Genomic DNA, 72,089 nt, shown 5'->3' on the forward strand with positions numbered 1-72,089 from the left:
TTAGTTTCAATTCTAATCTCTTGTTCTTGTTTATCATTGTTATCTTTGAATGTTTGTTTCTCCATTAGATTTGAATTTGATTTTCTCCATGAATTTAATTGTTGAATCTCTTGTTAGTTTTAATATGCTTAGTGAGTAGTTTTATTTCTAGGGCTTGGTGAAACTATGCAAAAGGTCATGATTCTTGTTTGATTTTAGGATTTAAATTTGGTTTGTCTAGGCGATTCAATTGATGGGTTTTATATTGATTGCATGTTTGGCCAATTTGCAAGTTTTATTCGCTCAATTCTATAAGCGAGAGTTGCGAGTTTGAGTGAACGATTTCCTTCTTTGAACAATTAAGCTTTAATCGCGATAGCTTGTTTTATTGTTTGATTGTCGAATTTGTTTGCGAGAGCAACATCTTCCTTCGCCTATATTCATTCCTATCCCAATTATTGTTCATGAATCATGATCGATGCATAGTGAATCCTTTTAGCCCTAGGTTTTTAATTATTGAATTTTATTCATCTCTTGTTTTTGCGTTCTACTTAGATAAACAAAAATCCAACATTAGATCGTTAGCAATAGTGAACTTGGTTCAAATTGTGACTTTATTTGTCCTTCCACAGTGGTTCGACCCTACTTTCCCAACTATACTAGTTAGGTGAATTAGGAATTATTTTTGATAGTAAAACGACCTATCAAAATTTGCAGCCTAGTCGAGCGGACTACAGGAAGTTTCTGGTTGCATTCTGTCTGCTCGCTCGACCCATTTTGAAGCTCGCTCGAGCGAGCTGGTCGAGCGACACTTCAGAGGGCTTCTGACAGTATTGTTCGACTTGCATAGTAGAGCCTCTTAAACCTTTGAACTTCTTCATTAGGTCCCATAACTCCCATGAATAGCTCATACTTCATTACCTCATTAATCCATACTTTAATCATCATCATAAACCACAATTATCAAGACTCATCTTAATACACCCATTCTTGACATATTTATGGGATTCTATCCCAAGAGTCATCACATGAATGCACACACCAAATGTGCACTCAAGTCACACCATTCATAACAATTATCAATATGAGAAACTACTCTTATTATGTTGATGTAGGAAAAATGTATAAGAAGAAAACATTTTTGTTAAAACTTAGAGGGATAAGGAGGAAGTAGAATAAGGAAAAGTTAGAAGATAGAGATGTTTTTTACTCATTAGTGTAGTTTTTACAATGGTGAACTTCTATATTTATAGGCAAGTTCATCCACAATTACATTGAATGCATTCACATTAGGGTAAATTCATTAATTACCTTTCACACTATATTCATTAATTACCTTTCACACTATATCTCAACACTCACCCTTGAATGCATTCTAATTATGTAAAAAGAATAAAATATTTATAATATTTCTATTTAATACTGCCTCGTTAAAAACCTTGTCAGGAAAGACCCAATGGGATAAAAACCTGAACGAAGGGAAAAAGAGTGCAGTGAATATGATTCTCCTCCTGAGTTCAACATATATCTCGTAGATGACACATTACAATTTTATATACAAGTTACTCGAATCTCTTTGATGGAAGGGACTTTGTGAATAGATCTGCAAGATTTTCACTTGATTGAATTTGTTTGACTTTTACTATTTTGTACTTCTAGAGGTCATGTGCAAAGAAGAGTTTTGTGCTACGTGTTTGGTTTTATCCCCTTTTATGAAGCCTTCACTAACTTGTTCAATGCAACCGGTATTATCTTCAAAAGTTACAGTTGGAGAATTTATTATCGAGTTTATCCCACATTCTTCTTGAATGTGACTAATTACTGACCTTAACCAAACGCATTCTCCACTTGTTTGATAAAGGGCGATTAATTCTGCGTGGTTTGATGATGTAGCTATCAGTGTTTGTTTCGTGGATCTCCAAGATATTGCGGTACCTCCATATGTGAATACATATCCATTTTGTGATTTAGCCTTATGGGGATCTGATAAGTATGCAGCATTTGCATATCCAACAAGTGTAGCATCTTGCTTTGATCTATAAAATAGTCCAAGATCTTTAGTTCCTCGAAGGTAGCGGAACAAATGTTTTATTCCGCTCCAATGTCTCTTTGTTGGTGAATTACTATATCTAGCTAATAAATTAACAGTGAAACCAATATCAGGTCTTGTATTATTAGCTAGATACATCAGAGCTCCAATTGCGCTTAAATGTGGCACTTCAGGGCCAAGAATCTCTTCGTCTTCTTCACAAGGTCGAAATGGATCATCTTTTGGTTTTAATGATCGCACTATCATTGGAGAGCTCAGCAGATGAGCTTTGTCCATATGAAATCTTTTTAGAACTTTTTCTGTATAGTTGGATTGGTGTACAAAGATTCCACCCCTTAAGTGCTCCATTTGTAGTCCAACGCAAAACTTTGTTTTCCCAAGATCTTTCATTTCAAATTCTTTCATCAAAAAGTTTGCAGTTTGTTCAAGCTCTTTGGGAGTTCCAATGATATTTAAATTATCAACATAAACTACAATTATAGAAAATCCTGATTGAGTCCGTTTAATAAATACACAAGGACTGATTTGATCATTTTTGAATCCTTCTTTCAAGAGATATTCACTAAGACGATTATACCACATTCTTCTAGATTGTTTTAGTCCTTAAAGTGACCTTTTCAGCTTTATGGAAAAAATTTCTTGTGATTGGTGGTTTTCTGGCAACTTAAGTCGTTCAGGGACTTTCATATAAATATCTGTATCAAGTGAACCATATAAATATGCGGTCACAACTTCCATAAGTCGCATTTGCAAACTGTTTAAGCAGTTAGTCTTATCAAGAATCTTAATGTAGTCGCATCTACTACTAGAGAATACGTTTCTTCATAATCAATCCCTGGTCTTTGGGAAAAACCTTGTGCTACAAGTCGTGCCTTATATCTAACCACTTCATCTTTTTCATTTCTTTTTCTTACAAACACCCATTTAAAGCCGACCGATTTTATACCATTTGGTGTTTGGGTAATTTGTCCAAAAACTTCTCATTTTTCAAGTGACTTTAATTCCGCTTGAATAACATCTTTCCATTTTGGCCAATCATTCCTATGCCGACATTCTTGTAGGTTCTATATCATTTTCATCAAGCGTTATTTCGGTGGCGATTGAATGAGCAAGTGCATCATTAACAATAACATTCTTTCGATTTATTTGCCTTTTAGTTGAAACGTAATTAATTGAAATTTCATTGTTATCTTTGATATCATTATTTTCTTCTTCTCTGAGATTTTCATCCTCATCTCCAAAACTTGTTTCTTTACAATTCATTGAAGAAGTAATATTGATAACATTTGCCATTTCATTCACCCTTTTGGATTTTCTTTGTTTCAAATCCTTTGAACCAAGTGATCTTCCACGCTTCCGGCATGCAATAGATTCATTTTCAGTGGCTTTGTTATCAGTGGGAATTTCAATTCGTGCCGGAACATTTGCGGCAGGAATATGATTTTGTCACTTGCTTTGTTTCTACAAATGCATCAGGTAATCTGTTTGCAATATATTGATTATGGACAACTTTTCTAACTTCTTGTTCAGAAGCATTCGTTTTTGGATCATATATTTTCAAGTGCATTGCATTCCATGTGAGATCTATTTCCTTCTTATTTGGGTCCACTTTCTCTCCCCCTAAGGATGGGAATATTATTTCATTAAAATGACAATCTGCAAATCTAGCATTAAATAAATCACCAGTCATTGGTTCTAAATATTTGATAATTGATGGGCATTCAAATCCAACATAAATTCCCATCCTTCTTTGTGGACCCATTTTTGTACGTTGGGGTGGCGCAATAGGGACATATATAGCAAATCCAAATATTTTCAAGTGTGATATATTTGGTACTCGACCATGCACTAATTGCTGTGGTGAATATTTATGATAAGCACTTGGTCTCAATCTTATCAATGACGATGCATGTATTATTGCATGTCCCCACGCAGATGATGGCAATTTCGACCTCATAATAATGGTCTTGCTATTAATTGGAGTCTTTTAATCAATGATTCAGCCAGACTATTTTGAGTATGAACATGAGCTACTGGATGTTCTACGTCAATTCCAATTGACGTGTAATAATCATTAAAAGTTTGAGATGTAAATTCTCCGGCATTGTCAAGCCTTATTCGCTTAATTGTATAATCTGAAAATTGATTTCTCAATCGAATGATTTGAGCAAGTAATTTCGCAAATGCCACATTTCTAGTTTGTAGGAGACTTACATGTGACCATCGTGTTGAGGCATCAATCAATACCATAAAATATCTAAATGGCCCAGAAGCAGGATTAATTGGCCCACATATATCTCCATGAATTCTTTCTAGAAATTTAGGAGTTTCAGTAGCAATTTTATTTAAAGATGGTCTGATTATCAATTTGCCTTGTGAGCATGCAGAACATGATAATTCATTTGGTTGGGGAATTCTCATTTTCTTCATTGAATGCCCAATTGAATTTTCAATAATTTTTCGCATCATTCCCACACCAGGATGACCCAATCGGTCATGCCATAAATTTATCATTTCTTTATTATCTAACTTCTGGTTAGACACCATGTTTATCTCAATCGGTTTTATATTAATGCGATATAATCCCGATGAGTATGCTGGTAATTTTTCATGAATGCTTTTCTTGCCGCATTTTTCATATGTGATGCATAAATATTCAGTATGATTTTCGGTCATTGTTTCTAAATGATAACCATTTTGGCGTACATCTTTGAAACTTATGAGATTTCGTCGAGATTTACTCGAATATAAAGCATCATTAATTACTAGCTTTGTCCCATTAGGAAGTATTATTTGAGCTTTTCCATATCCCTCTATTAGTGTAGTGGTTCCAGAGATTGTGGTGACATCTGCTTTCACCATCTTCAACTCAGAAAAGTATTCTTTGTGCTTTAGGATAGTGTGAGTTGTTCCACTATCTAGGAGGCATTGATATTTGACTCCATTTTCAAACTGATCCATATCTTCATATTAAATAAATAGATAGTTAAAATAAAATTTCATTAACATAAGGTGATATCAATACATAAAAAGGAGATTGCATATAAAACGAAAATACAATTAAATAAGCACTACAACATTGTTAAGAAAAATTCAAATATCTTCGTCATATTCTTTATCATTTTCATCGCCATCTAAATAGAAGTCTGAAAGGTCAAGATTAGGCATTGACGTGCTTGCTTTATTATAAGGATCGACATTAGGCATTGAGGTGCTTGCTTCATTAAAGTTTGCTTCCACACCTTTACCTTTTTTCTTTTGGGAAGCTAGATACAGCTCCACCAAATGTTTGGCAGTACGACATGTACGTGCCCAATGCCCTGTCATGCCACATTTGTAACAAATACTTTCTTTTTCTTCTTGAGGGCTATTTTTATTGTGATATCCAACTTGTTTTCCCCTTCGAGAAATATTATTGTAATGATCATTTTGATAATTTTGGGAAAAATGGCCTCTACCGAATCCTTGAAACTTTCTACCATGTCCATAAAAATTTCCACAACCTCGTCCTCGTCCTCTTCCTCGGAAATTTTCGCGTCCTCTACCACGGTTATTATAATTTCCACGGCCTTTATTTTCAACAGCATGTGCTTCAGGCACATGTGTTTTAGTAGAGTGTGTCTCACGGATAGTTTGAGATCCAATAGGTCTCATATTATGATTTTTCCAGACAAGATCATTATGTTGCTCAGCCAGTGAGAGTACTACACTCAGATCTGAATATCTTTTGAAATTTCTTTCTCTATATTGTTGTTGCAGAATAATGTTTGATGGATGAAAAGTAGATAATTTGAGTTCAATTATTTCTGCATCAGTCACCGGGTGCTCACAATATTTCAACATTGATGCAATTCGGTATAATGTTGAATTATACTCACTGAGAGTCTTAAAATCAGAAAATCTTAAATTCTTGAACTCATGGCTAGCTTGTGGAAGAAGCACCCTTTTATGGTGATCAAACCTTTCAACAAGAGAGTCTCACAATGTTTTGGGATCTTTTATGAATAAATATTCAGATTTAAGGCTATCATGAATATGATCCCTCAAGAGGACTAAGGCTTTGGCCTTTTCTTGATTTGTAGCTACCTTTATTTTGGTAGCTTGAGTTCCATCTATTGGATCCTTTTCTTTTACTTCCAATACAGTATGTTCAAGTCCTTGAGCTTCTAAGTTCATGATGGCATCTTCTTTCCATTCTAAGAATTTTTGTCCAGTTAAGTCTAATATGTTGAATAGCCTTTTGGTAATTTCTGCCATACTTGCTACATAATATATAATTGTTTTGTAAGTATATGATAATGCAATAATTCTTATATTTTCATAATAATAAAGCATTAGAAAAATTATGATGTTTTAATTTCATAATCTTCTCCCCATTGGTTTATTGTTATGAATTTGTTGTAGATAATAAATTTAGGAATAAATCAAGAACAAGAGGAATGATAATAATAATAACAAGGAGAAGAACGAAAAAAAAAATTAAAGACAATAATTTCTAAAGAGGGCAAAAAAGATAGCATTTACATAATATATTAGTATAATTTATCATACAAAATGCACTAACAAACAAAAGAAAATATGACAAAGAAAATCATGTGCATTTTGTTTCTTCTTCTTCAAAATAAATTATTTCTTCATAATTATTTTAATTCCTAATGCTACAAGAAGAACCACCAAACTCATAATTAAGGAGATATATAATTTGAGTTTGGCAAAATTTTCTTCAAATCTAAAAGTATGAGAAGAGGAAGAAGATGGATTGTTTTTGTGATGGTGGTACATTCTCGGTGGAAGGAAGAAGAAAAAGGAGGGTTTTTGATGTAAAGAGTAAAGTTGAAAGGATAAGGGGTATGTGGTAAAAAAAAATTGGGGTAATCCTATTTTATAGAGGATTATCTCAAATTGTAAAATATACCGTATTATTTATGTATACTTAAAAGAAATACGTAAAGTAAAAGGTAAATAAAAAAGGCACATGGATATAAATGCAAATACTGCAAATAAAAAATGCACATATAAATATGCGAGAATAAAAAAAAATAATACTAACCGTCCATTTAGGCGGTAAAAGAAAAACAATTAACCAGCCATATAAGCGGTTTAAAGGATAACAAAAGAAATAAATAATACTAACCGTCCATTTAGGCGGTAAAAAGTTAACCAGCCATATAGACGGTATAAAATAAAACAATAACAAAAGCAATAAAGTGTCCTTGTCATCCGTAAAGGTGACGTATTATCCAATAAATTATTTTATGGGTCATTTCAATTTATCTTGCAACGTTTAGTACTTGATTCTCCCTCATCTTCTTTTGTTCTTTTATTTCTTGGTGAGGGCTTATTTTCAGTTGTTGTTGTTGTTGGGGCATTATTAGTTGGTTGTGTTGATGAATTATTTGTTAGTCGTACCGGTGGAATATTAATTCGTGGAACTGGTGGATTATTAGTTGGTCGTACATGTGAATTACGAGTTGGTGGTACTGGTGGACCATTAGTATTATTGGGATTATTATGTCGGAGCTGATTTAAATCAGTCCTTGCTGGGTTTGTAGTGAAGGGTATGAAATTATGCTCAATTATAAAATATAAAAATGTGTTAGAAACACCTTGGATGATGATGTTGACACCATTTGATTGTTGGTCCATTTGTGGGTACCGATGAAGAAAAATGCTTAATTAGGTTTTAAAAATATTACCTTCTTGATGATTAAGGGTAGAACTCATGCTGATAATGTGTTAAAACTTAGAGAGATAAGGAGGAAGTAGAATGAGTAAAAGTTAGAAGATAGAGATGTTTTTTACTCATTGGTATAGTTTTTACAATGGTGAACTTCTATATTTATAGGCAAGTTCATCCACAATTACATTAAATGCATTCACATAAGGGTAAATTCATTAATTAACTTTCACACTATATTCATTAATTACCTTTCACATTATATCTCAACAACTTTTATTTTTTAATATTTATCTCAGTGAAAAGCATCAATCTTTTTCTCATCAACTATTTCAGAGAATATATGACCTTTCAAATGAGTCTTTTCACATTTCTATAAGTCTCTGATTAAGATGGAATTAATCCATTTCAATGAGTGTTAGTACTTATGTATATCTATGGGCACATTTAGATCATAGCACAGCATATAATGTGGTAGAGTTGGCAATGTAATTATGATTTTGGGTTTAAGAAGAAACGTCCCTCCCTTTCACCCACTCTCTCCTCGTCCTTCCCTCACTCTCACCCCGATCCTCACTCCCTTTCGGTGATTAGAGTTGCCATGCTCCAATCAGTAAGAAATTTCTGCCAGCAAAGGATATTGAAAAAGTCCAATTATTTTGGGATAACTTTTGTGTTGGTTGTTGATTTGGTTGAATCGACGGAGGATACAGTAATTGTTGAAGGATGACAGTCATCATTCAACAAGAGGGAGTTGTTTAGACAGTACAGAAGAGTTGGAAAGTCCAAGTCTGGTAGCTGCTTATGTCGCTTGTCGCCGCTTACTTTGTTATTTCTTCCTGCTTTATTCCAAATTTCTACGCAATTCTTAAATATTATATCGTTATTCTTTTTATTTTATTACCACCCCTATTTTAATAAATTGACGATAGTGCCCCTGAACTTAAAATTTCTTATATATACTCCAACTCACCAACTAACACCTTTATCACTCTAAAAACACTAAATTAAAATGTAAAATTTATAAAGCTAAAGCTAAGGAATTCAAAATGAAAGCAATAATTCGAGCTAATTTCTAAACGAATTTAATTTTAAAAAAAATTAAAAGGGGGAGTCGCCCTTTTTATTTTTTATTTTTTATTTTTTATTTTATTTTTTTAAATAATAATAATAATAATAATAATAATAATAATAATAATAATAATATTATTATTATTATTATTATTATTATTATTATTATTATTATTGTAATTATCATTATTATAGTTATTATTATTATATTATTATTGTTATTATTTTTTAAAATTTTTTTTTAAAATATTATTATTATTATTATTATTATTATTATTATTATTATTATTATTATTATTATTATTATTATTATTTTTGAAAATAAATTATAACGATAATTATAATAAATCAAAATAATAATTATTAGGTAATATAATATACTAATTAAATGTTTATTAATTTAATAGTTATTATTTTTGAAATGTTTATTAGTTTATATTGTTAAATGTTTATTAAATTAATTGTTTGTCATTCGAGGATTAATATGTTAATTAATTATTGTCTTTTGTTCATGTAGTTAATTTAACGTAATGTTTTATTATTTTAATTTATTATTAATAGTTAATTAAATTATCAAAATTGTAGTAAATGGTTGGTAATCAAGGAAAAGGAAAGGTTTTTTTCGACACTTGTTGAGCGGGAATAGTTCTAGGCCTACCTTACTCAGAAGGGACCCTTAAGAGAGGAGGGTTACGGGTTCTGCTAGGCAAGCTAGGCAGAAACAGGCGGCCAGAGACAATGAGGCCCAACGTTCGAGTACGCTGCACCAAGTACGCACTCGCTTTGATGACCAGACTAGCCTCCAGAGTAGTTTGGGGGGTTCCAGTGATGATGATAATGATGATGATGATGATAATGAGTACGAAGCCTCTATTGGTCACCCAGTCGATTGGACTGTCATCTGCGGGCATGCCAGTAAATTTACACGTGCAGACCCTAGTTCTAAAGGCGCTTCTGATCTTGCTAGAGACAGCCACGTTGACAATGCGCCACCACGGGGAGCAGGCGCTCACAGTCCGCTGGAACGGATTGGTTGATCACATCACCCCATCCTGGGGGACCCACTGATATGCGCTTGATACCCAGCTATGGGGGCCATATAGCTAAAGTAATTTTTGAGGGCTCTAAGCGTACGCCTTCGATTTTGGAGTGTCGTAGTAGAAAGAAGCCGGTGGAGGCGATCATCGGACTGTGGGATATGTCTGATGAGCTGTAAGATGTTTTACCTGCCACTCCCCTCAGTCGGCTACCATACATTATGCACCAGCGCATTGATAGTGCTTTAATATCAACTTTCGTTGAGAGGTGGCAGCCGGATACGAACACCTTCCACATGCCCTGGGGAGATGACGATTATTTTGCACGACATGCAACGTATATTAGGCATTGGTATAGAAGGTTCACTCCCGGCTGAACCTGGTGACGGAGAGTGGAAGCTCGCGCTGACTGGTCTGTTTGGGGAGCCCATGTCGGAGCTACGAAGGAAGGGGTACTTCACCAGCGGTTGCATCAACGTTGGTGAAGTTATGCAGATGTGCCATCGGTCCCAGGCTTTGGAGATGCAGTGTATAACCTATTACATGGCTATTGTTGGCTCTACACTGCTGGCGGATAAGACCAGAACTGGGATGCGGCCTCACCCTATACTAACTGTCAATGCCGATCAGGATGAGATCGCTTGGGGTGCAGTGACGCTGGCATACTTATATCGGCAACTGGGAATGGCGTCTAAGGCTGGTTGTAAGACAATTTTTGGTTGTCTCACATTGCTGCAGACATGGATCTTTGAGTACTTTCCGGCCTTCCGCCCCCATCCTCGTCAAGTTGATGTGCCTAATAAGACCAAGGTGGAGATGTGGTCCACGCCGAAGCCAGGTCGTGAGCTCAGCAGGCTGAGAGACTGTAGGAGTATATTGGACTCCATGAAGGAAACTCAAGTTTTGTACATCACATCACACTTTATTATACATTTTATTCTAATTTTAGATTATTTTGTTTATGCTAATTTCGCTTGTATGCAGGTGGAATGGATTCCATACATTACTTCTCCCAGGGTATTGTTAAATGAGCACCCACGCACCGCCTATATCGAGGGTATCACTTGTTTTGATATCATCGAGGTGTATTTGCCTGAGAGGACAGTGAGGCAGTTGGGTTTTGAACAGGCTATTCCCCCCGCTCCTATGAGGCCTATCCACGCTCTGCGACCGGCACAGGGTACCTATTCCATGACCTTTGCGTCTCCACCTATTTACAAGGAGACATGGAGTAGGTTCCCCAATTGTGCCCGTGTTGGTGATCAGGCACTTCGTCGGGCATCTGTTCCATCAGAGGCTGATCCTAATTACGTTGACTGGTTCAGAGTGTCCTCCCACCCATTTTTCTTCCTCGGCGAAGGACTGAGTGCCGGTTTTGGTCCAGCTAATGGCAGAGTTGAATACATTAGTGTTTCAATTTATTTGTTTTCTTTTATGTGTTTGTATTATTTAAATGTTGTTTGTTATTTTGTTGAAACTTTTTTTTTCCTTACAGTTTGCAAATGAATTTCCGAGTCGAATCGCGCCATTACTGAGGATGCCTGTTGTCGTGGATATGAGCCCCCGGGAAAGACAGGCTGCCGATCTATACATTGATGAAGTTAGAGAGTTATTTGCCGATTGGCAAGCTTCTAAAGGGCAAGACCCTTCATAGACTATTTTTGTTTGTAATTAAAAACTAATTGTTGGAGTAGTGTTGTATTTCTTAACTTCTATACATATTGCTTCTATTAAATATACGGTTAGTAACATTCAACTGTAATAAACTAATGTGAATAACGGAAAGGAAAGTCATGTACCAGATAATTTGAAACTAAAGTTAATTCCAACTGAGGATTGCGTTTCACGAGCACTAGATCTCCCACGAGATGAAGATCTAGACCCACGACCCCGAGAAGATAATCTTTTGTATTCAAAGGCGCTTTTATTTCTCCTTAGGGTTTTGCTTGTCGTTGGTCTTCCCTTTCTCGGTGGACTTGCATAAGGCTCAGGTATATCGGCTCCATTAGGGTGTAATTAATCTTCAAGTACCTGAGACAAGCGTCGTACAACTGCGGTATCGGCTTTTAAGACTTCATCAACCAACAATTGAAAGTACTCTTTGTCGTCGGCGTTTGCCTGTCGTACTCCTTCGTTGGTGTCAGCTCCAACCTCTGTGTACGTCAAAGTTACTCTAGAATGGATAAATGTCATCCAAATACAACGAACCTTGTGAGTTGGTCGACAAATAGAAATAAAAAGCACAAGGCAATCCATGAGTGCTTTGAAGTGCACAACCGCATTTGTCAAATACATAATCACCCAAATCTAACATACGGTTATGCTCAAGCAGTAATTGTTCCAAGGCAAAAATGGATACAAGGCGATATAACGGTCTAAAGAAATTATGTCGCAAAGATCTTGAAATAGAATTCATAGATTCCTGTAGCGCTTGTCGGATCCTCGATTGCTGATTGGTTATCTGTACGTGTGCTCTTTTAAACAAGGTATCAAATGAGCTATTACCGTTACCAAGATAATTTTTGAAAGACGAGTGTTGGCTTTCAACTCTGCTGGTATCTGGTTACCTATGTGTAAACAGTCATTCGTCCATGCACGCACAAATTTCTCTTTATGTGGAATCCATGTTCCAGCCAAATATCGAACGACCTTTCTGTTCCTAAACGACCAGGTAGCCACAATCGATTCCCATCTATTTTCGAATTCGGCGAGCGTAGAACTATTAACCAAGGAGTTCGATCTAGTTTTCCTGAATATCTGCCCTTGTTGATTACTTTTCCCGCCACACAATTTGTGTCCACCATGTTCTCTACGTCATTGGCAATATGTCATACGCATAATAAATGTCGCACATCTACATTAAAGGGAATAGATATACTCAATAAATTGAACGACAATAATTAATCAACACAACCTTTTTTTTTGAGAAGACATCACGAATAGGTGCAGATAAACCCTTGTCTTGATTACTTATAATTACGCTAGGAGTTTGAGCTGTGCCAAAAATATCTCTCAATCCCTCCAACACCCACGAATATGACACAACTGTCTCATCTCGCATTAAACAAAACGCAACCAAGAAGTTGTGATTGGTTGCCGTCATTCCAATTACTTCATACAGCGGCCACTTTTGTTTATTTGTTTTGTGCGTTGTATCTATCAACACAACATAGGGCCACGTACGTATCATCCAGATGGATGTAGGCTTTGCAACTAATAATCTGCTCAATTCCCCTTCACTATCCAAATTTGTTCAAGCCACGTAATTATGCTCTGTGGCCATATAAAAACAGTGTTGAAGGGGAGTCCTACCCTCCATCTCTTCCCTCCTAATTGATTGTCTAACATTATAAATTTGATTCATACTAGCAAAAAAAAGGAAGTTTTGTCTAATTGAGGTCATAATAAGCGCAGGTTGAATACTGGTGGCACTAAGCTCTCGTATGTGCTGCCGAATATCTACATTCAACCTATTTGCCTTTTTCCATCTCTGTACACTAAAAACGGGTGGTTATGTTTTCCTTTTTCCCCAGGACACACCCTCACCGTCCAAGGTCTTTCTTCTGGTTTACGATTACTTCCTACAATCACAAATTTACACCGACATGTTCTACTTTTAGAACCAGGTCGGGCAGCATTATCTAGGTTATGCAAATCACCCCTAATATTACCATAGCGGTGACATATTAAATACAAATTAACTCTAGAACGTCCTTCTTTTTGTTTATATGAAGCATGTGTAAATTGAAAACAAATTCGTATCGCTATCTCATCAGCCCAAGTATGTAATTCATCTACAGAATCAAATAACCTATCCGTAATAAATCTACCAGAGTAATCTACATTGTCCCCTAAGTTTTCAATGTCCTGCAAATTTAAAATATGAAATAAACCATAGATTAGGTTAATAAAACATTATACAAACAAACATTAATAATAAAAATATTCAATATTAAATAAAAAATAATTTACTTTTATAATTAAATTTCAACTAAATTAAAAAGTATATAAAATAAAATAATTCTAATATAATAAAATACAAAATAATATAAATAAATTACTCCTAACATAAATTATAAGTTACTAGAATAATTTAAATAAAAAATAAAAAATTATTTAAATTATTTAAATAATAATAATAATATAAATTACAAAATAAAATAATTTACTACAATGTATATTAAATAATAAGAAAATAAAAAATAATTTAAATTAAAAAAGTAAAAAAAAACTCAGTCGCACCTTTTTTGGGACTCCAAATTTTTTTTTTAAAAAAACAACCATTCGAATCGATTAAAGTACGTACCGAATCGGATTCATAGTCGCTTTGGTTAGCCATGATAAATTGATTCCAGCTATTAGCTTGTTTTAACTCAGATAGCGTTTTTAGAGAGATTTTAGAGAGATGTTATTGTGTTTGAGTTCGTATATTATGCCGGGGCGTTACTGAAAATTCAATATATATAGGGTGACGATAAAAATGTTCGGGATTTCATTTCCTACGCTTTAGCTGCACCAAATTTTAACTTTTGATTTAATGTTTTTAGATTGATAAAAGTGTTATTAAGTGAGATTGAATTTTCGTCATTTTATTAATATAGAGGTGGCGATAAAATGAAAAGTATAACTATGTTTAACAATGTCCAATTTCTAACCATTTCTTATTTATGTTCGCCTTTTTCTATTAGCGGACACTTATTATGGTCGCCATTTCTTCCTACTTTACAAGTTTTCCCTTTTCACTCAAAACTTCATATTTTATCTCTTTTTTCAACACAAACAATGTATCTTCAACATAAAGGATACATAAATGGATTTATGTAAGTATAATACACAAATCTAAAGTAGATTAATTAATGTGGTTGAGTTGGGAAAAATGGGCAAAACTTATAAGATATACATTTTTAATGGGTGAAAACGCACAAAATGTCTTAATTTAATGAAATGCACAAAATTTGTCAAATCATTCCATTATTACATAGTTATCAAAATCTCAATTCTGATCTACGATTCTACGATCTTACGATCCAAAAATATGCGACTGATTCAGATCGTAGTTAGGATCTTAATCCGGTAGAATCGTACGATCCTACTTTAGCTCAATAGTTTAGGTGGTTGGATCATTACGTGATTTTACGATCCTTCGATCCTTCAATCCAATCGTACATGGGTAGTTTGAATCGTAAAATATTTTCATATAATACATATTTCACTTACGTACATATATATATATTAAAAATAATTATATCAATACCTTAAAATTCAAGTTTTTCTTGATTTGAAGTTTAAAAATGATTATTAAAAGTATTCTTTTTACAAAACATAATAGATTAAGTCAAATAAGTTTTTACTTACACCAAACTTAAAAAGAGCACAAATATAACTAAAATCAGTAATTTAAAGCACATTAATGCATATTTGTGGGATCACCCGATTCTACGATCCGGGTCTACCGATTTTGATTCTACCCCTCAACGTTCCTAGGTACAATCCCGATCCCCATCCTAATGTTGTTTAATGTACTCATTCTGTTACGTAACAATTCAATTATTATCATCATTTTTTTTTAATCTGCCACCGTGTACATCAATTAACATTAAAGGAATAAATTTTTTATTCTTACCATGTTACATACATGTGCTAAAAAGTAAAGCTCATCAACTAATTTGATGATTAATATCAAATGTTTCATTATCTAACATTACATATCATAGCTTCATCCTTAATGTAGTGATAAAAGTTATTCATGTTTAATGTACTTTTTCTGTTAAATAACAATTTAATTATTGAAATCATTTCATTTTTTTAAATCTGCTATCGTGTACATCAATTAACATTAAAGGAAGAAATTTTTTATTCTTACCATGTTACATACATGTGCTAAAAAGTAAAGCTTATCAACTAATTTTATGAGTAATTTCAAATGTTACATTATCTTACATTACATATCATAGCTTCATCCTTAATGTAGTGATAAAAGTTATTCATGTACATGTCTATCATTCTTCCTTTTAAATAAATATCACATTGAGTATGTGAAAGAAAGTTCACAAAACAATTTAAGATAGTTGAGAAGAATGTAAGTACATGGTGCAATCAAGGAACTAATTTATGAGTTGGAAAATAGGAAAATGCCATCCAATTTGGGCGAAAGGAAGTAGCTTCGACCAAACCCCCTAGGTTCGACCAAACCCATTAGTTCTTAAACCCTATTTAAGTTCGTTATTGCTTTCAATCTTTTCATTCCAAGTTTATACCTTTAAGCATTTAGTTTCAAGCTTCATATTGGATCTACCTTTCATTTCCATTGAAGTATTTCTTTTGGTTTGTAAGTTCTCATTCCTCTTATTGCTTTTAAGTTTTGTTATATTTTTTTGGCAATTAAGATGGATTCTACCTTTTAAGTTTTGTTAATGCTTTGTTATTGCTTTCATTATTGTTCTTGTTTCTCTTATTGCTATATAGAATAGTTATTGGTTTCATTTCTTTGTTGCACTTATTGTTACTTTCTTGTTTATTACATTTATACTCATCACCTTTAGTTCTATTACTTCATTTATCACTATTACTTTAGTTAGTTTAAATATGTGTGAGTAGTTCCTTTAAAGGTTTGATTAGTGAAATCCTAGAAATGGTTATGTTCTTCATGGAATAGGATTAGGGTGAAGTTAACAATGCTTGGTCATTGATATTCGATACGAATCTTATCTTGCCACTCCCAGGGAGACATAGAGTGATTATAGGTTGTTCGTGTGGTTTTTGGAATCACTAACTTCCTCTCGTTATCTTGAGTGTCTAGAATAGTTATTGTTTGATTTCCCCTAACCTAGTTTACTTTTTGTCAAAACCACCTTCCTATAGTGGATCTAATCTATCCTCGCTTTTCTTCCCTTGATGTTTATATGGTTTGAATTTTTCTTTGTTAGTTTTGTCATTAGTTTTAGAATTTATACACCCTACCTAATAAATTTTCTACATCAAGTGCTTGAGTTTAGCTTTCCTTGTCCTAGTGGTTCGAACCCCTACTCTTGCTATACTTGTGTAGTGTCTAGGGTGTTATAAATATTTTTTAATAAGGTATCATGATTAATACCCTTTATCAGATACCTTCCTTAACCAACAATCAATATGGATCTATGTCTATCTAACTAATCCATACCTAATATCACATCAAAGTTATCTAAATGGAACTCAATCATATCAGTAAGGGTACACCTAAGAAGTTAAGAGATAAATCATGATAGGCTTTAACACAAGTAACGCTATCAAATAAGGGTTGTGCAAACACTATTAAGAGACATAAAACTAGGCAATCCAACCCTACTAGCGCAAGACATTGCAATGAATTAATGAGAAGCTCCCAAATCAAAATGTACAAATATTGGAACTATATTGACCAAGAACGGATCAAACCACCTAAGGAGCCTCCTTAGCCTTATCATGTTGTAACACCATCAACCGACCTGTCGTTTGATCACCATTAACTGGAGCGGATGTAGCTCGCCTCGATGAATCCATATGAGTACCCTTACTCAGTTGTCCTTTAACCCAATATATCTATGAACGACCCTAGCATCGATCTTGGCCGACACTGGCCTGACTAGCTGCAGGTTTCTGCGAACGGTCTTGGGTTTTAACCTCAGCCTCCAACTCCCTAAGATATGTCCAACAATCAAGCTTTTTATGGCCTTTGTTTCCACAGTGAAAACATTCAATATGTCGTCCTTTTGTAAATGTGCTTTACCTTGTCTTAAAGGACGTGACCTCTAGCTACCCGAAGGTTGTCGTGAATCTGAATTATGTCGTTTTCTCAAACCATGAACAACTTCTTTGTGTTCGCTTCTATGCATAAGTTCCTCCTTCTTGAAATAATAGTATCTCAGCTAAACATGCATCATTGTATGCACCTCACACAGTCGTATGACTTCGATCAACCATGTACCTTTGAACCTCTAAGTTTAATCCACAGAAGAAGTGTTGCAACCTAGACTCCTCACTTGTTGTCATATACTCTACTTGTGCTGCAATCTCGATGAATCGTGAGTAAAACTAGTGCACTGTCCTGTTCTCTTGTCTCAAAGAAGAAAATTTACCACGCATCTCTCTCTAAAGATGTATGTAAAAGAACTCCTCTCATAGAGCAGCTATGAACTGACTCCGACCTACTATAGTATATGTAGTGTTGCTACTTGAAGTACTATTAGAAGCTCTAGCTTTAGCAGCCATAACTGCATCCTAGTGTGTTGGTCACCGCGTCTCGGCATCTCTAGTTATGTAATGAGGAACAAGGTTCACTTTTATCCTATTCGGAGTGTTTAGTAATTCAAAAGTCTTATTTATTTTTCGTATCCAATCATAGAGTTTGGAATCTTGTCCCTTGCTGTTGTATCTCTTTCGAGCTAGTCTCTGAATTCCCCAAGTTTAGACTGTCACCACATCAGGACATGGAATAACAATCTAAGGGGTAACAAGTATCGCAGTTGGTTGATGTGCTCATTTTCGAGCATGTTTACGACTCCATTTTAGTGTTAAGTCTTGTGTTTTCCAATCATTAGTATGCACATTATGCGTGATTTTACCTTGTTCTAGCCTTCGGGTTGTTTCAAATTTGTTTCAAGTATTTTCGATTGCAACTCCTACAGCTAATCCTATACCTTCCCCGACACCTATTACCCCTCAGAATGTTATTCCAGGTCTCGATGTGGTAACAATACAGACTCGGGGAATTCAGAGACTAGCTCCGAAAAGATACGATAGAAAGGGACAACCTGCCAAACTCTATGATTGGATACGAAAAATAGATAAGATCGTTGAATTATTAGAAACTCCGGATGGAATGAAAGTGAACCTTGCTACTCATTAGTAGACTGGAGATGCTGACACATGGTGGCTAACAAACCGGGATGTAGTTAAGGTTGTTACAGCTAGAGCTTCTACTACTTTATGCAGCAATACTACACATACTACAGTAGGTTAGAGCCAGTTCATAGCTGCTATACAAGAGGAGTTCTTTCCGATACATATGCAGAGGGAGATGCGTAATGACTTTTCTTTCTTAAGACAAAACAACATGATGGTGCACCAGTTTCATTCACGATCATCGAGCTTGCGGCTCGGGTAGAGGACATAACTACAGGTGAAGTGTTTAGGTCGGAACACTTCTTTCGCAGATCAGACTTGGAAGTTTGAAAGTATATGGTTGGTCAAAGTCACACGACTATGCTAGATGCATACAATGATACATGTTCAGTTAAGAGATTGTTATTTGAAGAAGGAGGAAATTATGCACAGCCTTGGTGCAAAGGTGACCGTAATGATGTTGCTCAGGGTTTGAGAAAACGACATCATCTTGTTCCTGACATCAATTGGGAAGACAAAGGTCATGATCGTCAAGAAAAGGTTAAAGCACATCTACAGGAGGAGGACAGATTGAGTATTTTCACTGTGCAAAGAAAGGCCATAAAAAGGTTGATTGTTGGACATGTCTTAAGGAGTTGGAGGCTGAGGGTAAAACCTAAGACCGAAACCAGCAGCTAGTCAAGCCAGTGTCGACCAAGATCGATGCTAGGGTCGTTCATAGATGTTTTGGGGTAGAGGACAACTAATTAAGAGTACTGATAAGGATTCATTGAGGCCAGCTGCATCCGCTCCAGCTAACATTGCTCAGACGACAGGTCGGTTGGTAGCGCTACAGCGTGAGGAGGCTAAAGAGGCTCCTCAGGTAAGTTTCAGGTACGTTCTTGGTTAATTCAGTTTTAATATTTGTACTTTTTAATTTGAGAGCTTCTAATTCATTCATTGCGATGTCTTACACTAGTAGGGTTAGATTGTCTAGTCTTGTGTCTATTAGTAATGAGTTTGCACAACTCTTAGGTGATAGAGTTACTTGTTTTAAAGCATATCGTAATTTATCTTTAAACTTCTTAGGTGTACTGTGTACCCTTACTTGTTGATTTGATTGAGTTTTCTTTAGATAACATTGATGTGATATTGGGTATGACTGGTTAGATAGACATTGAGCCTGTATTGATTGTTTGTAAAAAAAAAGGTATCCATTGGAGGTTCTAGTGGACAAAGCCTATCATTTTAGGGAATTATATGTGGGAACTGCACTAAGATTAATTATATAAATCATGGAGTTGAAGTCTTATTTAAGAACAACTACCCTATGATCTTATGCCATTTAGGGATATTGAGCAAAGTATACCAAACCTTGGGGACAAACCTATTGTGAGTAAGTTCACTACTATTTTCCAATAGGAGATACCTGGATTTTCACCTAGGAGAGCTGTAGACATTACTATTAATATTGGTCCTAGAGCGAGCCTTATTTCTAAGGCTCCTTATTTCATGGCTCTAAAGGAGTAAAAGGAGTTGAAGATTCAGTTGCAAGAGTAGTTAGATAAGGATTATATAAGACCTAGTGTTTCTCCTTGAGGTGCACCAGTGTTTTTTGTTAGGAAGAAAGATGGATTGCTTAGACTATGTGTGGAATATAGAGAGTGAACCAAGTAATCATTTAGAATAAGTACCCACTTCCTAGGGTTGACGATCTTTTTGACCAGCATTGAGGAGCCACAATATTCTCAAAGATTGATTTGAGATCAGGATACCACCAGTTGAACATTGCTTCGGAGGACATTCCGAAGACTACATTTTATACGTGATATGGCCATTATAAGTTCACAATTATGTTGTTTGGGTTAACGAACACTCCTGCCGCGTTCATGGCTCTCATGAACAACATTTTCGGCGCTTTCCTTAATTAATTTGTAGTAATAATCATCGATGATATCTTAGTTTATTCCAAGAATATGGAGAACCACACTGAACATCTTAGGAACGTATTCCAGCCTTTGTGAGACTATATGTTGTATGCTAAGTTTGAGAACTGTGAGTTTTGGCTATAGCGCGTTGCCTTTCTAGGGCACATTATCTCTCAAGATAGAGAAACTATTGATCCATCAAAGATTGAGGCAATATTATCTTGGACGACACCCATGAACGCATAAGTGATTCGTAATTTTCTAAATTTATCTGGATATTATCGACATATTGTCATGGACTTCTCAAAGATTGTGTGACCTTTAACGCAATTAACAAAAAGGACTATAAGTTTTTTCAGTGATTACGATTAAGGAGGCCTTTTAGATTCCGAAGTCTCGTCTCACATCTGCTCCAATTCTTGCACTACTTGATGGTGATTTTGGTTTTGAGTTGTATACGGATGAGTCAAAACATGGTTAGGATTAAGTAGCCATGTAAAATGGACGAGTTATTGTGTATGCTTCTATCCGACGGACGACATGGAGCTTGCAGGTATTGTATTCGCACTTAAGATTTGGCCACATTATTTGTATGGAATGAGCTTTATGGTTCCATTAGATCACAAGAGTTTAAGTATATCTTTACTCAATGTAAGCTAAACATGAGATAGACATTGGTTAGAGTTGATTAATGACTACGATTTGGAGATTCAGTTCCATCAAGGGAAGGCGAATGTTATCGCAAATGCTTTATGTTAAAGGGCAGTGTATACTATATGAACCGCTTTGCCTAGGGTACGTTTGAGAGACGTCTTCCATAATTTAGACTCGACTTAGTTTAACCTGGTACCGTATCCGCGGTGATGGACTTTCAATCGGACTTATTCGAGGAAATCAAACAACAACAGATAGAAGACACAAAGCTTATATTAAGGGCTTCATTAATTATCGATACACTAGATTAACATTTTAGTATACATGAGGATGATGCCGATGGTGTATTCTAGATGATTTAGACTTACGACATCATATCCTTCGCTCAGAGCTCAACTTATTCTATCCTTCCGAGTGGGGATAAGCTATATAACGATTTCAGACAATCATTTTGGTCCCCAGGTATGAAGCATGATATTACTGAGTTTGTTAGCAGATGTTTAACATGTCAGAAGCTCAAAGCTGATCATCATAGATCACAAGGATTGCTTCATCCATTACTCATTCTTGAGTTGAAAGGAGAGTCGATTTCAATAGACTTTGTATGTGGATTTCCTAGAACACCTAAGGGCAAGAGCATGATTTTTGTTATTGTTGATCGACTGACAAAGTCGACTCACTTTATTTTGATGAAGAACACGTGTAGCAAGCACCAGGTTGCTATGGCTTATAAATGAGATGTTCTCAAACAACATGAAGTTTCTAGAGACATTGTTTTTGATCGTGATGCTAGGTTTTTATTTAACTTCTGGCTGAAGTTACAAGATACCATAGGTACAAACTTAAGGATGAGTACAACTTTTCATCCAGGGACTGATGTTAGACTAAGCGCACTATTCAAACATTAGTGCACATGTTGTGTGTTGCGTGCTTGACTTTGTAGGTTCTTCGGAGGATATACTAGATTTGATTGAGTTTTTGTATAATAATAGTGATCATGCTGGTATTCAGATGGCACTATTTGACACCTTATATGGTCTTAGATGTTGTAGTCCATTATATTGGGACCATGCAACTGAGGTTGTGGTATTAGGACCATCATTGATTCAGGAGATGATCAAGCAAGTGCGTATTATATAATTTTTGCTGGAGATCTAATAGGAGAAATTTTGTTAGTGTTAGAGTCTCAAATCGCGTATTGTATATCAACCTAGTTGCTGACTGATATTATTAACTAATTCAGGAGAGGACTACATAGAGGAACCCTTTTTGTTAATCACACTTGTTGTTGGTGACTGGCATCCGACAACAAAACTTTAGGTAAGTGAATAGTGCCTCTCTTTCAATAGAGACTGACTAGTCTGATTTTCTATTATGTGCATTAATATTAACACTTGAAATTTTGACATGAAAATTATATCCTTGACGTTGATTTATTATATGGAGTTATACTTAAAAGACCATGGGTCTATTTTCCTCGATATTATATTGTGAGCAGGAGATAATTGGGTTTCTGTTATGTTTTGAGGCGAGTTTCCATTGAGGTATTGGCTGGCATCACCTAAGAGAGACATAGGCCCTAGAGTTATGGACCATCCTCTCAACTGGATACTTAGTGCGCACGAATGTCTAGGAACTTATTTCTAAAAATTATGCGTCATTCTCTTCTCCCTGTTTGTGAAAAGATGTTTTAATGGAAATTAAAAAATATTAAGTGAATTGCGGAAGCAGTCTATGGACAGGTGGGTTATTATGAAGTGACGTAATATAGCATAGTACTTATTTTATGGATTTGTAGTAGCTTTACTTTAGTATTAAATTTCATTAATAGTAAAAGAATTGTTGAGTCTTAAGATAAAGAATATTTGAGATTTATTTTCTTATGGGTTTTAGGTATCTATAAGTTTATTTAGATTTGAATTTGTGTAGTTGTTGGATTATTTAACAAATTTTGAGTTTTACCTTTATTTAGAGATATGCTAAATTTTGAGTTTTAGTAGCACATTCACCTAGATAGGTAAATATTATGTGGGGTGTTACAGCTGGTATTAGAGCCATCCTGCGAACGTATGTTGATTACGGAGTAAGAAACTTAATTTTTAGATTTGAAAAAAATTTAAAACGTAGGTAGTTGGTATGATCTTTTAAGTATCAAGGAGGATAAACTCATAGTCTTTCAAGTACCATACCACATAACAAATCAATAATATCAAAGATATAATTTTCATGTCAACATTCAAGTATTAAGTATATAGCACATAATATAAAATCAGGTTAATTAGTCCTTTTAAAATGAGGCATTATCCACTCGCAAGTAGCTCCGTTGTCGAGTGCCAACCACTAACATCTATTAAGATGATCCAATCATGCGTGATGAATGAAGAATTCAACGCATAAAATTGGATTTGAAACAGAAACACAGGGGAATATTCCAAGAACTGGCGCCAAGGAATGTTTTGATTGAACTGGAATGCTAAGCTTCAATGCAACACAATTCAAGGCTTCCTCTGTTGATCTCCAAGGGGTTATCAGTGTCTATGGATAGGTGATGTAGAGTCTTGAAGAACACTCAAGAACACGTACATCAATGAAGGGTAGACTGACCCTAAGTAACCCAATTGCATAGCAATTGAAAAGGAAAAACACTTAGTGAATTTCTTAATTTTATTAATCAAACTTGTCTTTTTACAAAGATGGAACCATCTATATATAGGACTAAGATACATGATCATAGCAATGAAAAATACACGTCAAACAACTACCCTTAACGGTCATATTGTGTAACATCCGTTTTTTTAAATAATAATAATAATAATAATAACGGATATTTCATGATATACCACTGAGTTTCTTCGAAATTCACCATATACCACACAAAATTTTCTAATTCACCATATACCATTGAGTTTACGTCCGTTAGCACAGAATACCATTAATGACACTTGTCGTTAGTGTGCCGTTTGTGGTAAATTAATAATTCACCATATACCATTTACTTTTTTTTATTTTCATCAAATACCATTTTTCTAAAAAATATACCACATGGAATTATGATAAACAAAAGAAGTGTCATACAAACCAAGCCATGATTCAGTTATTCATCACTTGAAATCAATCAAACCCAGACAAATGGAAGGTGGGAATTGCATGAAAAGTAAGGATAAAAGTTCTGATTGTGATAAACAACGGGTTATTCATGAAGCCATGATGAAGATGAAAGGGATTGAATTGTTGATTTTTAGGCTTTAGTTGTGTGGATTAAGTGAAGTTTTGGGGATTTGGGTTTGGGAAATTGTATTAAATTGGAATGTTTTGATTTTGTATTTGATGAAAAGTTAATAGTAAAGGAAATTGAAGTAGGAAAAGAGATTAAAGATGGTTTAGTTGAAGGAAGTGAGAGCAAAAGAAGTGAAACAGTAGCACAAGAATCGAAGAAAATGTGCATGAAAAACCCAAAAGTCGTTGGCCAAACCGAAAAGTTAATGCATCAACCTGTAGGTTTTGGGCATTAATGGAAGTGACGCCATTGATGGAGATCGGAGGGTATGAACAGAGTTCTGGGTTTGTGTTTGTGGGCTGCTATGGAAGGGTTTAGGAAAAAGGAAGGGCTGCTGGTGGCTACTGTGCATGGGCTGCTGTGGATAGGAGGAGGGACGGGCCGGTTAAGGGTGGTGGCTGCTTAGGAAGGGAGGGTGAGGGGGGAGGTAGTTGTCTGGGAAGGCCTGAAGGGAAAGATTGTTGTTTGAACTTTAATTACTTATTAAAAATCTAATTTGTACTAAAAATAACTAATTAAAGACTAAAAGATTTAAATGGTATTTGATGAAAATAAAAAAAAGTAAATGGTATATGGTGAATTATTAATTTACCACAAACGGCACACTAACGGCAAGTGTCATTAATGGTATTTTGTGCTAATGGACGTAAACTCAATGGTATATGGTGAATTAGAAAATTTTGTGTGGTATATGGTGAATTTCGAAGAAACTCAGTGGTATATCATGAAATATCCATAATAATAATAATAATAATAATAATAATAATAATAATAATAATAATATATAAATAAATAAATTTCAGAAATTTAAAAATAATAATAATAATAATAATAATAATAATAATAATAATAATAATAATAATAATAACTCCCCATTAACAAATAACTTCCCACTTCTCCCTCTAAATCTTATAATTAATCTCACTTACCTATTATAAATTAAATCAATTACCCTTGATGCATTCACATTATTACTCACACTTCCTTTTTCTCCTACAAACTACTTCCTCCATCCTCCAATTGTTTAAAATTTAATCAAAGAAAAGGCAAGATTTTGATATTAAAGGTATGTAATTTCATCTCTTTATAATATAGTTCTACCAATTTCAATCCAAATTACACATTTTGTATTTGATAAAAAAAAATTATTTCTGACCTTAGTTTTCTGGCGATACGGCAGTCACCGGGATACCACCGACGTGCGACGGCGGCCACCGGAGCCACCACCGGCCGGCACCTTCTTCCTTCTCCCTTTCTCCTTCTCTCTCTTCCTTCCCTTTCTTCTTTCTTTTCGTGGGTATCCTGGGATCAAAACCCACCTTTCTCCTTTTTTTTTTTAATAATCATGATTTCTTTTTTTTTTTCTTTTCTCTTTTCTTTTAACCTTCACAATTTTAAATCTTATAATAAAATGAGTTAACTATGTTATTTAAATCCTTGCTCTTTTATACAACACTTACAATTTTAAATTACATGTTTAAAATTATTCTTTTTAAATAAAGTATATGAAAGGAAAATGAGTCTTTTAATTTATTTATTTCGATGGGTTGATCGGGGTATTAAATTGAGATATATTATTTTATCGTGTATACAGCGGATTCGTAGACAAAGATTATTAGGAGCATACGTTTTCTAGGATCACGTGACAAGGTAATTCTCAATGTCCATCTAATTAGGACTATCTCGTTAATATTATGTGCTAAGTGATAATTAATGTGTTTAAATAGAATGCATGATTTTATGTGACATTAATTTGTATGATATTATGTTTTATATATTCTGAAATTATATCTACTATTATTTTTGTCAAACTTGAATTTATAATTATTATTTTGATAAAATTTATATTATTATTTTAATATCAAAATTTGATACGATTTATTTGAAAAAGAAATATTTATGATATTAATTCCTATTGCCACCAATTGATGTTAGAATGATGATTTGAAAAATGAGATTTCAGTTGGATATTCCTGAGATATATATTTATTGAAAAAATTATGATTATAAAATAAAATGTATAATGTATGTTTGTGTGCTCGCGACTAATTATTAAATATATTAAATCACGTAAAGTGTAACATGAGGGAAATGAAGCTCTTATATTTGTTGTGATCCAAGTATAAGGGTGATGAACAGGTTGTCCTGTTTGGTTAGTATAGCTGCCGACAGGTAATATTATTTCTGATACTTGATACGATATTTGGCCTTCCTTCTATTTGTTGTGATCCAAGTAGAAGAGGTGTGCACACTAGGGTTCCCTGAGACTACTCTGCTGGCCTTGAATTATTTGGGGTGACGACCTCTTGATGAAGTAGGTATAGGGATAAAGCCTCGGCCTACTGGCGTTCTCGTTCCCTCAAATTAAAAAATTGATTATGTGTTTGTCATTATTAATTATCAAATTAATAAATATGTTTATGTGATGTTATATATATTGTTTTCTCAAATTGTTTGTCTTTTAAACTCAGCTATATATTATTTTCTAAAATTATTTTCAATTTAATTATATTTTATTTTCTTAAACTATTTTCAAACTTAATCGTTTTACAGGATGGAGTTTGAATTACTCAATTTTCTGATTTTGGGAGTTTTTTCCTTGTTTTTCTTGCATTCTTATGTTACAGGTTATTGATTGCGTGGGAATCATGGAGTGAGGATCACTTAGAAATATAGCTTTTATTAAGGTCGTATTTCAGTTTAAATTTTACCTTAAGTTGTTTAAATTTTATATGGATACAGATTATGTTTCAGTCTTTTCTTATGTTGGAAGACCCTTTGTTGGATTTAAAGTTATTAAGTTATTTCTTAGTCGTTAAAGCCTTACATTTATTTTATTAGAAATAGATGTGGCGGTAACACTCCCATGAGTAGGTTTTGGATCATGTTTTTCATAAAGGGTGTTTCAAAAGTTCGACCTATTCTGAGGGTGTTACATATTGCCCGCGTGATGTTCATGTGCTTATTTAAAACAGAAATAACAGAAACTAATATCAGCGCCTGTCAGGACATCTGCTGACTACGTGACCTTTGGCCCTGTTTCTTGTGCCCTTCCCTCGACTAGTAGGAGCACTTTTGGACCATGACAGCAAGGGTCATGTATGGAGATTCCATTCTTGCCCTCCACGTCATCCCATGATCTCCGGATTTGTCTGGACGGCTCTGTCAAAGTGGCCTGGTCAGCGAGTATGATCAGACTCTGCTGCATGTCTGATTCTATTGCTGTTGTTGGTTGTTCTTGCTTGTCTGTTGTCCCAAGCTGTAGTGGATGGTTCCCCTTAATTAAATCATCTCTTCTTTGGTTGTTTTGGCTTACATTAAGGGCATCATTGTTCAGTGTTGATGAACTGAATGCAGGACCAGGTGTAACACCAAATGCAGAGGTAGAAACTTTCAAGGTAGTTTCATCTTCCACGTTGTTGTTGCTGTTTGCTGGTTCCCTTGAATCTTCGTAGTTTCCTTCATTTGAGCCTTGTTGATTTGGCTCATCCCCCCTTCTTGAAAAGGAATTGACCTCAATTCCAAATCCGTGTAGTAGGGTGCTAAGTCCCCAATGTTGAATGTAGGGGATACACCATAGATGGAAGGCAAATCCAATGTGTATGCATTGTCCCCTGCTTGTGCAATGATCTGAAAAGGACCATCTGCTCTTGGCTTGAGCTTGTTGCTCCTATGCATGGCAAATTTGTCTTTCCTTAGGTGCACCCACACATAGTCTCCCACTTTGAAGCTTCTTGCATCCTTGAATCCCCTGTCTGCCTTGTGCTTGTACTTGACATTGGCTTGCATATGTTATTTTGAACTTGGGCATGAATTCTTTGTGCTTCTACAACTTGTTTCTCTGCACTCCATGTTCCTCGTTCCTGCAATGGTAAGCAAACTAAAGTAGTAGGAGTCATAGGATTAAAACCATACGCACATTCAAATGGTGAGTACTTAGTAGTCAGACTGGGACATCTGTTATATGCAAATTCAACATGGGCTAATTTTTCATCCCAATCCTTGATGTTCTTCTTAACTAATGTTCACAATATATTTCCCAAGGTCCTATTTGTTACCTCTGTCTGACCATCCGTTTGAGGATGATATGCAGTGCTAAACAACAACTTAGTACCCAACATAGTCTATAAGCTGGTCCAAAAGGTGCTTAAGAACTTAGAGTCCCTATCACTAACAATGCTTTGAGGTATACCATGAAACCTAATGATTTCATCAAAATATAGTTTTGCTATGTGCCTAGAATCATTAGTCTTATTGCAAGGTATAAAATGGGCCATTTTTGAGAATCTTTCCACTACTACCATTATGGCATCCTTCCCTCTTGCTGTTCTAGGTAGGGCTACTATAAAATACATACTCACATGTTCCCATAGGTGGCTAGCAACAGATAGTGGTCTATATTCACCTTTGTGAAAGGTTAGTTTGGCCCTCATGCAAACTTCACATCTTAGAATGTGCTTACCCACTGTGCCTAGCATTTTAGGCCAGAAAAAGTGTTGTGCTAGCATATCTAATGTTTTCTAAATACTAAAGTGCCCTGCTAGTGTTCCCTCATGTACTCTTTGACTAAGGTATTCCTTAATGGTGATCTAGGTATGCACAGCCTATTACCTTTAAATAGAAATCCATCCTGTATATAGAAAGGTCCCCTTGGCCCCTGTGTGCACTCAGTATATAAGTCCCCTAAGTCAGGATCCTCAAGATATAAAGGCTTAACCATCTCAAAGCCTAGGATTTTGGCTTCTAATATAGCTAACAAATGGCATCTTCTACTTAGAGCTTCAACTACAATATTAGCCTTCCCTGCCTTATAATTAGCTGAAAATGTGAAGGATTGAAGGAATTCTACCCACTTGTCATGCCTAGAGTTCAGCTTACTCTGTCCATTGATGTGTTTAAGTGATTCATGATCTGGGTGTAGGATGAAGGGTTGAACTTTCAAGTAGTGTGACCATGTTTCTAATGCCTTTACTATAGCATAGAACTCTCTGTCATAGGTAGAATAGTTAAGTCTAGTCCTATTTAATTTCTCACTAAAGTAGGCAATAGGTCTTCCCTCCTGAATCAAAACAGCCCCAATCCCCTTCCTACTATAGCATCACACTCAACCTCAAAGGGTTTAGTGAAGTCGGGTAGTCTAAGAATAGGTGCCTTACACATCAACCCCTTAATATGCTCAAAGGCTGCTTGTGCCTCAGTAGTCCACTCAAAATTTCCCTTCTTTGTGCACTCTGTAAAGGGTGACATGATAGAACTAAATTTTTTTTTAATATTAATAATAATGTCTATTTAGTTTTATAAGAGAATCTAACCATAAATTAATGTAAGACTAATTAATATTAGGTAATTATTTTGGAAAATTTGCTCAACATAATCACAACTATCACTTATTGGCCAAACATAATGTCAACTATCACTTATTTTTTGATAATCTCAACTACTACCATAGTTTGTTCATAGCATACCCCTCCCCCTTGTTACCGGCTGCAATGGGTAAAAATGAATTTAATTTCTTTTTTCATTTTTTACTTTACTATTCAATGCAGTCTTCCCCTTCAATTCAATACTCAATTACTTCCCCATTAATTCCCTCCATAATTTCATACCTAAATCCTTCCTAAATCTCTTCCTCCCCAAATCAAAAAATTAACCTTAAAAATCAAATCTTTTGGTTTAGGTTAAATTTCGCTGGTAAAGAAGATCATTTGAAGCACAGAAGATCAATTGCACCGCTGAATTGAGGTTCTTTAATGGTATTTTCGCTTTCCCCTTCTTAATTCATGTATAATTAGGTTAAGTTTTTGTTAAATTTGTTGGTTTTGAATCGTTCTTGTTGTTGTTTTTTTCCCTTTCTTTCGGTTTAGGAATGTGCATTTGAGAAGTTTACAGCTCAATTTTGGTTTGGGGGTAAATTCAAATGGACAAACAATGCTTTAGATTATGTTGGTGGTGAAGGTTGTACAATAGAAATTGATGCAAACCTGATTTCTTGGTTTGATTCAGATGATTTAGTAGTAAATAAGGTTGGAGTTGAATATGAACACTCTTTGTTTATTATGAATCCAGCTTGTATACAATTTGATTGTAATGGCAGTTTCTATGTAATGTAATTTTATTGTGATTATAAGGGCAACTACTATGTTTGTTTCCATGTAATTACTATGGCAGTTTCTACGGCATTTACCATGTTTGTAAGGGCAGTTTCTATGTTGAAGATTTCCAATACTCAAAACCATATGCCATCGTGTACATTAGCTTATGGCAGTAATGAAATGTTGATTGAAATCAAATGGAATGTTGGTCCAAGAATTATGGCAATTACATCAATATTGATAATGCATTGTAGTACATTTCTTGCAATTACATCAAACGAACTTCTACAATGCTAATTAAGAAGAAATACAATCACAAAAAAGATGAACCATGAGAACACAAGCATAATTCTTACGGCCTTCACTGTGCTATTTAGTTTGTATTTTCAACTTTGAGTGATGTAATAAGCACTTCCATAGTCGAAGTTATGCTTTAATTTTTGGATTTTGTCAAGTAAAGCTCTAATTTCAACCTCTAATTGTTCATGCTTGTCAATCTCATTTCCTGATTTATCATTATCATCTTCCCACTTGAAAAACTTACAGTTGGTATCCTAGCACAAGCATAGAAAAAATCAGGTATGATTTATATTTGGTAAAAAAAAAAAAACCAAATTGAAAAATTTTATAAATTGAGCACTTACAGGCCAATTAGCACAACCATAGAATTTGTTATGGCTTGGTAACTCGTTTGGCAATCCGCAATTGTGCAGGAAGACCATGGTATTAAGTCAAGGTTTCTCTATAAAGTGGACTCTTAGATTTGGGGTTTGAAAACTTAGAAAAACAAGCAAAATTCATTAGTTTTAGGGGATGTTATCAGAACTTGTAGGAATTTGGAAGATTTTAAGGAAATAAAGCTTTAACAATTTCTAATTTCATTTTAATTATTTGAGGATTTAGGGTTCATCAATGGAGTTAAGAGTAATGGGGAAGAAGAAGAAGAAGGACTTAAATAGATGGAGGGGATGGGTTTTAACTGCACTATTATAACTGGTTGTAGTAGGTAATGAGGGAGAAGGGTATGTTATGAACAAACTATGGTAATAGTTGGGATTATTAAAAAGAAAAAAGTGATAGTTAGGATTATTTTTGGCCAATAAGTGATAGTGGGGATTATTTTTGGCCAATGAGTGATAGTTCGAATTATTTTGAGTAAATTTTCCAATTATTTTTTAACCTCTCTTTTTATATTCCCTAATGCAGTGCACTATAGAGTGAGAGTTTACTAGAGAAGGTAAAATGTTTGAGAAATAAAGTTAGAATAATACATTTGAAGTAACTCCTATAATTTTATCTTAACTTACAAATTCACAACAAAAGAGTCATCAAAGATAAACTTAGTATGTACTACAATTACACAAACAAAATACACATGTAACAACATCATTTGGTGCAATTGAAGATTTTTCAAATACTATTACTTTCAATGGTTACGAAGAACATATGAGTTCACTAAATTCAGTTTTTCTTTTCGAGATTTAATTCTAGCCTTCAATTTAAGAGGGACCATCAGATCATAATATCTATTCAAGTGTATCATTGTGATAACATCGTTAATACTTTAAGTTTTGTCCTATGTTATGATTACATTTAGTATAAACTAGTGTAGAAGTTCGTACAATGCACAATTTTTTTAGCATCTACATGTATAAAAATATAATATTAAAAATTAAAGTCAGAGATATTATGTAGTACAAATGCTCATTTTGATAATTATTTGTATATATTAACTCTGTAATTTTGAAAATTGTCAATAATATATTACACAGTATATTATATCTACTCAATTTAACTATAAATAAATGTTAGTCAAAGATACTTTAATAGTAGAGATATTAGTCAAGATTAAATGTCATGTCGTTTTTCGTTTGCCAATAAATGAGTTTCATTGACAAATATTCTATAATTGTGATACTTGGAATATTTCAAACTTTTTAGTATAATGTATGATTTGTTAATGCTTAATTGATAATTATCAAGCATATCCAAGAAGTGGTAAAATGTTTTATACAAGAACTTTGCTAAATTTTGTGAAAGGTCCTACATGTTATGAACCAAGACAATCTGTAAAAAACAAAGGTAAACCCCAACCATACGTGATAAGAGTATAATCCTAGTTCTTAATTAATTGGCTTGAAAAGGGTTGACAAACAATTAATTTGTTCTTAATCAAGCTATAGAGAAGCCAGGAGAAGAGAATTTTTTGTAATTAATGCAAGTTATTGCTTTATTTTTATAAAATTGAAGATAGAAAACAATTGAAGAGAAACAATATTGGTTCTTTCCAATTGTTAACTTATGATTATTGATTGTTGATTTAGTGTAATTTTAAAGTTTAATAATTTTTAACTATTCTATTTAATAGTTTTATAATTTTAAGTAGTTCTAAAATTTTCAATTTTTAGAGACTCTATTTTTTTTTTTTTTTTGGCTCAGGGCTTCTAAGGGATTCTTATGTTGAAGACATCCAATTTCTCATTACTTATTCAAATTTTACACAAACGCAAATCTATCTATCACACAATCACACAATGTCACAAAGTACTCTGCATAATTAAACACACTAATTCTGACAACGATTCAAAACCAAATCTTAATACAAAAAAGGAATTACAGCTTTCCTGTTTCTTGGATATTCTTCTTTAAACTTCTCTAAATACCACTTATGATTACCCATAGCTCTAGGCACTAAATTAGAAAAAGTATACAACAAAAATCCAACCCCAGCCCAAGACCAAGTCATAATAGCCCAGCCCAACCACTCAATAATCTCACCCAAATAATTCGGACAACTGATCAACTCAAAAAGCCCACCTCTTGGAATCTTATACCCACCACCTTGGGCCTTCAAGCCCACCAAAACCAAATCGGATTTCACATTTACCACCATACCAAATCCAAAAACCACTAATCCAACCAAAAACCGCTCCCAAAACCACTCATCGGCTTCATAATCCCCGTAATGCGAAACCCATCTAATCTGCACATATGAATTCAACAAGTTAAACGTGAAAGCCATGAGAGAAACCGAGATCGGGAAACTGCCATTAGAATTCCGGTGAAGGCGAAATAAAGGGTAAATTATGGTGCGGTGGATGTAATGAAGGAGGAAAACCGAGAGAAGAGAGAAAGACCTGAGGGAAGACACGTGGCGGCCAAATGGGTAGATCAGGAGAGAGAAAAAAACTGTTGGGCTTTCCATGAGAAACCATGAAACCCATGAAGGGATTGTGGGCCCCCACCCTGATCGGATGTGACGGCCATATGGGGCTTGGATGAAATTGCAGCACAGAAAAGTTGGGAAGGAGATAAAGTTGAGGAATAATAAGCAGAAATTGTGGAAGGAACGATCGGGAGAAGATGAAGAAGACATCATTTTTTAGGGTTAAATGATGATGGTCGGAGTTGTGAGTTGAATCGGTATATAATACAGGTTTTTCGTTGCTATCTAAAAGAAGGCAAGTTGTACTAATATTATATTCTGTTGTTATGGGACAATACATTGAATGCATTGTTTTGTGGAATTCTATCTCTTGTAATTGTAATATATTTGTCTCCTTTGATCATCTTGCACTATATATATGTGCAAGATCTTGAATGCTATGATAAGGTAATATAAGAAAACTGATATAAGTTCATCTCATATACTACTTTTCTCCTTATATTCTCCCTAACTTTTAACACGTTATCAGCACCATTTTTCGCTCTCAAAACCCAAGAAGGTAATATTTTTTCTCAAAACATTATAATTTTTTTAGCCACAATATGGACCAACAATCAAATGGTATCAATATTATTATTCAAGGTGTTACTAACATCGTTCTATATTTTATCCTTGAAGAAAATTGTATATGTTACTACCAACCCAGCTAATAGTGATCCAAACAAATTGCGAAGACATAATCCAAATAATACCCATATAAATGAAAACTCAATGCCAAGTCCCAATAATGCAGCTAATCCACCAGCACGACCTACTAATCAGCCACCACAATCTACTGATAACCCACCAGTCCAACCTACTAATGATCCTACAGTCCCACAAGAAAATAATAAATGAAAAAATAACGACGGCGAAGAAACTAGTAACAAACGTTTTCAGACTATTAACCCATAAAATAATTTATTTTAATAATGTCATTTAATCTTTTTGTTTCTTTTTACTTTTTCAGCCGCCTATATGGACTGGCTAATATTATTTTGTAATGACCGCCTTTATGGACTGGCTAATTTAGTATTGTTATCGCCTTTATGGACGGTTTTATCTCTATTTATCTGATCATGTCATCATATTATGTGCATATGCATTTGGTTATTTTAGTCTATAAATTATATAATCACTTAATAAACTCATAAAATATAATTTCACCTTCAAATAATAATAAATAACGATTTTATTCGATTCTATTTTGTTTAACATTATAATAATAAATTTTCTTAATTTACCTATAACACAGATTATTAGCAGAGATGACCACATCATTTCTACTCAACATAAAATCCTTTTCTAATTGTAAAATATCACCTGGGATGAATGCCAGAGTGGTCCGAAAAATTATAATTTAAGTAAATCGTCAAGGGTTCGATTCTGAAAAAAAAAAATAATAATACATAATTAATTAAAAAAATTTACCTTTTTACCCCCTGTAAATAAGGATTTCTACCGTCACAAACACACACACACCACTCACACCTTATCCCAAACACAATAAATAATTTTTTTTTCTTCATCTTCTTCCTCCTTTAACCATCCATGGCAAATAATACATCTACAAACACACACATCAATCCAATTGCCGACAATATAAGTAAAATACTAGACGCATTTCTTATCATTATGGGTTTAATTGTATTACTCGTAGCATTAATGCGCTACCTAATTATCCAAAAATAAATTATAAATCTTGCATTTGTTTAGCAATATGTATTTATTTTTTGTTTGTTTTATTATCTATTAATACTATCTATTATATTTTTATTTATAATTATATTGTACTTATTATGTTTGAGATATTAAATCAGGGGGAGATAAGACTAATATGCTTTAATATATCTGATGATACACAAAATCATTAAATAACCTTGTCATTTTCTCAATTGTAGAAAATAATGGCTGATCTAAAAAAAAGAGAATTCAATGCCTTGGAATTAACAAGAAACAATTTTATAAAATGGGCTTCAGATGTCAAATTATATCTAAAAGAAAAAAGTTTATTATGCACAATAATTGAACTTAATCCCACCGACAAAGGAAAGGGTATCGAAAGAGATCCCATAAAAATTGAGGAAGATAAGGCAAAAGCTGCATCAATTTTGAGACATCATTTAACCGACAGTCTCAAGCATGAATACACCAATTATGAGGACCCAAAATTACTTTGGGAAGAGCTAAATGAAAGATTTGGCCATAATAAAAGTGTACTTCTCCCAAAGGCCATCGATGAATGGCGAGACTTAAGATTTCAAGATTTCAAATCAATCTGTGATTATAATTCAGCCCTTCATCTGATAAAATCTAAATTAGTCTATTGTGGACAAATAATAACAGATGAAGAAATGATAGAAAAAAACATTATCAACCTTTCACGTAAATAGCATTTTGTTACAACAACAATATCGTGAAAGACATTTCAAGAAATATCATGAATTGCTGAAAACACTTCTTGTTGCGGAACAAAATAATGAACTATTATTGAAAAATCAAAACAAGAGACCTGTTGGGACTATGCCCTTTAATGACACAAATATGATTGAGAGGAATGTGCGCCATCGAGGTCGTGGGAACTATTTTATAAGAGGCAAAGGTCGTGGAAAATATCACGAAAAGAGCGGCATGAATACTTTCGAACAAGGAAATTTCTATGGCCGTAGTCGTGGTCGTGGTCATGGACTTAGTCGTGGCCATGGACGTAGCCACGTTTATGAAAGAAATATATTTCCCCCCCGAAATGATAATTTTAAATAAGTCCAGAAATACAAAAGCACATGTAATATATGTGGCATGACTGGACATTGGGGGCGAACTTGTCGTACCGCCAAACATTTAGTGGATTTATATCAAGCTTCCGAAAAAAACAAAGGAAAAGGGGCAGAAGTAAATTTTGTAAATGAAGGAAGTACATTTGGGCCCACCTTAGATGTCTCTGATTTCTTTACTGAGGATGTGAACCTCCACAAGCTTGATCCCCAAAAAGAAGATAATTACATCTTTTGAAATGACTAGATGCATTTTCTGTTTATCTAACTTGTTTTTCATTTGATAAGTTGTAATTCTTTACTTATGTTTTTGTATTGAGTATTCTAGCTTTATATTAATAATATAAAATTTTTTTTCTTCTTCTTCTTCTCTTGTCTTAGGAAAGGAAATGTTAGTAATTGGATCAACATTTCATTGCCTCCTGGACAGTGGAGCAACACATACGATATTGAAAAATCGAGAGTATTTTTCAAACCTTACATTGCTTGAGGCAAATGTCAATACCATATCAGGAACAACAAAATTAATCGAAGGCACTGGAAAAGCATGCATCATACTCCCTATGCGGACAAAATAGAAATAAATGATGCACTATACTTGAGTAAATCTCGAAGAAATCTTATCAGTTTCAAGGCAATAAGATAAAATGGTTACCATATGGAAACCAAAAGTATAAATGAAAAAGAATTCTTATGCCTTACAGCAGAAAGAAATGGAACGAAAATTATCCTTGAAAGGATGCCAGCATATTCATCGGGGTTGTATCTCACCCATATATGCCCCGATTGAAATAAATATGATAAGATTAGACAATAAGGAGCTATTCACCTTATGGCATGACCGCTTAGGCCATCCTGGCACTGGGATGATGTATAAAATAATAGAAAATTCAGTCGGGGATCCACTAAGAAATATTAAGATTTCCTAGTCGAATGAGCTCTTATGCACCTCTTGTTCTCTATGAAAATTTATTACTAGACCATCAGTAAATAAGATTGTTACTGAATCTCCTATATTTCTTGAAAGAATTCAAGGAGATATATGTGGACCAATTAATCCACCATGTGGACCTTTTAGGTACTTCATGGTCTTAATAGATGCTTCCACAAGATGGTCACATGTAAACCTTCTATCAAGTAGAAACAATGCATTTGCAAAACTACTTGCACAAATCATCAAATTAAAAAATCATTTTCCTGATTATACAATAAAAAGTATTAGATTGGACAACGCCGGCGAATTAAAGTGGAACACCCTGTGCCACATGTTCACACACAAAATGGTCTTGCTGAATCCTTAATTAAGAGATTGCAATTAATTGCAAGACCACTGCTAATGAAATCAAAATTACCATCATCGGCCTGGGGTTATGCAATATTACATGCAGCATCATTGATTAGGCTAAGACCTACAGCTTATCGTAAATATTCGCCAATGCAATTAGTAGCTGGTTATGAACCAAATATTTCACATTTGAAAATCTTTGGATGTGCTGTATATGTGCCCATTGCTCCCCCTCAATGTACAAAAATGGGTCCACAAAGAAGAATGGGAATATATGTCGGTTTTGAATCTCCATCAATCATTCGATATCTTGAACCATTAACTGGTGATCAATTTCAAGCTAGATTTGCTGATTGACACTTTAATGAGACAATATTCCCATCCTTAGGGGGAGAGAATGTGGACTTACAGAAAAGAAATATGGAACTTATTTGGAAAGCAACACATTTAGAATATTTAGACCCAAAAACAAAATCATGTGAACAAGAAGTACAACGAATTGTTCATCTACAAAGTGTTGCTAACCAATTACCTGATGCATTCACAGATACTAAGAAAGTTACAATATCACATATACCAGCAGCTAATACTCCAGCTCGAATAGAAATTCCTGATGAAAAAGAAAAAAGTGATGAAATTGTTGTGCAAAGAAAGCGTGGAAGGCCACTTGGTTCAAAAGATTTAAAACCAAGAAAATTGAGAAAACTAGAAGGTGCACAAAATAACATTCTAAATGAAAATGAAAATAAAGGAGAAAATCAAGACATCTCCGATAATGAAAAGGATGAAAATTATGAAATCTCAATAAATTATATTTTCTGCAAGAAAAAATGGAATCGAAAAGGGATCATTCCAAATGAATCCTTTGCTTATTCCGTAGCTATTGAAATAATAAATGATGAAAATGATCTTGAGCCAATATCGATAAATGAATGCAGAAAAAGACCTGATTGGCCAAGATGGAAAGAACCAATTGAGGCAGAATTAAAATCATTAGAAAAAAGGAAAGTTTTTGGGCAAATTTTACAAACTCCAAAAGGCATAAAACCCGTAGGCTTCAAATGGGTATTTGTAAGAAAACGAAATGAGAAAAATGAAATTGTTAGATACAAGGCAAGACTTGTAGCTCAAGGTTTTTCTCAAATGCCAGGAGTTGATTATGAAGAAACATAATCCCCAATAGTTGATGCAACTACACTCAGATTTTTGGTAAGTTTAACGGTTTCTCAATCCCTACACATGAGATTGATGGATGTCGTAACTGCGTATTTATATGGGTCACTCGACACAGTCATCTATATGAAGGTCCCTGAAAGGCTAAACTTACCAATAAAAAATATACCCAAAGAAATATTTTCTATAAAATTAAAGAAATCACTGTATGGGTTAAAGCAATCTGGGCGAATGTGGTATAATCGTTTGAGTGAATGTCTTATGAAAGCAGGATTCAAAAACAACCAAATCAGCTCATGTGTATTCATCAAACGATCGCAAGTCGGTTTTGTAATAATTGTTGTGTATGAAGATGACTTAAATCTGATTGGGACCCCAAGAGAAATTGAGATAACAACTAAATATTTGATGAAAGAATTTGAGATGAAGGATTTAGGAAAAACTAAATTCTGTCTTGGTCTACAAATTAAACATTTGAAAAGTGGAATATTTGTCCATCAGAGCAATTATACTAAGAAAGTTTTGAAACGATTTTACATGGACAAGGCTCATCCACTAAGTTCCCCAATGGTGGTACGATCACTAAATATAAAAGATGACCCATTCCGCCCACAAGAAGAAGACGAAGAAATTTCAGGCCCGGAAGTGCCATACTTGAGTGCCATTGGTGCTTTAATGTACTTAGCAAATAATGCAAGACCTGATATATCATTTTCTGTAAATTTATTAGCTAGGTATAGCAATGCACCAACAGAAAGACATTGGAATGGGATAAAACATCTATTTCGATACCTAAAGGGAACTATAGACCTTGGATTATTTTTCCAGTCAGGATATGATGCCATACTCACTGGATATGCTGATGCAGGGTATCTATCTGATCCACATACGGCCAAGTCACAAACTGGATATGTATTTACATATGCAGGAACCGTAATATCCTGGAAATCAACAAAACAAATTCTAACGGCTACATCCTCAAATCATGCAGAACTGATAGATTTATATGAAGCCAGCCGTGAGTGTGTATGGTTGAGGTCCATGATCGGCCAACTCCAAAAGGATTGTGGCTTAAACGATACAACTAGGGCTCCAACTACAGTTTATGAAGATAATGATGCATGTATCAATCAAGTCAGAGAAGGATACATCAGAGGAGACAGAACAAAACACTTGTCACCAAAATTTTTATTCGCACATGATCTACAGATAGATAAAAAGATGAAAGTCCAAGAAATTCAATCATGTGAAAACCCCGCTGATTTATTCACAAAGTCACTCCCGTCAAAGCAATTTGTGTATTTGGTACGCAAGATTGGGATGTGCCGATTTCGAGACATATGTTAACTTCAGGGGTGAAATATGCTCACTGTACACTTTTTTTCCTTTGATCAGTTTTTTTTTATTCCACTGGGTTTTTCCTGATAAAGGTTTTTAATGAGACAGTTTTAAGATTATGAATGTCATAATAAAATTTCCACATATATGTAATGCATTCAAGGGGGAGTGTTGTGATGGAACAATACATTGAATGCATTGTTTTGTGGAATTCTATCTCTTGCAATAGTAATATATTTGTCTCCTTTGACTATCTTGCACTATATATATGTGCAAGATCTTGAATGTTGTGATAAGGTTATATAAGAAAACTGATATAAGTTCATCTCATATACTACTTTTCTCCTTATATTCTCTCTACCTTTTAACAATTCCCTCTTAATACTCATTTAAATTATTATAGTGATTGTTCACTCTTAAATTATACTACAAGTTTTTTATATCATCTTATTAGCTATGGGAATAGAAATACTACAATATTCTTATTATTAATTTTGTTAGTTACATTTGACAAAAAGCAATTAATTGTAACAAATGATATAAACGCATGATAGAAAAAAATAATTTGCAAATAACTATCTTTAATTTTAATTTTAGGACTTTTACGAATTACAGTCTTAAAGTTTATTTTTTGTGAGTTACTGCCTCCAAAGTATCAAAATTTACACCACTCAGGCCAAGTGACCGTTGACCAACCCAAATGACCTTTGACCAGCCAAAATGACCTTTGACCATCACTAAACACCTTTGACTTTCCTAATTACCCATAGCATTCTTATGTTTTAGCACTTTAACGTTCTTTTTACCCATCATAATGATATTTTTTCATAAAATGGACGTCACGACTACTCTTATGGGGTAACTCTTACAAAAATCTGGTCGAAACAAATACTAATTCGCCTATTTCCGACATGTAGACTGAAAAAGATATTTAGCATCGTTTTTACCCATCATAACAATATTTTTTCGAAAAACGGATGCCACAATTACCCTTAAAGGATATCTCTTTCGGAAATTCGGTTGAAACAAGTACTTATTTTCCTACTTGCCCATACGTAGACCGAAAAAGATACTTAACCTCGTTTTTACCCATCATAACGATACATTTTTAAATAACGGACGTCGCAATTATCCTTATGGGGTAACTCTTTCGAAAATTCGGTTGAAGCAAGTATTAATCGCCTATTTCTCAACATATAGACCGAAAAAGATATTTAAAATTATAGCGATGTCCCTTTTTTAAAAAAAAATATCGTTATGATGGTAAAAATGATGTTAAATATCTTTTTCAATCTATGTATCGAGAAATAGGCGAATTAGTACTTGTTTCGACCGGAATTTCGAAAGACTTGCCTCATAAGGGTAGTTGTGACGTCCGTTTTTTGAAAAAGTACCGTTATGATGGGTGAAAAGGATGATAAAGCGCTAAGACATAAGCGTCCTATTGGTAATTAGGAAAGTCAAAGGTGATTATGATTGGTAGTGATGGTCAACGATCATTTAGGCTGGTCAAAGGTCATTTGTATTGGTCAACGATCACTTGGCCTGAATGGTGTAGACTTTAATACTTTGGAGCCAGTAATTCGCAAAAAATACTTTAAGACTGTAATTCGCAAAAGCCCTAAACTTAAAGGCACTTATTTGCAAATTTCTCGAGAAAAAATGTATGAAAATTTCTACAATCCGATTATTGTGTTGTTCATATTGTTTTTGTTTTTAAAATTAAAATAGGAGTAAATAAATTTGATAAGATACAAGTTTTGTAGGAGTTATGAGATCGAGTTGATTTCTTTTTTTTGAAAGGAATGTTAGTCGATATCAAATTTAATATAAGTATTCTATGAAGTTAGTGAACCCTATTTAGTTCATAAAAAATATTCTCTTCACTTCTTAAAAATTGTTTATAGTTGTCATTTTAAGTTTTTTTATTTGTTGTTTTCATCAAGAATTTTACTTTTTATATCATGAATTTTGAATATAACCAACCTTGTTTAACCTTATTTTAATATTTTAAAAATCCTTATAGTGCTTACATATTTTTCACTAATATTAATTATAACATTTTTGTATTGTTTATAATTCATACATGTTTTTCATTAACTTAAAATATTTTTAATAATTGTGGTCCACAAATTTTTTTTCAACGAACTTTATTTTAATACATCTATACTTTTAATGCTTGTTGTTTCTATTTTTCTTTCATTAAATTAATTATTCAATAAAATAATATTTATCATTTAAAAAGTTTTTTTGTAATATATTTTTTTAGGAACGGAGAGAGTAAGTAATTAGAAAAAATCCATTCAAAAAACAAACAGAAAAAAAATGACTTTTATAAGTAAAAATCAATATCATGTTCGATTTTATTATCATTTCCCTTTTACGCCTGATCTCATCATTTCCCGTTCACCTCCTTCATTTCCAAGATTTGATCTTTAATGGTTTCTTATCTTCAAGTTCATCTTCCTTCTCCACATCAAAATTCAATATTATGGTCGTACAAGACTTGGGAGTAAATCGATGCTAACCCTTTTAGCCTTTCAATTCGTGAGATTATTTTGCAGAAAAAAGTAGACCCCATTCGTAAAATAGATAAAAAAAAAAAAAGTTTATCAATGCTCTATTCCCGAGTATAAGTTTCAATCTATAATCTATAATCTATAATCTATAAAGAATACTAATAAAGAAACAAACTGGCACATGTCAGCCTCTCTTTCAATAGTTTTCCGCCCAAATTAATTCCTAAAATACAGAAACATTATTTTCTTAAATTATTAAGAACTGTAGAATCAATTTTTTTATTGTGAGAAAGCATACAATAAAAACTTTTTAGGGCATTAACTTTAGACACATATTTAGAATATTGTGAAACCTGTATAAAATATATAATTACAATTTTCTTTAATATTGTCAATGAATTCTGTATAATTACAATATCATTTCCTAAAATACAGAAAAATTATTAACAACCACAGTCTGTAATTGAGACACTTAAGAGTTAAAACAGAACGAATACTTCTATAAAACATGAATAAAGCAATTTAGACCACAGTTTGTAAAATTCTCACCCAAACTTTGAAATTAATTATACTGATTTTAGATATTAAATCAGACAAGTCACAAGAGAACCAATAAAATATCAGTGAAGTCCAATTGATAACTTGAGAACTTGAATACAGATTCGAAGTAGAGCGAAAATCAAAAAATCCAAATTAAAATTAGGGTTCTATTTGGGGAAAATGGAGAGGATTTTACTTTTAGGATTTTTAATTTGGGAATAGAAGGTGGCAACTTTTAAAAAATTGGAACGCTCAGGTAGCGGGCCGCGACTTTACTCGCGAGCCACGAGTTGGCTGCTGCACCTTTTTTGCTTCAATTTTTCTTAGTCTCCCTTGTTTCTAATACTAATAATAATAATAAAGCTAATAATTACAATAATAATAATAATAATAATAATAATAATAATAATAATAATAATAATAATAATAATATTAGTAGTAATAATAATAATAATAATAATAATAATAATAATAATAATAATAATAATAATAATAATAATAATAATAATAATAATAGTAATAATAATAGTAATAGTAATAGTAATAGTAATAGTAATAGTAATAATAATAATAATAATAATAATAATAATAATAATAATAATAATTATTATTATTATTATTATTATTATTATTATTATTATTATTATTATTATTAATTATACTAATAATAATACTAATAATAATATTAATATATAACAATAATAGTAGAAGTTAGTAATATTTAACTGATAATAACTATAATAAAAAGGAAATAAAGATAATAAAATAATATAAAAGTAAAGCTCTATCATAATCTCACTATATACAGTAATCAACAATTTACCAACATTGACCTTCACATAGGTCACAAAAAAATTCATGAATTTTTAAACATCATAAAAGAATTTAACCATGTTTAAACACCACCAAATTTAGATTAGAGTACTCCCAATTAGACAAATTAGGGCAGTTAAAAACAAAGTTTACCATTATTTACCAAAAACACCTTCCAAGACCACTCATAGTAACAACATTATGCGTAAAATCTCATCATCATCGAGTATTACCAAAGACTCTTATGTTGAAGCCATTCAAAGATTTTCGTCCTTTATATGGACCCACACATAGAAATCCAATGGCCACCAAATCAAAGCAATAAGTTTTGTGGCATGCAAGCCACTGCAAATAAAAATCAATTAACATATAAATAAGTGGAAGATCAACTTAAAATACAGCATCCACCCTACAGACTTCTCATCGAAGATCTAATAAGATAAGATTATAAATAAAAAAAAATAGCCAAAATCTGAATCATTTCATAGGTCACTTACTCTATATTTGCCAATTAGTAATAGTCTCTCCAAAAAACCGTCTCTTATAAGAATTTGTGTTGGGAGAATTAATAGATATTATAGCTAGTCTTGGTCGAGACCGTCTCAATATGAGACGGCCCATCTATAATTATTAACAATAATCTTCATTAACAATTATTAAAAAAAAGAGGAAATATAAACTGCTATTTTTGAAAACGGAATTCACGGATTGATTTTCAAACTGCCAAATTTCAACTCGACATTTAGGAAACAAAATCAAAAAGATCTGCAAATTCAATTATTTACAAAATCTCTGAAAATCTTCAAGAAATCATCAAAGAAAATAGATAATTGATCTTCAAAACTCCAAACATCTCTTTAATGGAGGATTTAATAAATAAATTCAACATGGTAAATATTTGCTCATTTAATTATATATAAATCTCTTAAAATCTTCAAGAAATTATCCAGAAAATCGACATTTCATTTGTAAAACTCTAAAAACCTCTCTAATGGAAGATTTAATAAATGAAATCGGCATCAAAATGACTTTTAAGACATTACGAAGAGATGCGGACGAGGATTTAATGTCAATTTATATATCACAATTTTAATTCTAACATATTCAATTTGAACTTAATGTGTTGCAATAACTCTATTCAATCTGAATACTTATCTTAAAATCGATAATTGAAGATTAAAAGTTCAAAATTGAGTTAGATAATAAAACATCAATTGTCAATTTATGTGTCACAATTTTACTTTTAACATATTAAATTTAAACTAAATACTACACAATATGTCTATACAATTTGAATACTTATCTTTAAAACGATAATTGAAGATTATAAGTTTAAAATTAAGTTAAATTATAAAACATCATTGTCAAATTATATGTCATAATTTAATTATTTACATATTCAATTTGAACTAAAATCTATACAATATCTTTATAGACTTCGAATACTTATTTTTAAAACGATAATTGAAGCTTATACGTTTAAAATTGAGTTAGATCATTAAACATCAATGTCAATTTATATGTCATAATTTTACTATTAACATATTCAATTTGGACTATATATATGCCCATTTATATAATATATTATTCATATCGACTTTTTAAAGGTTTCTTTATGACTATCTAATAACACATTAAATTTAATAATAAATACCAACTTTAAGCATAATTAATCTCAACTTATATTATGATCAGTGCAAACTTAAGTTAGACTTAGTACTAAATTACATCAGAATTTATTGGCATTAGATATGATGTAAGTTGACATCAAGTTTGATCTAAGTATCAATATGTCTGATGTAAATTGACATTACGTCTGATGTAAGTTGGGATCAAGCTATTGTAATATGAATAATAACCTAATCAGGGTGCATTTGAAGCTGCATTAGAGTTCTTGTTGATGTAGAAATACAATAATTTTGATTCGAACAGCTTCTAATTATTCTTTGTTGTCTTTTGCGTTTAATAAGATTCCAAAATAAGATGCGAAGGCGACAAGTTTTAAAAATGGCAAAGCAGCACAAAGCGACCAGTGACAAAATTCGCAATCAGTAACTTTGCGATCGATGAACACATTCACTACCTGCGAATTAACAAAAAACTGCTTTCTGACTTTGAATTGCTTCTGCTACCGCTATAATAATAATAATACTATTATTATTATTAATAGTATCATTATTGTAATTATTAGTTTTAGTATTTAATTAATAGCAGAAGGAATTTAAAGACAGAAAACAGTTTTTAGGTAATTCACGGGTTGCGAATTTGTTCACTGATCGCGAAGCCATTGATCATGACTTTTGTCAATGGTCGCAATTTTGTTGTTCTACCTTTTTAAAACTTGCCACTTTTACGTCTTACTTTAAATCTTATTGAACGCAAAGGGCAGCGATGAAGACTTAGAATCTGTTTGAATCAGACTTATTGTAATCCTGCATCAACAAGACTATAATGCAACTTCAAATGAACCTGAGCGGCTTGATTGCTAAAAGAAGATGATGTTCCCGACTTATCGTATGATTATGAGCCGAAGAAGTTTGAAATTTAGAAAAAAAAAAAAAAAAAAAAAACATTGACAAATTTCTTACTACGGATAAATGAGGAACAGATAATAGCTAACAGAAATTAAATTTTTGGATCAAGGGATGCTAAACTGTATGGTTTAGATTGGGTACATGGATTTATCTGTGTTGTTGATGGGAACTACCTTAATTAATTGAAGAAATTAGAACGGAAAATAAAACGCGTACAAGTGAGATATGGGTGAGTTTTAAATGAATTCAACATAACCCATATGATCAGAATGGATTGAAGAAAATTTTTTGATGAAAGAGATAAAATTTTAACTGAAAGAAAAGCAAACAATTAAACTTCGCGAAACAAAACTGATACAAGGATATGTTGGCAAAGAGTTAAGCCATGTGGTATGCATGTTGGGTTGGAAAAACGATGAGGATTTCACATATCTTGACTCCAAGAAAGAAAATTTTGAAACAAATATAGAAGGAAGGGGAAATTTTCTCACCTTAGAACTATAATGATATATCACATCTATATCACCCAAGTCCAAAAAAATGGTGAGATAATGAAGACAGCACTGGTGACAAATAAAAAAAATAAAGAAACGTATAATAATATAGCGTAATTCTAACATTTTTTAGGGTTTTTTTTTCGGAAATTTATAATCTTTCAATTGAATTTAAAGCTTTGATCATATAACAATCAAGGAACATTGGCCTTAACTACTCATCACAATCAAAATTTCAACTCAATTGAAAGATTTTAACTTTCTTAAAATAAACACTAAAAAAGTAAGAATTATTTTATGGCTATTAATAATATTCTTTTTTTTAAAAAAATTTTTGTCACCATTGCTATTTTCATTATCCCAACATTTTTGGACTTGGTGAATATAGATATGATACGTCGTTTTAGTTCTAAGGTGAAAAAATCCCCCTTTCTCCTACATTTATCGTGAAATATTCCCGTTTCGAGTCACGATATGTAAGATTCTCACCGCTTTTCAAATCAAACAAGCATACCACATGGCCTAACTCCTTGGTAACATATTTTTGCATCAGTTTTCTTTCGTGAAGTTTGTCGATTGTGCACTTTTTTTGTTGGTTAGAATTTTTCTTTTTCACCGAAAAATGTCTTTACTCCATTCTGATCACATAGAATTCCCCTATATCACTAGTGTACGCTTTATCTTCTGTTCCAATTTCTTCAACTTATTTGGGTTGTTCCAATCAACGACATAAGTGAATCCTTTTACCAAATCCAAACCATACCGTTTAGCATCTTGATCCAGAAACGTAAGCTTTCAGTTATCATCTCTTCCTCATTTATTTATAGTAAGAATTCTGTCAATATCCTTTTTCTAGATTTTGAAACATCTCTCGCAGATAATCATACGATAACAGTATCCCTTTCAGCAATGTTCTTGATCAAAATGCATTTGAAGTTGCATTAGAATTCTTGTTGATGCAGGAATACAATAATTTTGATTTCAAGAGCGTCTAAGTATTTATTTATGTACTTCGCGTCCAATAGGATTCAAAAATACGATGCGAAGGCGACAAGTTTTAAAAATAGCAAAACGCGACCAGTGACAAAATTCGCAATCAGTGACTTCGCGATCGGTAAACACATTCGTTACTTGCGAATTTTCAAAAAACTACTTTCTGACTTTGAATTGCTTATGCTTTAATATTAAAATTAATAATAGTAATAATACTAAAACTAATAATTATAATAATAATACTATTAAAAATAGTAACAATACTATTATTATTCTTTAATTATTAGTTTTAGTATCATTATTATTAATATTATTAGTTTTAGTATTAAACAGCAGAAGTAATCCAAAGTCAGAAACCAGGTTTTAGGTAATTAATGGGTTACGAATTTGTTTAATGATCACGAAGTCACTGATCATGAGTTTTGTCACTGGTCGCGATTTTGTTGTTCTACCTATTTAAAAACATGCCGCCTTTGCGTGGTACTCATAAATTTTATTGGACGCAAATGACAACAATGAAGACTTAGAATTCGTTCGAATTAGACTTCTCGTATTCCTGCATCAATGAAAACTCTAATACAATTTCAAATGAACCTGATCAGGAAGATTGCTAAAAGCAGATATGTTCCTGACTAAATATATGATTATCTACGGGAGACGTTAGAAAATCTAGAAAAATAAACTTTTACAAATTTCTCACTACAGATAAATGAGGAAGGAATAATAGCTTATAGAGATTAAATTTCTGGATCAGAGACTGCTAAACGGTATGGTTTGGATTGGGTATTTCGATTCACCTGTAGTGTTGATCGGAACAACCCTGATAAATTGAAGAAATTGGGACGGAAGATAAAACGCAAACTAGTGAGATATGGGGGAGTGTTAAGTGAATTCAACATGATCGATGTTAGAATTAATATGCGGAAGTTGCAGTGGATTATTGATTTTGATTAATAAATATTGAAGAAGCTAGTATGAAAAATAAAGAGGAGAGTTGATGACTTTTGTGAAAAAATGAAAAAAGGTTTTTTATATTATGTGGCTTGGTTACAAATGAGAGCATGCAACACATATATATAGTGCTTCTATGTTGGTGCTTTCACCATCATTATGTTTCTAGTCTTTTTTACAACTTATAGAAAGTTCTAGACTATTAGCTTTAGGGTGTTAGTCTAGATAGTTCTAGGATATTATAGAATTTTTTAATTCTTGATACATTACTCCCTAGATTTTTCTACATTACATTATTTAACACTCCCCCTTAATCTGAAAAAATCTTGGACTCCTAGCTATCTTCTGAATTTGATGAACTTTTCTGTTCGAAGTGCCTTGGTAAATATGTCTGCGAGTTGCTCCTCTGTCTTGCAGAATTTTAGCTTGATCTCTTGTTTCTCGACCAATTCACGAATGAAGTGGTGTCGTATCTCAATATGCTTTGTGCGACTATGAAAGACTGGATTCTTTGTCATGGCTATTGCTGACATATTGTCACAATAGATGATAGTTGCATCTTCTGTCTTTTGTTGTAGATCTTTTAGGATTCTTCTTAGCCATACTACTTCACATGCCGCGCTTGTCGCTGATACGTATTCTGCTTCTGATGATGATAGTGCTACCGTAGCTTGTTTCTTTGATGACCATGAGATAGACTTGGACCCTAGCTGGAACACGTATCCACTCGTACTTCTTCGATCGTCGATGCTTCCTGCCCAGTCGCTATCCGTGTAGCCTATGAGCTTGTAGTCTGCTTCGGACTCGTACATTATCCTATAGCTTTTTGTTCCTTTGATATACCTGAGTATCCTCTTGGCTGCTGCTAAGTGAGCTTTGCTTGGCTCACTCATAAACCTTGAGATGATGCTGACTGCATGAACGATGTCTGGTCTTGTATTTGTAAGATATATGAGAGATCCGACTAAACTTCGGTAGATTGATGCATCCACCTTTTCTTTTCCATCATTTGTTGAGAGCTTCTCATTTGTAGCCATTGGTGTAGCCATTGGCTTACAATCGCTCATGTTGAATTTTTTGAGCATATCCTCGACATATTTTTCTTGTGAGAGAAATATTTTACCTGGACTTTGCTTGACTTGCATGCCAAGGAAGTACTTCATAGCTCCGAGGTCTGTCATTTCATATTCTGACATCATTGTCTTTTTGAAGTCTTCTATCATCCTCAGATCGGTGCCTGTGTAGATTAGATCATCTACGTATAGGCATAAGATGAGAAACTTTGGCCCTTGGGTCTTGATATAGAGTGATGGCTCATTTGGGCTTTTTACAAAGCCATTTTGGAGAAGATATCCATCGATTTTGCTGTTCCAGGCCCGAGGGGCTTGCTTGAGCCCATAGAGGGCTTTTCGAAGGTGATACACCTTATCTTCTTTTCCTTTGATTATATATCCTTGAGGTTGTTCGACATATACCTCTTCTTCTAGCTCCCCATTGAGAAATGCTGATTTGACATCTAATTGATAAACTTGCAATTTAAATTGAGCTGCTAGAGCTAGGACTGACCTGATTATCTCCATACGGACAACTGGAGCATATGTCTCGTTGAAGTCAATTCCAGGTTGCTATGAGTATCCTTTTGCAACTAGACGAGCTTTGTACTTTTGAATGGAGCCATCTTCATTGTGCTTGATCTTGTAAACCCATTTGAGACCGATCACGTCCTTGTCTTGAGGTTTGTCAACAAGCTCCCATGTGTCGTTCTTTTCTATCATCTTAATCTCCTCGTTCATGGCTTCGATCCATCTTTCTTCTTGAGCTGCTTCTTCAAAGTTTTGTGGTTCTCCTGCAAAGAGTACCATGATGGTGTGATTGCATTGATAATCTTCCAAGTAGCTTGGTGGACATCGATCTCGTTGTGATCTTCGAACTTGTTGAGCTGGGCTTGAGTGACTTGGCTCCAACCTTGAGCTTTGTGATGTAGATGGACTTCTTGGGCTCCTTGATGGTGTTCCTGGATTGGTTGATGGTGATGGACTTGCAGATGATTGAGTTGGTGACTGAATTGGATCTTCTCCTTCATCTGGGCTTGGTGGTGGAATGATTTCTACTGGAACTTCAACATCGTTCTCGTTCCATTGCCATTGCGCCTTTTCATCGAATATGACATCTCTGGAGATGATCAACTCCTTGGATTCGGGCTGATAGAGACGATATCCTTTAGACTCGTCACTGTATCCAATGAAGATACATTTTTCTCCTTTTCCGTCTAGCTTATCCCGATTCTCCTTCGGGACGTGGGCATATGCAATGCACCCGAAAACTTTGAGGTGCTCAACCCTTGGTTTTCTTTTGTGCCAAGCTTCATACGGCGTCATACTTCTTACCGCTTTTGTGGGAGACCTGTTAAGTATGTAAATAGCTGTGTGGACAGCTTCTGCCAAAAAATGTTTAGGCAGATTTTTTCCTTGCATCATACTCCGAGCCATTTTAGCAATTTTCCTGTTTCTCCTTTCTGCAACACCATTTTGTTATGGTGTGCGTCTGACTGTGAGCTCCTTTTTGATGCCGTGTTGTTTACAAAATTTGTTGAATTCATTGCTTGTGAATTCTCCCCCACGATCGGTTCTTAGAACCTTTATTGAATGCCCACTTTGTTTTTCTGTTAGGGCTTTAAATTGCATGAAGTGGGATCATGCTTCTGATTTTTTCTCCAAGAAATACACCCACATCATGCGTGAAAAATCATCCACAATCAACAGAAAGTATCTTTTTCCGCCAAGAGACGGATTCCTGGTAGGACCCCATATATCAGCATAGACAAGCTCTAATGGAGCTCTAGCCGTCCATGATGAGGTTGGGAATGGTGATCTATGCATTTTGCCATGGATACAACCCTCACAAATTTTCTTTTCATTAGTGATTGGTGGTAGCCCAATCACCATTTCTCTATTTTTTAACAGTTTTAAACTGTCAAAATTTAAATGTCCGAATCTCAAATGCCACAATTCGGATTCATTCACCATTGTACTTAGGGCAGTATTAAATTCCAATTGCATTTTTAGTGGAAAAATTTTATTTGGAGTCATTTTAGTGGTAGTGATTAATTGCCCTTTTTTCTTATCATATTTGTGGCATTGATTATTATCAAATTTTACCATATAGCCTTTTTGGACTAACTGACCCACACTTAACAAATTTTGTGCTAGCCCAGGGACATAAAAGACATCGGGGATGAATTTAGAGGAGCCGTTTTTTGTTTTAACAACAATTGTTCCTTTTCCAGCAACTGCTTGGTTACTCCCATCACCAAGTGTTATTTGTGATTTTATATTTTCATCAAGATTAGCAAATGAATTTTTATTTCCGGTCATGTGGTTGGAGCAACCACTATCGATGTACCATGGGTCAGTTTGCTCTTCTTGAGCATTCAGACATGTGTAAAATAATTGATCATTATTTTCTGTGAAATTAGCCTCTTCCTTTTGCCGAAAATAACAATCTTTTTCAAAATGAGAGTGTCGAGTACATCTTTTGCATTTGTACCGACAATCTCTTGTATTATGATTGTTTTTCTTGCATAATATGCAATAAGATTTGTTATCTTGGCTCCCTTGATTTTTATGATTTCCTCTCCCCCTACCACGGTTGTTAAAATTGCCCTTTTTTGGTTGAAAATTATTACCGTGGCCATTTATATTTTTTCCATTATTAGAAAATTTTAATTTAGCCTGAAAAGCTTTTTCAATTGGTTGCTCTTCAAACTTACGCATTCTTTCTTCATGTGCTAATAAAGAGCCCATTAATTCAGTCATGGTGAGTGAACTTAAATCTTTATTAGATTCTTCTATAGCAGCCACAATATGATCAAATTTTTTGGTTAAAGTTCTTAATATTTTTCGAATTATTTTAACATCTTCAATGGTGTCTCCATTGGATCGAATTTGGTTAACAATATTTGAGACTCGGTCGGTATATGATTGAATTGACTCATTATCGGTCATTTGCATACTATCAAATTGACCCCATAAAGATTGTAGTTTGAAGAGTATTACCTTTTCCGAGCCTCGATATTTTGTCTCCAAAGTGCTCCATGCCTCCTTTGCAGTTGTGGCGGTCATGATTGTTGGTAGGATCATCTCATCTACTCCACGATATATTATAGAGAGGGCATAATGATCCCTTCTTTTGTTTTGCTTGTATTGACACTTTTTAGTGTCATCCCAAGAAGCCTCTTCATTGGTATCTTTGGGTTGTTCATAACCATCTTGAATAATTTCCCATATATCTTGGGTAATGAAAATTGATTTCATTTGCATACTCCATTGATCAAATTTCTCCCCTTTAAATATAGGTACCCAATTAACTTGGGGATTAAATATGTTTGTGTTTGTGTTTGAATTGGGGTTAGGGAAGGCCATTTATATATATGTGGAGTTGGTATTGATATGAAATTTGGATGATATATGATTGAAAAAAAAGGCTTTGGATTAGTGGCTCTTGATACCAAATGTTAGAATTAATATGCGGAAGTTGTAGTGGATTATTGATTTTGATTAATAAATATTGAAGATGCTAGTATGAAAAATAAAGAGGAGAGTTGATGGCTTTTGTGAAAAAAGATTTTTTGTATTATGTGGCTTGGTTACAAATGAGAGCATGCAACACATATATATAGTGCTTCTATGTTGGTGCTTTCACCATCATTATGTTTCTAGTCTTATCTACAACTTGTAGATAGTTCTAGACTATTAGCTTTAGGGTGTTAGTCTAGATAGTTCTAGGATATCATAGAATTTTTTACTTCTAGATACATTACTCCCTAGATTTTTCTAGATTACATTATTTAACAATCGATGAGTATGATCAGAATGGACTAAAGACATTTTGACTGACAATAAAAACTGGACAATCAAACTTTGCAAAAGAAAACTAATACAAGGATATGTTGGCAAGAAGTTAGGCTATGTGGTATGCTTGTTGAGTTGGAAAAACGGTGAAGATCTCACATATCTCAACATCAAAGGGGAAGATTTCAGAGCAAATGTAAAAGGAAGGGGGTTTCCTCCTCTTAGAACTAAAGCGATATACCACATCTAAATTCCTTCAGTCCAATAATAGTGGGACCATGAAGATAGCAATGGTGACAAAAGAAAAAATAGTATCAGAATAAAGATAGAGTAATTCTTATATTTCTAGGGTTTATATGGGGAAAAATTAGAATATTTTTGAAACTTTAATGATAATGAATATTTAAATTGCAATACAATCAAAGCTTCAAATTCAATTGAACGATTCTAATTTTCCCGAAATAAATCTTAGAAAATGTAAAAGTTATTGTATTTCTACTCTGATGTCTTCTTTTTTTCTTGTCACCATTGATGTCTTCATCATCCCAACATTTTTGGAATTGAGGAATATAAATATGGTATATCACTTTAGTTCCAAGGTGAAAAAACCATCCTTCCTTCCACCATTATTCCGAAATCTTCCCATTAAAGTTGAGATATGTGAGATCCTCATAGTTTTTCCAACTCAACAAGAATACCATATGGCCTAACTCCTTGCCAACCTATCGTTGCACTTGTTTTCTGTCGCGAAGTTTGATTATCCACTTTATGTCTTCAATCTATTCTGATCATTCTCATCAATCATGTTGAATTCGCATAGAATTCCTCTATATCTCACTAATGCGCGTTTTATCTTTCATTTCAATTTCTTCAACTTATTAGGGTTGTTCCGATCAATACAGGTGCATACATCTACCCAATCAAAACCATACACTTTAGTATCCTCTGATCCAAAACCGTAATCTATTTAGCTATCATCTCTTCCTCATTTATCCATTGTAAGAAATTTATCAATGTCTTCACTTCTAGATTTTCAAATGTATCCCGCAGATAATCATAAGATAAATCGGAAACATTATCCCTTTCAGCAATTTTTCCGATCAGGTTCATTGGATGTTGCATTAGAGTCCTTGTTCATGCAGGAATATAACAAATTTGACTCGAACAGCTTCTAAGTCTTTAATGTTGTCCTTCGCGTCCAATAAGATTCAAAAGTAAGACACAAAGGCGAAAATTTAAAAAAGCAAAGCAACAAAGTCGCAACCGGTGACTTCACGATTGGTGAACAAATTCGCGACTAGGTTATGGAGTGGTGTTTGTGTTGAATGTGCCGTTTGGAACTGTAGTGGAATTTTCCCCTTCATGCTCGAAGCTTGCAAGTAGTGTCGAGGTTTCGCAGCAGATAACATACACTCAAACTCCTCCCATGGAAATCCTGTCGACGAGGACCAAGCTCGCCAAGAATTGTTGTTGTAATACAAGTTACTCGGAACCCTTCCTCGGAGTAGATGCGCGTGCGTGTAGGATAAAGGCTGAAGAATTGCTGGTACTTGGCGGCTAGCCTTAATTATACAAGGGTTTTCTTCATTTGCTTAGGGTTGGCTGTAATGTAGATCTTTATTTTAGGTCTAGATTAAGACTAGCTTGCTAAGGTCCTACCATATTATGTTTAATTCAAGTGTTTAATATGGTACTTTTCAGGGTAAAGTACCTTCTCCATGAGAGGCTGAGTATCTAGTTCCTGCATGTACTTTGTTTTTGAATATATATATATATGTGTGTGTGTGTGTGTGTGAAGTCTTTGAGAAACCACTATTATGAAGTATATAAGGCATAGTTGTTTCCACGTGTATGTGTTAATTAGGTGCAAGGGGCTGATCCTGGGGAAGGGCCTACAATATTTACCATATTGGTGCTATTTGCAGGACCTAAAGATGAAACTGGCTACTTTCTCTTTCTTCCTATTGACCTTTTGATGTTGTAGTTACCAGCATGCCCGGCCATGAGAGTAGGCTAAAGGGTCCACCGCCAAGGGCCCAAGTTATAAATTCAAAATTGTAATGTAAAAGAGGGCCTAATATATATAGGATAAAAAAAATAAGGGGGCCCAATTCTAATAACTAAAATGGAAAGTTGTGTATGACTCCTTCATTTACCCCATATTGCATTCATGAATGGCATTTACTCCTATCCTCACCATTTGACTGGGACTTCCAAAAATTAACTCCCATCAATTCCCAAAAATCAACTCCTCCATCAATTTTCTTAGAGTGTGGCTCCTTAATCCGATTTTCTTAGAGTATAGCTCCTTCATCCGGTGTGCCTGGTGGTATTTTCCGTCGATCGTCTTCTCGAACCTCCCCTTGACTTTATCAATTTCCATTGCAGGGATAAATTTTTTCCATTTAAGTTGCATTCCAATTCCCTTTCCCTTCCCTATTTTGAATTTCATCTTGAATTTCAATTTCAAGTTCATCATCTGAATTTCCTCCTCATCAAATCCATTTCATGTTTGTCTTGAATTTCTTCATTATTTCTCCAAATCAAGTTCAATTTTCAATGCTTGATTTCTTGATTCTTGTCTGTAATTTTTTATTTCGAATTTTATTATCTGAATTTCATCGAAATCAATCGAAAGTCATGCTAGTCTCTTGTTGCATTATAATTGGTTGTTTTTTACTTGTATGGTGAATGGTTTACAATATTTGCAAATTTGTTTAATGTAATTTTATTTTTTATTTTTATTTTTGAGTTGTTTTTTTAATGCAATTTTATTTTTTTTTTAATTGTATACACACTTAATTTCATAAGACTATACGTTTTAAATTTTAAAATTTTTTAAAGAGGAGGCCTGCCTAGGGCCCATAAAATGTCAGGACTAGCACTGGTTACCACTTACCAGTAGTGTAATGATTTAGTTGCAATGCAGAAAGTAGATTTTTATTTCCAATGCGTATATACACTATGACTAGAAAACATTCATCAAGCATTGAAAAAATGGATTTTCAGACTATCTAAGCAACATTTAACAAGTATACCAAAAACAATCATCATTATTATTATTATTATTATTATTATTATTATTATTATTATTTAAATAACAATAATTTAAAAATTAAATTAATTAAACGAAAGATATTGTATAATTCGAAATTCAAAAAAAAAATAAAATTAATACCAGTCGCACAAAAAGTGCGACTGTTTGTGCGACTGATATTAATTTTTTTTTTATTTTTTTTTTAATTTCGAATTATACAATTTCTTTTGTTTAATTAATTTATTTTTTAAGTTATTGTTATTTAAATTATAATATAAACAAAAAAATTAAACAAAAGTTAGTCATTTAGTCATTGCATGAGTAGTAAATATTAATCTGTCAAGTACATTATAAAAAATAAATATTTTCAACTACTTTCCCTTTTTTAAGGAATTCAACTTTTGTGAATTGTGTGATAACTATGCAACACCATAACCAAGAGTCTTTGACTCTTTTTTCAATTTTTTCACATTTTTCTAGAAATAGGATACCCTACCTTTTCCTTTTAGCTTTGCTGGAATTTTAATACCCAATTATTATTATTATTATTTAAGTAACAATAACTTAAAAAATAAATTAATTAAACAAAAGAAATTGTATAATTCGAAATTAAAAAAAAATAATAATTTTTAAAAAAAAAAATAGAAAAAAAGGTGGAGGTGGATTGGTCGTCGTCTCATGGCGATGGAGCTGGGAAAGTCAACGAAGGAGGTGGCGATTTAAGGGTCATTGGGTTCAAGTATATTGGTTCTTAGGGCATTGTTAATGGTGACCCAATATTGGGTCACATGACCTATCAAAAGAAAAAAATCTTATTATGGTGATCCATATTAAGATGGGTCATGGAACGGTGACCCAATAGAGCATGTGATGACCCGTTCAATGGAACGGTCATCTGAATTTTTTTTCAAATGAATTGCCACGTGTCAATCACTGACTGGCCCGCAAAAAGTAAAATGCATCATCTTTCCCAGTCACACTGCTGCACGCCACTTGTCTTCTTTTGATTGGCTGTAAAAAAATAGCCGTTTTTTATCTTTAATGGCTATTTTCGCATTAAAATAATTTTTTTAAAAAAAAAAATTATACCAACGGTCATATTTTTTTGAGATCTATAAAATGAGACCCATATTAATATATTTTGACATAATTTTTTTTGACATATTTTGTTCATATTTTCGGTATTTTTTTGGTTAAAAAAAATATCAAAGTAATCATTTCAAAAATCCCAAAAAAAATATGGATTCAAATAACCCAAATTATGGAAGAAATCCATGTAAAAAAAAAACCAAGGAAAAAATCTTCTTACAATCAAAGTGCTCAAATTCAGTATCAAAATCCTCCGTTCATTCCTCCATTTTCTCAAAATACTCCAAATTCTTCTTACTATATTCCTGAAAATATCCCAAATTCATCTTATTATGTTTCTCAAAATACCCAAAATTCTCAAACTATGTTTCACCACCATCATCAATCTCACAATATCAACTCTAATATTGATATGTATTCAACTCCAATAAGGGGTGAAAGTTTAGATGAAAATGAGATGGAGTATGATGATGATGATGATGATGATGTTGTTGTTGAAAATCAAGGAAATGATCAAGATGTTCAATATGGTGAAGATGGAGGAAATTCTGTTCATCATGTTGATGCTAGTCTTTACACGCAACCATCATTTCAAGATCTAGTTTCACAATTTGGTTCACCACCGAGCTTCACTCAATTGGTTCAACCATCTCAACAGCTACCTAATAATAATGATGAAGCCCCTATACCTTCAAAGAAAAGTTGGGATTTGATTGAAGATATTGCTCTCATATGTTCAGTCATGAACACAAGTACAGATCCAATTGTGAGCACCAACCAAAAGATAAGAGTGAGGTGGCAGAAAGTTAAGGAAGCTTATGAACCAGCGAGGATGGAACGACCCCATCTGATCCCATGAAAAACCGCCGACATGCTTAAGTGTCGTTGGGGTAGAGTTGCTCCAGCATGTTTGAAGTGGTCTGGAAGTTATGATGAGGCTGTTAGGAGGAAGAAGAGTGGCACGACAGACGAAGATGTGCTTAAAGAAGCGCATTTAATCCATCAAAGAAAACACGGTAACATTAACTTGATTGAACAATGGAAAATTTTAAGAAAGTATAACAAGTGGAAGCAAGTTGTAAAAACTAATCAAAAAAAACAATTGGATCAACAACCAACTGGTGATGTTAGTAGTAAAAGTAGTGGGAAAAGATCAAGGATGGAAGAAGATTCTGAAACTCCAACAAATGAACCTCAAGGAGGATCATCCACGCGCCCCGAGGGTGTGAAGAAGGCTAAGGCTCGCATGACAGGGAAGATGGTCGTAGATCAATCAATTCAAGCTTTGAGTGCATTTGGAGAGAGTCTTCGATTTAATTCAGAAATAATGAAAGAGAAGACAAAACTTCAAAAACAAAAAGAAGCCCGAAAACAAAAACAACTTCAACTGGAAAAATATCGAATGAATTGGGAGATCTATGAATCATTAAGCAAAAAAGAAACTCTTCAGCCATGGGAAGCTGATTTGATGGTTCAACTTGGACAATACCTTCAGAATTACAATCGTCAGTAGATATTTTAATTATGTAATGTCTTAATTATATTTTAATTATGTATTGTTTTTAATGATGGTTTAATTATGTTATGTTTAAAAATATTTTAATTATGTAATTTTAGTTTTTTAATTTGTGTATTTATTTTATGTATGTGCATTGTAATATTTATTTGAAGTTAACGAATTTTTCTTAAATATTAAAAAATATTTATTAAAAATTATATTTATATTTATATTTATTAAAAAATATTATTTTTATTAAAAGAATACTTTTTTTAATTATAAAATAGTAGATCTATTTAAATCAAATAAAAAATTATATTAACTTTGTACATGAAAATATTATTATAAAAAAATAAAAATAAATGTTAGATAAATTAAGGGAGAGAAATTATGGTGGGGTAGAAAAAAAGTAAGAAAGAGAGGATGATGACCTTTTAAAAGAGGTCATTGTTAATAAAATTAGGTTGATAGATGAAATTTTTGGAGCGAGAAAAATTGAAAAATAGTAACATGACCTTTTTTTAAGGTCATGAGTAAAGATGGCCTTAGTGGTTGTGGTGAATGGAATTTAGATGGGTGGAGGAAGAGGAGGGGGTTTTAAACGACGCAATGGTGGAACTAGGTTGCTCATCGTCTCAGGGAGATGGTTGTAAGGGGAAACCGACCTTGTAACAGGCTCAAATTTCTTAATCTTAATCTTCCGATTATTTATTCCGAAATTTCTTTTCGAATTCCTAATCCTTAGGTTATCTAATTCAAATCACCTTGAATTCCTAAACCTTATTCCGATTTTTGTAATTTCTTCCAAATATTAAACTTAAAAAAATATATATATATTCTTAAATTTCTTTATAAGCACTAAAATATTATTTTATTATTTTATTCTACGAAAAGTAAAATTTTAATATTATATTTACGGTTTTATTAAAACGTTACGTTTCAATTTCGTTTCCTTAAACTAACTTTACTACTTATCATTTTAACTTTACAACTTTGATTTAATTATTTTATACCTAAAAATTAACTATATTTTTCTTATTAACTTTAATTATAGTTTTAACTAAAATTTTCTAAGTAAACTATCATATTTTCATAATCAAACCTTAATCATACTTTCCCATTAATCTAAAACATTTCACTAGCATAAACTAGAACAAAAATTTGATGAATCAAAATCCTTTCTACATCAATCCATAATGTTCATCACTTACACAAGCTATCACCATTTCCTTACACAAGTTAACCTTCTTCTACTCTCCAAACTCTTATACATCCACTTACACACTCCAACTCTTACACATTCACTTACACACTCTAAATCACTTACACAAGTTAACTTTCTTTTTCATACAATCTTATGAACTAAAAAGTTGCCCAAAACCCATTATAAATACCCCTCCTTAGCCATGAGATCACTTTCACCCCATCATCAAATCTTTCTACCATTCTTTCTTATATCTTCACTTCATTAACATCTTACTAACTTTATACCCTTTTTATTTGTTGAAGAATCAAATGAAGATGGAGCTTGATCTTATCACTTCTTAAGCCAATAATCATCAACTTTTGAAAAGTCAAGTATAATCTTTTGGAGCTTGGCTATCATTTTTCTTTTGGGTAATTAAAGATCTACTTCTTTGAAGCTTGGAGCCTTGAAGACTTTCTCTTTTGGAGCTTATTTCTTTAAAGTTCTTATTTTCCTATTATTATTCTCTTGGTTTAGCACCACCTTCGGAGGAAAATGGTGCACATTTTCTTAACTCTCTCGTTATGTGATATTTATTTATGGTTACTCGATAATATAAAGCATGATCAACATGATTTTATTTTAGTCATTTAAACTTTACATGGTAATATTAAAATCATATCCAGTTTAGTGATATTTTCGTCAAAACAATAATACTTTTGGGACACTCGAAAAAAAAAGTCATATATATAGAAATTTTTGATTAATATGATGATATAAATATATATGAATTTTACTAGTTAAATAAACTTATGTGTTTAAAATGATTCCACATCATCTTGATGTTTTGATAAATTTTTAATCGGTTTATTGGTAAAATAGTCAAACTAATTTGTTAAAATGCTTAGCGTTGTTTTTCTCAAAAACTCATTTCATTTTGATTTTGGACCTTTAATAACTTGTCGGATTATGTTTTTTTATAGTTATGATAGATCCGTTTTACTATTTTATTGATTATTTGATAAAATACGTTATTAATATTACTCTTGACTTTTATAATTATTTATGACATAATAATGACTTAGTTTAGCCTCAGGAATCTTAGTATAGCTACAAAAATTTATTATTTAATTAATATTAATTTATTAGATACTAGTAATTTGTTTCTATTGAAAGGGTAGAATTGTCAAAATTTTGACTAGTGCCAGTTTGACTTATAAGAATGTAAACCATTTCGGTTAAGAGTCTTGTTTGATATTGCATGATATTGATTGTATGACTCTGATAGTAAGGTAACGTCGAACCATGGACCGGCATGTAAAATCCCGGCGTCCGTGTTAGCCGGCACGTAAAATGCGGTGTCAGACAGGGGGTCCGAGAAAAACACATCATGTGAAGTCTCGAGCATAACACTATTGAGAGGAGTGACGACTCCCACCACAGTTAGGGTTTAGGACTACGGTACTCACCTAACCAGACCCTTACATATATCAGTTGTCATTATTGTTGTGATCTTGTGATGTGCTATGATGGTAAAGTTATGAGGCTTAATTGTATTTGATTAAATAAGCATTAAGGTTACCAAGTATTTAGTAGCAGTAATGAACTTCTGCAAGTATTGAGAATGTAACTTAATGGCTTAGTAAAGGTCAATAATGAGTAATAACCTTCTATATTACGCTTGATGATTATTCTGTAAGCATGATTTAACTATCGCATCATAAGCTTGTTGAGAAAATTGTACTCGGCTTTATCGCTGACCGATTTAATCGGCTGTCATCCATATTATGGATGACAGTATTTTGCAGGAAAATTTAGCTTAGATTTCGATCCAGGCCGCAACTTTAATTATTCTATCGAGGACTTAGCTTCAATGATTTAACTTGATGACTATATTGTACTTATGTTTTTTTTATCGTAGTTAAGTAAACCTTATTTTATATTTTCTCAGTTTTAAGATATTTTTTTTTTACTTATGTTTTGAACAATTTTAGTTTAAATGGGTTTTAGCAGTTCGGCGTTTTATACTTCCGCATTATTTATCTTAAGTATAATTATTAATGTTAATTATGTATCGAGAGTGCCGCTCCTGCTACACGTGGTATCAGAGCTAAAGTTACTCGAATCTTGGAATTTTAGTTCCATGTGAAAGGCTCTATAACCGACTAAAAAAAAATATAAATAAAAAAAATAAAAAAAAATTCAAATGATATTTTTCAAAACAAGTCTTCCTAAAATTTCTATTTGTTTTCTATGTGCTTATGTGATTATGTGTAAAATTACGTGCCAGATTAATTAAGTTAATGTGAAAGTTAGTCACATGTTTAAAAATTTTTTGGTAAGAAATGGCGTAACTTCATCTGATCACGAAGCTAGAGTTCGAGAGCTAGAAGCACAACTAGCTCGGATGGAAAGGACAAATGAGCGACTGTTCACCCTCATGGAGAATCAGGCTCAAGAGGCCAATGACGACGGGAAATACTTTAAGAATATGGCATATCATCGACCGCCGCAATACGACGGAGAAGCTGATCCGGTTCGCTTCGAGAATTGGCTCACAGAGATGGAGAAACTTTTAGAGGTCATTAATTGTCCAGCACACCTAAAGTAAAGCTGGCTTCCTTCTACCTATCTGGTCCAGTAGAGTTATGGTGGCGTTCTATCAAGGCCACTATGAATGATACCTTTTGGGATGGTTTCCTTATAACTCTTCGTCAACAATTCTATCCGCCATCACTCCAACGGAAAAAGGAGAATGAGTTCTTACATCTTCGTCAGGGTCTTATGACCGTGATTGAGTATAGTTGTAAGCTCAATGAGCTATCTCGATTTGCTTCTGACATTGTAAGCTAAGAAAGTGTTCGTTCATCCCGCTTCTTCAAGGGTCTTAATCTTAAGATCCAAAAGGGGATTGGGAAGTATTCTGACTTCCGAGATCTCTACGACCGAGCGCTTGAGTATGAGAGGATCCTTGACAAGGAGGACAACACCAACAAAAGAAAATTTGGTGGAGGCAACAACAACAGGAACAAGAGGCCAACCAATTGGGATCGCGAGCCGTTCCAACCAACAACTTCAACAAGAGTCACAGTTTGGAAGTGTCGCTTATGTGGTAAGGATCACCGAGGTCGTTCATGCACTGGGAAGATCATCTGCTTCAAATGCAAAAAGGAGGGTCATGTTTCCACTAACTACCGAGAAGGGATCTAGTTGGGAGCTAGTACTACTGGTAATTATGGAGCTACTAGTTCTTCAGGAAATGTTCAGAGTATTGCAGCTAGGAGGACTGCCAGTTTGCACGCTATTAGCAACCATGTAGACAATCTTCATCAGGCATTTGAGGGTAAGGTCATTTCTGGTCACTTTGTCGTAGGATACTCTTTGGCTCATATTCTTCAGGAGCTGACCGATCTTTTATCTCTTCTTCTTTCCTTCATAAATCCTCTGTCTCTCTTGAACCTCAAAAATTTAATCTCCAAATTCTATTACCTGACGGTTCACCATTCCTATGTGACCGTATATTTCCTAATTTCCCTCTTAAGATTTCGGACAACCATCTACCTGCCGATTCAATAGTGTTTGAGTTGGGTACATATGATATTATTTTGGGGATGGACTGGTTGGGACGTCATCATGCGGAGATTTTGTGTAAAGAGAAGATCGTTCGGGTTAAGGCTCCAAGTGGAGAATGTTTGATTAGGAAGAATTCTGTGTTTCCCATTCAGACCATTTCTGCAGTTCAAGCCATTGAGATGATTAAACATGGAGATAAGGGATATTTGTGTTTTATTACTAGTAGTGAGGAGAAAATCAAGTTAAGTCTTAAGGAAACCCCATTTGTTTGTGATTACCCTGATGTTTTCCCTGAGGATCTACTTGGTTTACCTCTAAGGAGAGAGGTTGACTTTCATATAGATTTAATTCCTGATGCTACCCCTATCTCTAGGACTCCGTACCATTTTGCTCCAACTGAGTTAGCCGAATTGAAAAAGCAATTAGATGAGTTATTGGAGAAAGGTTTTATCCGACCTAGTGTGTCACCCTGGGGAGCCCATGTTCTGTTTGTGAAGAAGAAGGATGGAACGATGAGATTGTGTATTGATTATAGGGAGACTAATAAGATCACCATTAAGAATCGTTACCCTTTGCCCAGGATAGATGATTTGTTTGATCAGCTAAGAGGCGCTCAGGTGTTCTCGAAGATTGATTTAAGGTCTGGATATCATCAATTGAGGATAGCTAAGGAGGATGTTTCTAAAACAGCATTTCGGACCCGATATGGACATTATGAGTTTTTGGTGATGCCATTTGGGTTAACAAATGCACCTGCAGCATTTATGGATTTGATGCAGAGGTATCTTCGTCCTTATTTGGATAAATTTGTGGTTGTTTTTATCGATGATATTTTGGTATATTCAAGGAGTAGGGAAGAACATGAAGAACACTTGAGAATGATTCTAGAGCTTTTGAGAAAAGAGAAATTGTATGGTAAGTTTAGTAAGTGTGAGTTTTGGCTTGAGTAAATTTCTTTTCTAGGTCATATGGTGTCTAAAGGTGGAATTTCTATAGATCCTGAGAAGATTAAAGCAATAACGGACTGGCCGATTCCTAGAAATGTGACTGAAGTTCGGAGCTTTTTAGGATTAGCTGGGTACTATAGGATATATGTTGAAAACTTTTCTAAGGTTCCTCGTCCCATGTTTAAGCTGTTGAAGAAAGGGATACGATTTCAGTGGAATGAGAGGCACACAATTGCTTTTGAGGAATTAAAGAAAAGACTTACTACCGCCCCTGTTTTAGCAATGCCTGATTGTAGCAAGCCATTCGAGGTCTATTGTGATGCTTCATTCGAAAGTTTAGGTTGTGTACTTATGCAGAAGGAAAGGTCATAGCTTATGCATCGAGGCAGTTAAGGCCACATGAGGTGAATTACCCCGTGCATGACATTGAACTTGCTGCAGTGATCTTTGCTTTGAAGTTGTGGAGACATTATTTGTATGGGTTACCGTGTAAGATCTACACTGATCATTAAAATTTGAGGTATGTCTTCAACCAAAAAGAATTGAACATGTGCCAAAGGCGGTGGCTTGAGGTTATTAAGGATTATGATCTTGAAATTGTGTACCACCCTGGAAAAGCGTATAAGGTAGCTGATGCCTTGAGTAGGAGACCGAGAGTGTCTGTGAATGCCATTATGTCTGTACCATGGGAGTTGTATCGTGAGATGCAGAGTTTGGGATTAGAGATTTGTAGTCGACACGAGGTTGGTCAGTATTTGGGAGCAAATGACTATACAAACCACTTTGTTTGATCGTATAATTGAGGGACAACTTGAGGATCCAGAGATTGTTGAGTTGATCCATAGAATTGAGAAAAATGAGACTGATGCTTTTGAGTTAGGAGAAAGAGGAGAGTTGAGGATGAACGGTAGATTGTGTGTTCCAAATCAATTTGAATTGAAGAATGAGATTCTGAAGGAAGGTCATCAAAGTTTATTTCATTTGCATCCAGGTCGAGATAAGATGATTGAGGAGATAAGAGAGATATTTTGGTGGAAAGGTCTAAGGAAAGATGTCTCTGATTTTGTGTCTAAGTGCCTAGTCTGCCAGAGGGTAAAGTTCGAGAGACAAAAGAGTTCAGGGTTGCTTCAACCGTTGCCTGTCCCAGATTGGAAGTGGGACTCGATTTCTATGGACTTTGTGGTAGGGCTGCTAAGGACCCAGCGAGGGAATGATGTTATTTGGGTCATTGTTGATAGATTGACCAAGGTCGCTAGATTTGTGCCAATGAAGAATACTTGGGGGGCCAAGCAATTAGCAGATGCCTATGTCCTAGAGATTGTTAGACTTCATGGTGTTCCGAGGACTATTGTTTCGGATAGGGATCCGAAGTTTTTATCGAGGTTTTGGGAAAAGTTGCAGGAAGCTTTTGGGAGTAAGTTGTGCTTGAGTACTGCTTTTCATCCTGCGACTGATGGTCAGACTGAGAGAACTATTCAGACTTTAGAGGATCTTTTGAGATGTTGTGTGTTGGACTTTGAGGGTTCTTGGGAAGATAAATTACCGATGGTGGAGTTCGCCAACAATAACAGTTTCCAATCTAGTATTAGGATGGCACCGTATGAAGCTCTTTATGGAAGGAAGTGTCGAGTACCTTTGTGTTGGGATTTGATGGATAGGACCATTCCCGAAGGTCCAGATGTGATTCAGGAATCCATTGATGCGCTGAAGATTGTTCAACAGAACATGAGAGCAGCACAGAGCCGACAAAAGAGTTATGCTGATAATCGTCGAAAGATGTTGCAATTTGAGGTTGGCGACAAGGTTTTCCTAAAGGTTTCACCTACAAAGGGTGTCCAGCGTTTTAAAGTTCGAGGAAAGTTGAGTCCAAAATTTATTGGACCTTTTGAGATCCTAAGGAGAGTCGGAGAAATTTCTTATGAGTTGGCTTTACCTCCAAGTTTAGAAAAAGTTCATAATGTGTTCCATGTTTCACAGTTGAGGAAATATGTTCATGATCCGTCTCATGTTCTAGCTCACGAGCCGCTTTTGATTGAGGAGTCTTTGGTGTATGAGAAACAACCAATCAGGATCTTAGATACTCGAGTAAAAGAGTTGAGAAATTTGAGGATTCCATTGGTCAAGGTTTTGTGGTCAAACCACGGGGTTGAAGAGGCGACTTCGGAAAAAGAGGTCGACATGAGAGAGCATTATCCTAACCTTTTTGGTGAGTCCAAGTTTCGGGACGAAACTATCTAAAGGGGGAAAGAGTTGTAACAGGCTCAAATTTCTTAATCTTAATCTTCCGATTAATTATTCCGAAATTTCTTTTCGAATTCCTAATCCTTTGGTTATCTAATTCAAATCACCTTGAATTCCTAAACCTTATTTCGATTTTTGTAATTTCTTCCAAATATTAAACTTAAAAATATATATATATTCTTAAATTTCTTTATAAGCACTAAAATATTATTTTATTATTTTATTCTACGAAAAGTAAAATTTTAATATTATATTTATGGTTTTATTAAAACGTTACGTTTCAATTTCGTTTCCTTAAACTAACTTTACTACTTATCATTTTAACTTTACAACTTTGATTTAATTATTTTATACCTAAAAATTAACTATATTTTTATTATTAACTTTAAGTATAGTTTTAACTAAAATTTTCTAAGTAAACTATCATATTTTCATAATCAAACCTTAATCATACTTTCCCATTAATCTAAAACATTTCACTAGCATAAACTAGAACAAAAATTTGATGAATCAAAATCCTTTCTACATCAATCCATAATGTTCATCACTTATACAAGCTATCACCATTTCCTTACACAAGTTAACCTTCTTCTACACTCCAAACTCTTACACATCCACTTACACACTCCAACTCTTACACATTCACTTACACACTCTAAATCACTTACACAAGTTAACCTTCTTTTTCATAGAATTTTATGAACTAAAAAGTTGCCCAAAACCCATTATAAATACCCCTCCTTAGCCATGAGATCACTTTCACCCCCATCATCAAATCTTTCTACCATTCTTTCTTATATCTTCTCTTCATCAACATCTTACTAACTTTATACCCTTTTTATTTGTTGAAGAATCAAATGAAGATGGAGCTTGATCTTATCACTTCTTAAGCCAATAATCATCAACTTTTGAAAAGTCAAGTATTATCTTTTGGAGCTTGGATATCATTTTCTTTTGGGTAATTGAAGATCTACTTCTTTGAAGCTTGGAGCCTTGAAGACTTTCTCTTTTGGAGCTTATTTCTTTAAAGTTCTTATTTTCCTATTATTATTCTCTTACTTGGTTTAGCACCACCTTCGGAGGAAAATGGTGCACATTTTCTTAACTCTCTCGTTATGTGATATTTATTTATGGTTACTCGATAATATAAAGCATGATCAACATGATTTTATTTTAGTCATTTAAACTTTACATGGTAATATTAAAATCATATCTAGTTTAGTGATATTTTCGTCAAAACAATAATACTTTTGGGACACTCAAAAAAAAAAGTCATATATATAGAAATTTTTGATTAATATGATGATATAAATATATATGAATTTTACTAATTAAATAAACTTATGTGTTTAAAATGATTCCATATCATCTTGGTGTTTTGATAAATTTTTAATCGGTTTATTGGTAAAATAGTCAAACAAATTTGTTAAAATGCTTAGCGTTGTTTTTTTCAAAAACTCATTTCATTTTGATTTTGGACCTTTAATAACTTGTCGGATTATGTTTTTTTATAGTTATGATAGATCCGTTTTACTATTTTATTGATTATTTGATAAAATACGTTATTAATATTACTCTTGACTTTTATAATTATTTATGACATAATAATGACTTAGTTTAGCCTCAGGAATCTTAGTATAGCTACAAAAATTTATTATTTAATTAATATTAATTTATTAGATACTAGTAATTTGTTTCTAATGAAAGGGTAGAATTGTCAAAATTTTGACTAGCACTAGTGGAAAAAACATCATTTGCTGCGGTTTTTTTGCCATTATTTGCTGTGGTTTTGGCCCCCAGCAATTGTGGTAGCAGCAAATGTCCTACTTTAAATGTTGCGGTTAACAACCGCAGCAAATAAGGGCATTATTTGCTGCGGTCATGGGCAAAAACCGCAGCAAATAAGGGGGGTTATTTGCTGCGGTCATGTGTAAAACCGCAGCAAATAACCCCCCTTATTTGCTGCGGTTTTTGGCCAAACCGCAGCAAATACTCTATTTTTTTTTCTTTTTATGTTTTATCCTTATAATAATGCAATAATAATACTAATAACAGTGATATCACATTAATCAACATTATAATAATGGAATAGTAATAATAAACTCTCGCTCGTATATATATATAATATAATATTATGTACGTACATATATATATATATATATATATATATATATATATATATATATATATATATATATATATATATATATATACATTGTATAAAAAATAATCTATACTAAGTTTGAACATCTAAAGTGATTGCACTAATTACAATCAAGAATCCACTAATTAAAGTATAAAAAATAACAGTGATCCCAGTTAAACTTGAAGACTGCTGCAGAAAATCAAGAATCCTTTGGTCAATCTCTTTAAGCCCATCAACACTCATCTGCATTGAGACCTACAGAGGGAAAAAAATGATTAAAAATTGGAGTGGAAAGTGGAACACTTGACAGGAGGGATTTTAGGGATGAACACAGAAACTGGCATCTCAAGCTTACTTGATTAAGTGGAGATGAGAGGAACCCATTTGATTCAACTTTAACTGGGGTACTTTGTGATGATTCAATCTTCACATTAACAATCACTTTGTAGCAGCATTGACAACAAAACACAAAGTCTGGGGGGAGATTTTGTTCATCCATTTATAATGATCTTATAGAATTAAAGTTACTGTTTCAGTGCAACTAATTTGAAAACATCAACTAAGATACACTTTTTATTTTACACCGTCGTATGAGATCCTATACAAGTCTCATATCATTTCATGTAAGGATCAAACTTGTCAATTTCATCACTAAATTCACTACAAAAATCTCAAACATTTACTAATTGTTACATATAAATACCAAAACCCTTTAGTAAAAACAATTAAACATGTATGTGCAGATCAAAAAGATTGCTTTTTTTCCTTTTCAAAACTCAACCTATTTATTCAATGATGGAGTCATGAATTTATATAAAAAACCCAACTATAAAACAATAAACTTCAGACAAAGCTGATACCTTTTTAAGGATTCTGAGCAGTAATCAGTAGAAAAAAAGTGTTGAGTTGTGTTTTGTGACTGAATTTCTTGTGTTGGTAGTTGCTATACCCTTGGTGTATGTTCTTCTCAAAATCTTTGTTGGGTGATAGTTAGGCAAGACAACCTAAAATACGGAGTCTATATGCTAATAAATAATTGTATAGTTTGGCGATTCAATCTATATATGGAGAACGTTTGATTCAAGCTTTTAAAAAAAATCACAAAGTCGCAAAATCATGTATCGACAACACTAGAACGGCACACAAAAGGCTATAAAAATTTAACAATTTTAGATGCCTTTGATGGAGTTCTAACATCACTTCTCAGCTACACCATGAGGAAGTCATATAACCACTCGACGTAACACTCCAGCAAAAGATCAAACTATACATTTAGCTTATATGGACTCCAATTTAAGTTCATCAAAAATTTCATCACCACCTTCATACAAAGCAAGGCAAAAAAGCATTGGCAATAACAGATCCAGCAATTTTAACACGACTTACAGTTAGGGAAGTAGAATGGATGTCAAACCAAAGCGGGGGGAGGGGGGATGAGAACCATTTAAAAAATGTCAAATGTCCAATATATTGAGCAGAAAAACAAGAATAAATATTGAAGAAACCTGCACAACAGAGTAAACAATTATAACAAAGCCGATCAGAGGAACTTTACAGAAAAGGTAGCATGTATACCTTGTGACAGCACCCATAGATCTTCCCCAAAGACCTCCAAGACACAAATCTTTCAAGTTCCTGTAAGTCCAAAATCACTTGGGAATAAGATTCATCAAAGTTAAGGAAGAAACTGAAAGTTAGTAGTAAAGTAAAATTTGCAAGGATTACTTATAAATACTTAAGACACACAAAAATACAATTAAGTTCTATAATATCACTCCACAAAAATTCAAATATTTCTATAATATCACTCTACAAAAATAGAAATAAATTCTATAATATCACTCCATAGAAGTACAAATAAATTCTATAATTTCACTCCACAAAAATACAAATAATTTCTATAATATCACTCCACAAAAAATCAAAATCACTAAAAATGATAGCAATATCTTAGGTAAAATTTTGAGAATCAACTATGAAAAAATTCCATTTGAAACCAGTATGAGAAACAGATTAATAGCACAAATTAGAAATCACTAAAGCATTTATGAAACTACAGACAATACCCATCAAAAAATTTGGAAAACAATCAATCAAAAATACAAGAGAAATTAATTGAGTAATCCAAACATGAATATTATTTAGGAATATATATTCAGCATCAAGAAAATAATTCCAGAACACTCAGAGAACATCAATGTTTGCCAGTATATTAAATTTAATTAAGAGCATAAACAGGAACATTGTATAACCCTAAAGTTCTCTATAACCCTAAAGTTCTCTATCAACATTAAGTCTAG

General features: G+C 33.5%; 4 protein-coding genes and 2 long non-coding RNA genes across 7 annotated transcripts; 5 read left to right on the forward strand and 1 right to left on the reverse strand.

Moving 5' to 3' along the window:
* The first annotated feature begins 10,123 nt into the window (after positions 1–10,123).
* On the forward strand, positions 10,124–11,468 carry LOC130815563 (protein MAIN-LIKE 1-like). Its single transcript, XM_057682052.1, has 3 exons — positions 10,124–10,714; positions 10,799–11,080; positions 11,310–11,468. The coding sequence occupies exons 1-3, from the start codon at positions 10,124–10,126 to the stop codon at positions 11,466–11,468; spliced, it is 1,032 nt and encodes a 343-aa protein (XP_057538035.1).
* Positions 11,469–15,808: 4,340 nt separating this feature from the next.
* On the forward strand, positions 15,809–27,261 carry LOC130815302 (uncharacterized). Its single transcript, XR_009042557.1, has 3 exons — positions 15,809–16,142; positions 26,106–26,161; positions 27,139–27,261. It is a non-coding gene; the product is annotated as an uncharacterized LOC130815302 (long non-coding RNA).
* A 211-nt stretch (positions 27,262–27,472) lies between these two features.
* LOC130815301 (uncharacterized) lies at positions 27,473–30,510 on the forward strand. The gene is made up of 3 exons (XR_009042556.1): positions 27,473–27,909; positions 30,189–30,264; positions 30,376–30,510. It is a non-coding gene; the product is annotated as an uncharacterized LOC130815301 (long non-coding RNA).
* A 2,142-nt stretch (positions 30,511–32,652) lies between these two features.
* Positions 32,653–34,066, reverse strand: LOC130815806 (steroid 5-alpha-reductase DET2). Of its 2 annotated transcripts, XM_057682285.1 has the most exons (2): positions 33,741–33,875; positions 32,653–33,586 (listed from the first exon to the last, which is right to left on the reverse strand). In XM_057682285.1, the coding sequence occupies exons 1-2, from the start codon at positions 33,825–33,827 to the stop codon at positions 33,200–33,202; spliced, it is 474 nt and encodes a 157-aa protein (XP_057538268.1). In that variant the 5' UTR covers positions 33,828–33,875; the 3' UTR covers positions 32,653–33,199. The 2 variants fall into 2 exon arrangements, with proteins under 2 accessions (XP_057538268.1, XP_057538267.1); XM_057682284.1 differs by having other exon boundaries at positions 32,723–34,066.
* Positions 34,067–35,715: 1,649 nt separating this feature from the next.
* Positions 35,716–36,820, forward strand: LOC130815564 (uncharacterized). Its single transcript, XM_057682053.1, has 3 exons — positions 35,716–36,024; positions 36,317–36,523; positions 36,578–36,820. The coding sequence occupies exons 1-3, from the start codon at positions 35,716–35,718 to the stop codon at positions 36,818–36,820; spliced, it is 759 nt and encodes a 252-aa protein (XP_057538036.1).
* A 21,742-nt stretch (positions 36,821–58,562) lies between these two features.
* LOC130815566 (uncharacterized) lies at positions 58,563–59,057 on the forward strand. The gene has a single exon (XM_057682054.1). It carries the CDS (start codon positions 58,563–58,565, stop codon positions 59,055–59,057), a length of 495 nt encoding a protein of 164 aa, XP_057538037.1.
* Positions 59,058–72,089: the final 13,032 nt, after the last annotated feature.

The sequence above is a fragment of the Amaranthus tricolor genome, chromosome 6 (assembly GCF_026212465.1).
Source record: "Amaranthus tricolor cultivar Red isolate AtriRed21 chromosome 6, ASM2621246v1, whole genome shotgun sequence".
Taxonomy (NCBI): Eukaryota; Viridiplantae; Streptophyta; class Magnoliopsida; order Caryophyllales; family Amaranthaceae; genus Amaranthus; species Amaranthus tricolor.

What these genes read in the sequence shown, in the direction of transcription:
- LOC130815566 (XM_057682054.1), top strand. Translation starts at nt 58,563, where the DNA reads ATGTTTCACCACCATCATCAATCTCACAATATCAACTCTAATATTGAT.
- LOC130815564 (XM_057682053.1), top strand. Translation starts at nt 35,716, where the DNA reads ATGGCTGATCTAAAAAAAAGAGAATTCAATGCCTTGGAATTAACAAGA. An exon ending in GATTTGGCCATAATAAAAGT is followed by an intron (nt 36,025 to 36,316) that starts GTACTTCTCCCA and finishes AATCAAAACAAG; the next exon opens with AGACCTGTTGGGACTATGCC. An exon ending in GTGGCCATGGACGTAGCCAC is followed by an intron (nt 36,524 to 36,577) that starts GTTTATGAAAGA and finishes AAATAAGTCCAG; the next exon opens with AAATACAAAAGCACATGTAA.
- LOC130815563 (XM_057682052.1), top strand. Translation starts at nt 10,124, where the DNA reads ATGACGATTATTTTGCACGACATGCAACGTATATTAGGCATTGGTATA. An exon ending in ACTCCATGAAGGAAACTCAA is followed by an intron (nt 10,715 to 10,798) that starts GTTTTGTACATC and finishes GCTTGTATGCAG; the next exon opens with GTGGAATGGATTCCATACAT. An exon ending in GTGCCCGTGTTGGTGATCAG is followed by an intron (nt 11,081 to 11,309) that starts GCACTTCGTCGG and finishes TTTTCCTTACAG; the next exon opens with TTTGCAAATGAATTTCCGAG.
- LOC130815806 (XM_057682284.1), bottom strand. Translation starts at nt 33,982, where the DNA reads ATGATGTCTTCTTCATCTTCTCCCGATCGTTCCTTCCACAATTTCTGC.